The sequence below is a fragment of the Oncorhynchus clarkii genome, chromosome 10 (genome assembly GCF_045791955.1).
Source record: "Oncorhynchus clarkii lewisi isolate Uvic-CL-2024 chromosome 10, UVic_Ocla_1.0, whole genome shotgun sequence".
Taxonomy (NCBI): domain Eukaryota; kingdom Metazoa; phylum Chordata; class Actinopteri; order Salmoniformes; family Salmonidae; genus Oncorhynchus; species Oncorhynchus clarkii.
This window is the reverse complement of record NC_092156.1, coordinates 9,016,610-9,088,698: the sequence shown is the minus strand read 5'-3', so window position 1 is coordinate 9,088,698 and position 72,089 is coordinate 9,016,610. Positions and strand designations below refer to the sequence as shown.

At 43.1% G+C, this 72,089-nt stretch overlaps 4 protein-coding genes across 5 annotated transcripts; 3 read left to right on the top strand and 1 right to left on the bottom strand.

Annotated features, from left to right (window-relative positions):
* The first annotated feature begins 4,408 nt into the window (after window positions 1–4,408).
* Window positions 4,409–17,478, top strand: LOC139419417 (alpha-1A adrenergic receptor-like). The gene is made up of 2 exons (XM_071169364.1): window positions 4,409–5,366; window positions 15,929–17,478. Exons 1-2 carry the CDS (start codon window positions 4,409–4,411, stop codon window positions 16,468–16,470), a joined length of 1,500 nt encoding a protein of 499 aa, XP_071025465.1. The 3' UTR covers window positions 16,471–17,478.
* Window positions 17,479–28,937: 11,459 nt separating this feature from the next.
* Window positions 28,938–44,060, top strand: LOC139417982 (tetratricopeptide repeat protein 1-like). Of its 2 annotated transcripts, none has more exons than XM_071167031.1 (8): window positions 28,938–29,000; window positions 30,283–30,823; window positions 30,957–31,017; window positions 33,796–33,908; window positions 36,576–36,612; window positions 37,860–38,008; window positions 42,879–42,933; window positions 43,720–44,060. In XM_071167031.1, exons 2-8 carry the CDS (start codon window positions 30,305–30,307, stop codon window positions 43,872–43,874), a joined length of 1,089 nt encoding a protein of 362 aa, XP_071023132.1. In that variant the 5' UTR covers window positions 28,938–29,000; window positions 30,283–30,304; the 3' UTR covers window positions 43,875–44,060. The 2 variants fall into 2 exon arrangements, with proteins under 2 accessions (XP_071023132.1, XP_071023133.1); XM_071167032.1 differs by having other exon boundaries at window positions 28,977–29,019.
* Window positions 44,061–45,251: 1,191 nt separating this feature from the next.
* Window positions 45,252–64,322, bottom strand: LOC139417981 (PWWP domain-containing protein 2A-like). The gene is made up of 3 exons (XM_071167029.1): window positions 63,176–64,322; window positions 51,790–53,750; window positions 45,252–45,843 (listed from the first exon to the last, which is right to left on the bottom strand). The coding sequence occupies exons 1-2, from the start codon at window positions 64,312–64,314 to the stop codon at window positions 51,818–51,820; spliced, it is 3,072 nt and encodes a 1,023-aa protein (XP_071023130.1). The 5' UTR covers window positions 64,315–64,322; the 3' UTR covers window positions 45,252–45,843; window positions 51,790–51,817.
* A 3,472-nt stretch (window positions 64,323–67,794) lies between these two features.
* On the top strand, window positions 67,795–69,714 carry LOC139419416 (fatty acid binding protein 6, ileal (gastrotropin)). The gene is given in 6 exon segments (XM_071169363.1): window positions 67,795–67,812; window positions 67,815–67,884; window positions 67,887–67,994; window positions 68,250–68,425; window positions 69,470–69,559; window positions 69,664–69,714. Coding segments are annotated over 6 exon segments (513 nt in total).
* The last annotated feature ends 2,375 nt before the right edge of the window (window positions 69,715–72,089 follow it).

The following is a 72,089-nucleotide window of genomic DNA, read 5'->3' as shown; positions in this document are numbered from 1 at the left end:
ATCTAAATTCAAATCTAGGTAGTGTTTTCAGTTGTTAGATACTTGTTTTGTTAACTACTGGAACTACACACTACTATTTTTTTAATAAAATATACACTGTAAAAAAAAATCCTGTTGTTATCAAAGTGAATTACTGGCTGCCACTTACCTGTTACTGTACAAGTTACTGTAAAAACAACAGAAAAGAGAATAGTATGTATTTTACGGTATCCAATACTTTTACTGTAATTGATTTACACCACCAATAATGCTACTGTAGTCTTTTTATGGTAACATACTCTTACTATAAAGCCTTATTTGCATATTTCCCAGAGTGCCTTGCCTTTTGAACGAATTGTAGAGTTACCACCCATGACTGTGTTAGTGGCAGAGACATGATTGTTGCATTCATCAATGTTCAGGCCTGTGGTCTTCACCAAGTGAGATCCTCAGCGACTGTGTTTTCATAAATGTTACATTCTTTAACACAATACAATATCTATTTCATAAGGCCTTTGAGGGCCTAGCTTTACCCTAATAAAGCGGCCTGAAACTCATGGTTTACAGGCCACCTCATGCCTGCAAGTAGGCTTTCAAAATCTGGTTGAAGTATTCCGGATTTCCTGCTTATTCCCTCCAGTTTCCAGGAATCTTCCAACTGGGGTTTATGGAAAACCTGGACATTTGGGGAAAGTTGTCAGACTTTTGCAACCCTACCTGCAAGTCACATTATGCTGGAAAACCTGGACATTTGGGGAAAGTTGTCAGAATTTTGCAACCCTACCTGCAAGTCACATTATGCTGGAAAACCTGGACATTTGGGGAAAGTTGTCAGACTTCTGCAACCCTACCTGCAAGTCACTTTATGCTGGAAAACCTGGACATTTGGGGAAAGTTGTCAGACTTCTGCAACCCTACCTGCAAGTCACTTTATGCTGGAAAACCTGGACATTTGGGGAAAGTTGTCAGACTTCTGCAACCCTACCTGCAAGTCACTTTATGCTGGCTTGCAAAGTGATGTGTAATTCCTATTGGAATCCAGTCAGAGTTAGAAAATCCAACCGTTGAAATGTGTTCACCCGTAACCTGCATTCAGAATGACTGTCAGGATGAGGAAGGTTGTGAGGTTGACTACCGAAGCCATTTAAACTGGGACAAGCATTTCACTGACAGGTGCATAAAATCTAAATGAATGAATTAGTTTATAAACAAAAAAGTTTAAAAAAAAAATTGTAGCATAAGATTAATCAATCAATAAAAAATACACAGATATTAAAAACCAATTCCAAAAATTCTACCTGCAGTAGAGCAGCTGGGAAATACGATAATGATAATGATTGCTGTTGTTTTACAGTAACTTACAGGTGCTAGGCTGCTAATAAGTTACCGTAAACAAAACTGTTTTATGGTACCAATGCCATTACGGTAATCATTGAAGGTGCCATTACTGGTGTTGTAATCTATTGTATTGGTTGAGGAGGGGAGGGGGAGATTTGTTTGAATTCAGACTAAGTGATGTTGCAATTTGCCTAATTTCCACAAGGGGCCTGCATTTTTACATGTAACTCCTATTTTGTGTGATGCTTGGTTTACTTATGATGTGCCTTTCTGATTGTATTTTTTTTTCTATAATATGAAACAGCATGGCCACAAACAAATCATATAAAATAACAAAACTAAGAAATAAATATTACAATTATAATAATACAGTAAGTGAACTGCGACTGTGTTCTATGTAGCGTCAGATCTACCCGATTCTCACCTGAAACTGTGTTTGTGTTTAATAAACTAGATTGCACATTATATTAACATCTGACTACAGAGTGATCTGTTCTTGAAATTAATATCTGACTCCAGTGTGATCTGTTCTTGCTGTTAACATCTGACTACAGAGTGATCTGTTCTTGAAATTAATATCTGACTCCAGTGTGATCTGTTCTTGCTGTTAACATCTGACTCTAGAGTGATCTGTTCTTGCTGTTAACATCTGACTCCAGAGTGATCTGTTCTTGCTGTTAACCACTGACTACAGAGTGATCTGTTCTTGCTGTTAACATCTGACTCCAGCGTGATCTGTTCTTGCTGTTAACATCTGACTCCAGAGTGATCTGTTCTTGCTGTTAACCACTGACTACAGAGTGATCTGTTCTTGCTGTTAACATCTGACTCCAGCGTGATCTGTTCTTGCTGTTTACATCTGACTCCAGAGTGATCTGTTCTTGCTGTTAACATCTGACTCCAGAGTGATCTGTTCTTGCTGTTAACATCTGACTTCCGAGTGATCTGTTCTTGCTGTTAACATCTGACTCCAGAGTGATCTGTCTTGCTGTTAACATCTGACTCCAGAGTGATCTGTTCTTGCTGTTAACATCTGACTCCAGAGTGATCTGTTCTTGCTGTTAACATCTGACTCCAGAGCGATCTATTCTTGCTGTTAACATTTGACTCCAGAGTGATCTGTTCTTGCTGTTAACATCTGACTCCAGAATGATCTGTTCTTGCTGTTAGCATCTGACTCCAGTGTGATCTGTTCTTGCTGTTAACATCTGACTCCAGAGTGATCTGTTCTTGCTGTTAACATCTGACTTCAGAGTGCACTGTTCTTACTGTTAACATCTGACTCCAGAGTGATCTGTTCTTGCTGTTAACATCTGACTCCAGCGTGCACTGTTCTTGCTGTTAACATCTGACTACAGAGTGATCTGTTCTTGCTGTTAACATCTGACTCCAGAGTGATCTGTTCTTGCTGTTAACATCTGACTTCAGAGTGATCTGTTCTTGCAATTTGTAGTCTATGACATGTCAGATGTAGATATAATGTATCACACAGTAGTTTTGGATTTAGTGAAATAATTAGTAGCTTAAGTTAAGTAAACAATATTTTTCTCATTAAGGTTAGCTTTAGTGTAGCTTTAATTATTCCAGTGTGAAGTAGTTGGTAGCTTAGTAAATGTATATTTTCAGAGTAGATTCCCCAACACTAAACAGAAAGTAGTTTGAATGATTATTAAAGTCTAACTTTCAGGTGTAGGCTGTGCGTGATGGTCCCTAAAAAATATACAAAGTGTAGTCTAAATTATGTAATCACAATCAATTGTGCATTAAGTTTGTGTAGATTGTAGCCTAATTATGAGACAATAACTACACTGAGTGTAGAAAACATTAGGAACTGCTGCTCTTTCCATGACATAGACTGACCAGGTGAATCCAGGTGAAAGCTATCATCCCTTATTGATGTCACTTGTTAAATCCACTTCAATCAGAAGAGGAGGAGACAGATTAAAGAAGGATTTTTAAGCCTTGGGACAATTGAGACATGATTGTGTGTGTGTGTGCCATTCAAAGGGTGAATGGGCAAAACAACAGATTGAAGTGCCTTTGCACAGGGTATGATAGTAGGTGACAGACGCAATGGTTTGTGTCAAGAACCGCTGGGTTTTTAACGCTCAACAGTTTGTATGTGTGTTAAGAATGGTCCACCACCCAAAGGACATCCAGCCAACTTCACACAACTGTGGGAAGCATTGGAGACAATATGGGCCAGCATCCCTGTGGAACGCTTTCAACACCTTGTAAAGTAAGGTAGGGTAAAATAGGGTGCAACTCAATATTAGGAAGGTCTTCCTAATGTTTTGTACACGCACTGTATATCACATGTGTAATCACCAGTAGGCCTTCAGGTTAGTGATTTGATTTGTAGTCCTTACTATAGCAATGCAACAATTTATTGTTGTTGTTGCGCTGGCCTTGACACATACTGCGTAGAGTTTTAATGCAGCATTCAAAACAACTGGGAACTTGGAAATCTCCGACCTCCCACTTGTCTTGAAAGCACCATAGATATATCATATAATAATTGGCGTGTTGATGGCACATGCTATTGCATATGCCTGTGATTTAAATTATTGGTTGATATAGCCATGTGCTTCTCAGTTTCAGGATTCCCGTATTGGTAAGTCCTGGAAACAATTTTGTGAGGGTATTGTCAGATGACTTCCAGTGCCAATATGTTTAGGTCAGTGAATAAAGGGGAGGAAAGGTTGCATATTGTGAACATGGATGCGGGAGGGGTCAGTTGGTGGTGTTGCTGCGTTTAGACAGCTTGTATCACCACGGTGGCAACGCTGCAGAGTAGAGAGGAGGGAACGGAGTGAGAGGCGACAGTCACGACGACTGCAGCAGCTGGTTAAAGTGATATAATCTTGTGTTATGAAATTTAAATTTTCCGGGAAACATCAGGGGATTATGGAACCACACCATAGAAGGTCATTGCGCTTTTTCGATCAGTTTTGCGCTCATTCTTAGTAATTGTTTTAATTTCCAAAGCCACTTGAAATGAAGAATACTGGTGATTTAACAAAATTAACAATGTGTCTGTGTTGATCCATGGATTTACACTTATCTGGTATGGAGGAACTGGGTCATCAACATGAGTTTTGATACTGCTAATGATGCCAACTTCTGGAGTAACGGGTCCTCTGAGCTGTACGCAGAGACACCAGGACCGTTGTCTGCAAATAAGTCCAATTTGACCACAGCGAATTACACAGACACGAATCCTCTGGACCTTACCCGAGCCGTGTCCGTTGGTATGGTTCTGGGCGCTTTCATTTTGTTCGCAATCGTGGGCAACATACTCGTAATACTTTCCGTTGTGTGCAACAGACACCTGCGTATCCCAACGAACTATTTCATTATCAACCTAGCAATTGCAGACCTGTTACTGGGTACCACAGTTCTGCCCGTGTCCGCAACACTGGAGATTCTCGACTACTGGGTATTCGGGAGGATCTTCTGTGACATCTGGGCAGCAGTGGACGTGTTATGTTGCACGGCCTCCATCATGAGCCTGTGCGTAATATCCATAGACCGTTATATAGGCGTGCGCTACCCACTGCAGTACCCCTGTATAGTAACGGAGAAAAGAGCCATTTTGGCCATGCTCGGTGTGTGGGTTCTCGCCACTGTCATCTCCATCGGACCTCTACTAGGGTGGAAACAACCACCCTCAAATGATGACACCGTTTGCCCCATCACCGAAGAGCCCTTTTACGCACTCTTCTCCTCCCTGGGTTCATTTTACATACCTCTGGCTGTCATCCTGTGCATGTACTGCCAGGTTTATGTAGTTGCCAAACGGACAACTAAGAACTTGGAGGCGGGGGTCATGAAAGAACGCATGGACTCGAATGAGCTCACGCTCAGGATCCACTGCAAAAACGCACAGCTGCAAGAATACTGCGTCACGGGCAAAGGCCAGGCGCGGAGCACACTAACGGTGAAACTGCTCAAGTTCTCCCGAGAGAAGAAAGCTGCTAAAACTCTGGGTGTGGTGGTAGGCATGTTTATTCTCTGCTGGCTGCCATTCTTCCTCGTGCTGCCCATCGGTAGGTTTGGAGTTTTTTTGTTTGTTGCAAACTTGTGTCACAATTTCTCACTAGTTCTATTGGGTTAAATTGAACCACATACCTGTTAGATAGATATGACACTGCACGCATACATGTTGTTTCTCAAATAAACCTTGAATGTGTGCGTATGTTTGCGTGCGTGTGTGTGTGACATGACAGGACAGCATCTAACCGAACAGCCTATTCTCTGCTAGTGTCCTCCAATGCAAGCATACAGCGCATTTGGAAAGTATTCAGACCCCGTGACTTTTTCCACTTTTTATTACATTACTGCCTTGTTCTAAAATGGATTAAATGTTTTTTCCCCTCATCAATCTACAAACAATACCCTATAGTGACAAAGCAAAAACAGGTTTTTAGAAACGTTGGCAAAAAAATGTTTTAACCTGAAATATGACATTTACGTAAGTATTCAGACCCTTTCCTCAGTATTTTGTTGAAGCACCTTTGGCAGCGATGACAGCATAGAGTCAGTCCTCTTGTGTACGACACTACAAGCTTGGCACACCTGTATTTGGGGAGTTTCTCCCATTCTTCTCTGCAGATCCTCTCCAGCTCTGTCAGGTTGGATGGGGAGCGTCGCTGCACAGCTATTTTCAGGTCTCTCCAGAGATGTTCGATCAGGTTCAAGTCTGGGCTCTGGCTGAGCCCCTCAAGGACATTCAGAGACTTGTCCTGAAGCCACTCCTGTGTTATCATGGCTGTGTGCTTAGGGTCGTTGTCCACAGAGGAACTCTGGAGCTTTGTTAGAGTGACCATCGGGTTCTTGGTCACCTCTCTGACCAAGGCCCTTCTCCGCAGATTGCTCAGTTTGGCCGAGCAGCCAGCTCTAGGAAGAGTCTTGGTGGTTCCAAACTTCTTCCATTTAAAAATGATGGAGGCCACTGTGTTCTTTGGGACCTTCAATGCTGCAGAAATGGTTTGGTACCCTTTTCCAGATCTGTGCCTCGACACAATCCTGTCTCTGAGCTCAATTCCTTCGACCTCATAGTTTTGTTTCGCTTTGACATACCCTGTCAACTGTGGGACCTTATATAGTCAGGTTTGTGCCTTTCCAAATCATGTCCAATCAATTCAATTTACGACAGGTGGACTCCAATCAAGTTGTAGATACATCTCAGGGATGATCAATGGAAACAGAATGCAACTGAGCTCAATTTCGAGTCTCATAGCAAAGGGTCTGAATACCTAAATAAGGTATTTTTTAAATTTTATGTTGTAAATTAGCAAAAAAAATCACAAAAACCTGTTTTCACTCTGTCGTTATGGAGTATTGTGTGTACATTGTTGAGGAAAAAAATGAATTTGAATCCATTTTAGAAAAAAGCTGTAACCTAACAAAATGTGGAAAAAGTCAAGGGGTCTGAGTACTTTCCCGAATGCACTGTATAAACACTTAAGCACTCAAGCAGATATACACACAGACAAAAACACTTTCTCCCTCCCTCTCTCCCTCTCTCTGACACACACACACACACACACACATAATCATTTTTTTTCACATACAGTATGCCAACAGTATAGAGCATATTTTCTAGTCAGTGGCACCAGAAACGGGCAATTTTTCATTTACATTTTGTAAAGAAATGACACATACACACACACAACCAGACACACTGTCACATTCTAAAACACACAATCTACACATACATTATCCTTTAGTTGTACTGTTTGTATATATTGTATTTTACATGTGTGTGACTGTTCTTGTCTATCGGTGCATGAGAGTTTCTGCTACTCGTCATGTTTTATGTTTTTGTGATGACCGCCAGATGAATAGCTGCTGCTTCAGCAAAACCTAATTTGATTACAAATAAAGCACTAAAGCAAAAGCATCAATAGCCCTATATCACTAGGCAGGAGACTATAGCTACAAAACTCATCAATAGCCCTATAACCACTAGGCAGGAGACTATATAAATAGCTACAAAAACACATCAATAGCCCTATATCACTAGGCAGGAGTCTATATAAATAGCTACAAAACACATCAATAGCCCTATATCACTAGGCAGGAGACTATAGCTACAAAACACATCAATAGCCCTATATCACTAGGCAGGAGACTATAGCTACAAAACACATCAATAGCCCTATAACCACTAGGCAGGAGTCTATATAAATAGCTACAAAACACATCAATAGCCCTATATCACTAGGCAGGAGACTATAGCTACAAAACTCATCAATAGCCCTATAGCACTAGGCAGGAGACTATATAAATAGCTACAAAAACACATCAATAGCCCTATATCACTAGGCAGGAGACTATAGCTACAAAACACATCAATAGCCCTATATCACTAGGCAGGAGACTATAGCTACAAAACACATCAATAGCCCTATAACCACTAGGCAGGAGTCTATATAAATAGCTACAAAACACATCAATAGCCCTATATCACTAGGCAGGAGACTACAGCTACAAAACACATCAATAGCCCTATATCACTAGGCAGGAGACTATAGCTACAAAACTCATCAATAGCCCTATAACCACTAGGCAGGAGACTATATAAATAGCTACAAAAACACATCAATAGCCCTATATCACTAGGCAGGAGACTATAGCTACAAAACACATCAATAGCCCTATATCACTAGGCAGGAGACTATAGCTACAAAACACATCAATAGCCCTATAACCACTAGGCAGGAGTCTATATAAATAGCTACAAAACACATCAATAGCCCTATATCACTAGGCAGGAGACTATAGCTACAAAACACATCAATAGCCCTATAACCACTAGGCAGGAGACTATATAAATAGCTACAAAAACACATCAATAGCCCTATAACCACTAGGCAGGAGACTATATAAATAGCTACAAAAACACATCAATAGCCCTATATCACTAGGCAGGAGACTATAGCTACAAAACACATCAATAGCCCTATATCACTAGGCAGGAGACTATAGCTACAAAACACATCAATAGCCCTATATCACTAGGCAGGAGACTATAGCTACAAAACACATCAATAGCCCTATATCACTAGGCAGGAGTCTATATAAATAGCTACAAAACACATCAATAGCCCTATATCACTAGGCAGGAGTCTATATAAATAGCTACAAAAACACATCAATAGCCCTATATCACTAGGCAGGAGTCTATATAAATAGCTACAAAAAAACATCAATAGCCCTATATCACTAGGCAGGAGTCTATATAAATAGCTACAAAAACACATCAATAGCCCTATATCACTAGGCAGGAGTCTATATAAATAGCTACAAAACACATCAATAGCCCTATAGCACTAGGCAGGAGACTATAGCTACAAAACACATCAATAGCCCTATAACCACTAGGCAGGAGTCTATATAAATAGCTACAAAACACATCAATAGCCCTATATCACTAGGCAGGAGACTATAGCTACAAAACACATCAATAGCCCTATAACCACTAGGCAGGAGTCTATATAAATAGCTACAAAACACATCAATAGCCCTATATCACTAGGCAGGAGACTACAGCTACAAAACACATCAATAGCCCTATATCACTAGGCAGGAGACTATAGCTACAAAACGCATAAAATATGACCAATTGTTGATTATACTCATTATTTTGTGTTTTTAATAAACCAGTTTGTTCATCACATAAATAAATCCTGAATTCTCCTTTTTCAAGCTTGATATTGATCAGTCCCCACCATGCTTGAGATGACAGAAATGGTCAGTGTTGTGGCGATAAGCAGGTTATTTGGAACTGCTGACATTACCCAGTGTTAATGTCCAATCGAGGCTCCCTTTAGGACCATAAGGCTGTGTGGGTGACAGAGATGGAGACGTATATGCATTGAGGCACAGCAGTCACCTAGCCTGGCCACACCATGGAAGTGGAAGCAATGTGTAGAGGTGGTGACAGCCAGTGAAGATTCACACAGAGTAAATTGATGTTGCAAAATTAAGACAATGCCTTTGGGTAGTAACCTAATTAGTCTGCCGTTTGTCCGTGTCTTTGTGTGTACCATACGCTATAGGAACCCTGTTGGACCCTCCCCCCGAGAGGCTCAGGGACATTTTAAGATAATAAAAATGTCATTGGTTTGAAGGATTACAGCTTTCCTGACGCTGGTTGTAATTTCCCCCTCCTATCGGGGTTTTGAAATAGGATGTTTGATATATGTGTTATGTATTCTGGGAGCAACAATAAGCCCTGAATAGCTCCGTCTTTGCTTTCTCTGCCCTCAAAATGCTTTCAGACTACCAGTATATCAGTGAATATATAATCTACAGAACATTATATTCAATTCTTATTTACTTGAGGTATGGAGATTGAGAATAGTTATTATCTCTGCAATAAAACCCAAGATATAAACTGTAATAATTGGCATATGTGGTGTTTTCATTGGAAATTATTGGGTCCTTACAAAGCACTCACTCATATGTTTTTAGTCGTTAACCTACTGTGTAGCCATTCTCTCAGACAAATTGGATCAAAATAGCTTTGTCAAATATTCTTGGTGTCCACATTCGACAGACTATTGCAACTGGCAGGATTTTAAATAATCTCTTTGAAAGCTTTTGCAGATTGTGTTTGACGATAGCGCCACTTTTCACTGCCAGTATAAACTAGGCAATTCTCAAGCTGTCTGCACTGACCCAACGAAGGCATGTTTTGTTTGTATCACCCAACATAATGTAATTACCACAAACAATGGTGCTCTGTGATCTAGTATGCCTGTATCTTACACCTTGTCCTCGTGCGGAGGTGGTGAACAATAGAAGGATCATTTTGTGGGGAAAACAGGAAACAACATCTGTTCAAACAAACACAGATGATGGTAATCAGGATAGAAGTTGAGAGTTTTTTGCTTTTTTCATCACCAAACTCACCAGATGAACCGAAATATTACATACTAAAGACATTGCTCTTCGATTGTCGCTTTCCATGTTATGTAACCGATATTGACTGTTTTGTCAAGGTTACAAGTTGAATATATAACCTCTTAGAAAAAAGGGTTCAATAAGGGTTCTTTTTTTAATTTGAGCGTGATATAATGGTGATGGGTCCCTTATGCTTCTAGATCAGTGGTTCCCAAACGTTGTATAGTCCCGTACACCTTCAAACATTCAGCCTCCAGCTGTACTCTCAAATGTTGTTTTTTTGCCATCATTGTAAGCCTGCCACACACACACTATACGATACATTTATTAAACATAAGAATGAGTGTGAGTTTTTGTTACAACCCGGCTCGTGGGAAGTGACAAAGAGCTCTTATATGACCAGGGCACAAATAATAATATAATAATTTTGCTCTTTATTTAGCCATCTTACATATAAAAGCTTATCGGTTCATCAAAAAACTGTGAATAACTCACCACAGGTTAATGAGAAGGGTGTGCTTGAAAGGATAAATATAACAATGCCATGTTGGGTTGTATTGGAGAGAATCTCAGTCTTAAATAACTTCTACACACAGTCTGTGCCTGTATTTAGTTTTCATGCTAGTGAGGGCCGAGAATCCACTCTCAAATAGGTACATGGTTGCAAAGGGCATCAGTGTCCTAACAGCGCGATTTGCCAAGGCAGGCTACTCTGAACACAGCCCAATCCAGAAATATGGCAGTGGCTTCTGATTAAATTAAATTCACAGAACCGCTTGTTGCAATTTCGATGAGGCTCTCTTGTTCAGATATCGGTAAGTGGACTGGAGGCAGGGCATGAAAGGGATAACGAATCCAGTTGTTTGTGTCATCCGTTTCGGGAAAGTAACTGCGTAATTGTGCACCCAACTCACTCAGGTGCTTCACCATATCACATTTGACATTGTCCGTAAGCTTGAGTTCATTTGCACGCAAAAAATCAAAGTTAAGGCTATGAGGCTATGATGGAAAGACCTGTGTGTTGTCCTTGTTAATGCAGACAATATTCCACATTGAATATAGTTGCAGAGAGTTCCTGTAATCCTAGATTCAGATCATTCAGGTGAGAAAAAAACATCACCCAGATAGTTTCTCACACAACTGGCCTATCATTGCATAATGCAGAAAATACACAAGAGTTCAGGGGCCTTGCTTTAACAAAGTTAACTATTTTCACTGTAGTGTCCAAAACATCTTTCAAGCTGTCAGGCATTCCCTTGGCAGCAAGAACCTCTGAGTGGATGCTGCAGTGTACCCATGTTGCATCGGGAGCAACTGCGTGCGTTACCACTCCACCATGTCTCCCTATCATGGCTTTGCGCCTTCAGTATAGATACCAACACATCTTGACCACCGAAGTCCACTTGATGTCACAAATCTGTCCAGTACTTTAAAAATATCCTCTCCTGTTGGCCTGGTTTCCGGTGATTTGCAGAAGAGGATGTCTTCCTTAATTGACCCCCCATAAACCTAACGGACATTTACCAGGAGCTGTGCCAGGCCCTGTTGACTCAGGTCTGTTGACTCATCCAGCTGTAACGCATATAATTCACTGACTTGTATTTCGCAGCAATAATTGTTTCAAAACATCTCCTGCCATGTCACTGATGCGTTGTGAAACAGTGTTGTTTGTTGAAGACATTGTCTGTATAGTTTCTCTGTCCTTTTCCCCCAGCATTGTCCCAGTCATATCCACGGCAGCAGGAAGAATTAAGTCCTCCACAATAGTATGGGGTTTGCCTGTCCTAGCCACTCAGTAGCTCACCATATAAGACTATTCTAGCCACTTCTTATTAATGGTATCTGTTGCTTTTATACATGTCTTACTACTCGAAAGTCGTCTTAATTCTCGCTCAAAAAACTCCCCGTCTTATTTTTCAAATTGTCATGTTTCGTTCGTAAATGTCTGCGCAAGGTTTCCCGCGAGAGAATAACGGTTAATGTGATTGGACTTAAATTATTCGACTAGGCTACCTGTATTTGACATGTTTTGGCAGTGAAACGAGGCTACTCAGGCGAGAGAAAAAAAACTCACCCAAATGTATAGGCACATTTAAAAACATTATTTTTATTATTTATATTTTTTAAATGTGAATCACATTTTTATTTGGCGTACCCCCGACGGCATTGCACGTACCCTAGTTTGTGAATACCTGTTCTAGAGTAATGCAGTTGGACTAGCATACCTCTTAGGCCCTCTTTAAATATGGCTTTGGACATGATCTTTGACTCCATGCTTTCGTCCATTCGTAGGTGTGTGAGGAGGGGTCCGAGGGTATTTAGTTCCCAGGTAGATCTCAGAGTCATTCATAGTCTACTCTATCATAGTCAAATGTGTCTTAGAAAAGAAACCAAAACCAGAACAAAAGATAAACCCCTCCCTGTACACACTATCTGCTCCTGGTTGAATCTGTAGTCAATGCTTCTGTCTTAAAATTAAAAAAATGCCAGTTATTTTCTCGTGCCATCAATGCACGGACATACAGTTCCTCTAATGGCCTCCACATGGGCAGGAGAGGGCATGGACTGAGAGATTCCGTTTGGGATTATTTCTATGGCGACTGATTGTGAAATGAGTCCAGGAACAATTATAGATTGAGGTGTTTGCTGCATTTTATCCTGAGTTCTCCTCCCCGTTCCTCAAACATGCTGTTAGCAGCACTCAGGGTGAAGCCAGGAGATGTGTTGAAAGCCTGCAACCTCACAGGGCACTGCATTTTTTTTAACCTTTGTTTAACCAGGCAAGTCAGTTAAGAACAAATTCTTATTTTCAATGACGGCCTAGGAACAGTGGGTTAACTGCCTTGTTCAGGGGCAGAATGACAGATTTTTACCTTGTCAGCTCGGGGATTCGATCTTGCAACCTTCCGGTTACTAGTCCAACGCTCCAACCACTAGGCTACCTGCCACCCCTAAAGACCTCATACAGGCACTGTACTAACTAACTCTCTCTTTAGAGTCTAATGTATTTCACCAGTCCTTGCTTTGTTGTTTACTCCGTCTGTAGAGCAACATCAACTACCTTCCTTTGTTTGGCTCGATAGTCAGTCAGCGTTAAGCAGCCGTCGAGAAGGACTCGGTCAATTAGTAGATAAGAAAGCCGGAAGCATCTGGTTTCTGGATGTGTGAAAGACGTTGCCAGTAGATTAAGTGGTGAATTAGTGATTAAATCACTGAGAGATAGACTGTGGACAGAGAAATTGGACAGAGAGCTGTGATTTGTTGCCCTGGATTCCACAGTTGCACGGCACGGAGGAGCATCCTAAATATTCTCAAGTGAGAACTATCAGAACATAGTGCAGGGTTTGGGTTAATTCTATTTCAATTCTAGTCAATTCGAAAGTCGAATTCCAAATTTCCCTCATTGAAAAGCATTGAAGAGAATTGGAATTGGAATTTCAGTGTACTTGCAGAATTTAAATGGAATTGACACCAATCCCGGAATAGTGGGTTGTTGGCTTCATGTGACTAGGGAGGTTCGGGGCTGAGGAGGTTACAGTGTATGGAACTGTGCTGGAGAACTGTACACACGTTTTACTGAAAAACAAACCCAGCCAGAAGCACATCATTAATTACTGCAGTGGACTAAATTAGGGTCACACAGTGTGTTTCTTGGTTTGAAACAAATATACTTTGAAACAAAGGTTTTCACCTCACACTCATTTGGGCTCCTGATTGGTGCAGCAGTCGAAGGCATCTCAGTGCTAGAGGCTTCACTACAGGCCCTGGTTCAATTCCAGGCTGTATCGCAACTGGCCATGATTGGGAGTCCCATAGGGAGGCGCACAATTGGCCCAGCGTTCTCCGGGTCAGGGTTTGGCCGGGATAGGCCGTTGTTGATAATAAGAATTTGTTCTTAACTGACTTGCCTAGTTAAATTAAGGTTAAATAAAGGTTAAATTAAGGTTAAATAAAGGTTAAATTAACAAATATTCATAGTTAAGGGCTTAAAAAAATAAGACACCTGTACCATGTCAGAAATAGAGTTGAAATGTATTCAATTTTGAGTTTGCATCCTAATATTACACTTTATATTCATCACAGAAGACTGGCATATAACAAAACCGTTTGACGTAGAAACACCAGATTTCTGGTGTTTAAAAAATATATATATATTATTGTTTTTATTGATAACATTACACCCATGGGGACACTAGGTCATTTAACTGCAGGAAAGAACTACAGTGTAACCACAGTCTCTCCTCAGGCCAGGCTGAGAAATTACAAATGTGTCCTTGAATTAGATGTTTCTAAGAGCCATGTTTCTATTGTGAGAAAACACAGTAATAACTCTTGTTAAACATCTCTCCATCCCAGAGTCTAAAGAGAGAACCAGGATGGAATGCCACATCTTTCTCTTCAGGTTTTCATCCAATAACGTGACAGCCAGGGTTTCTGTGGCAGGACATACCAAAGTGGATGAGTACCCACAATGCTGAGTCCAAAAAGGCCAAAAAAGGGGATGTGATGTTCAACAGGGGAGGAGTGCAAGGGCAGTAAAACAGTGGACTCCCAGCAGTGAAAGCCTCTGGGATTAGTTCGCCTGTAAAATTAGGAAGGCTTTGGAATGATGACGGATCTCTGTGACCTTTGTTTATGAGCTGGAGACAGTAAAGATAAAGATAAAACTCCAGAAAGTGCTTCTCTGAAACTGATGCTGTCTCATGCCAGCGCAGTAGTGGCATTGCTTACTGTAATGATTTCTTTATTGAATGTGAGATTGCTTGTAAATCCTGCCTTATCTTTAACTTTTTCCACATTTGCAGTTTTTACAGCTTTTATTCTTTTAACATTCAAGGTTCAGTAGCTTATTTAGAATCAGTGAAGGCTGATGTGAGGTCGGTAGAGTTGACCTCAGTGGTTAAGGAGACCATAGTACAGTAATGATGAGTGCCGTCAGTGAGTCACCCTTATCTTTCTCCATCTAAGACAATCCGAAACAGGAAACAGCCAAGACAATAGAATCAGCACCAAGATGGTAGTCATTGGAATCACTGTGTAGCCATCATTGTAAGCGTTGGAGAGCCACCAATCTCCATCTCTCTGTTATCGGGGGGGCTGTGTATATCAGGTGCTTGAGGTAGGTGTGTCATATCACACACAATAGAATGTACCTTTCATGCTTGAATGAATGTATGATTATATATTTGAAATAATTTTGTCTTGAGTTCTATCGGAAAATAGGACGCTTCAAAAATACCAGCAGACAGACAATCTGTCTGTACTAAAGAGTTGAATAAAGACCCCCACCCTGCACTCCCTAAAACGTTTTCTCGTCTCATCTCCTTCGTCGCTGATCATTGATCTGAAAGGTCTGGGAAGGTGAAAGCAAGCTTATATTTCACCTTTCTCCGTCTCTCTCGATCAGTGGTGCGGAGTGAGAGGAGAATGCCGGTGGATAGCTGCTGGTACGTTGGCTTTCTGTGAGGTTCTATTGAATACTGCCATCTATTGATCATCAAAATGAATGGATTGAAGAGATGGTTCCTCATTTACATTATTGTCTCTGGATACATCTACCACAACAGTACATAGCACAGCGTAATCATTTCTCAAATGTAAAGTCATGTGTCATTAAAAAAAAGTAATGCATAATAACATTTGTTTTTCCGATAATATCTCTCAATTGATAACCTATTTTCACCATGTACTCTCTCAGGGTCGTTCAACGCCAACCTGCGTCCCTCGGAGACGTTCTTCAAGGTGATCTTCTGGCTGGGCTACTTCAACAGCTGCCTGAACCCCATCATCTACCCCTGCTACAGCCGAGAGTTCAAGCAGGCCTTCATACGCATCCTCAAGTGCCGCTGCCATCAGAAGAAGAAGCAGAAGGGTTGGAGGGCCTACTACAACCAACGTTCCTCTCGCCTGGGCTCCACCAATACCTCCTACCTGAACGGAAGTCAGCAGACCCTGTCCTCCGTCAACCCCAGCCCTCACTGTGTCAGCAAAGGGACTGGCTCTCGCCTAGAGCCTGGGTTTGACCTCAACTCCCCATCCCCCTGCACGTCTATGCCTGGGAGCCCTTTCACTGGCCAGATGAGAGGCCTCCCTGGGGCTGTCTACCAGAGCACCAGCAGAAATAACAGAGTCCACCTGGTCTCTCCCCTGGCCAGGGAGTCAGTTCATGCCAATGGACAGAGTAGGAATGGAGAGGTGGAGCATGGCTCAATCAGGGCAACACCTGACACAATTATGTAATGACTGTGTGGGGCACCAGTCATAAGCCTGGACAATATCATTTAATAGTCTGTTCTAATGCTGGCATGAGACTTTTTTTTAGAGACACTATACATTGGATCATTGTAAATGTCTAAATGCAATATGGACAGCAGCCTAACTACTGTAGCAGTATGGATTGAAGATGTCCACATCACAATGTTTCCCTGAGTATTTATTACTAAGAATCTGGTTGCTTCTAGTTCCATGTCCTCCAAATGTCATCGTCAATAGGACTTTTGGACAATTTTAGACAGAACATTGAAGTCTTCTGCTACTGCACAAAACACAATGTGTGCAGCTCTGGCACATACTAACTAGGCCCTTGAAAGACTCCATGAAAAAGGGACCAACTGTACTGACGTTTTGACCTGGGTTGCACTGCTCTGCATTTTCAACAGATATACATACAGTTGAAGTCGGAGGTTTACACACACCGTAGCCAAATACATTTCAGCTCAGTTTTTCACAATTCCTGACATTTAATCCTAGTAAAAATTCCCTGTCTTAAGTCAGTTAGGATAATCACTTTATTTTAAGAATATGAAATGTCAGAATAATAGTGGAGAGAATGATTTATTTCAGCTTTTCTTTCTTTCATGACATTCCCATTGGGTCAGAAGCTTACATACACTCAATTAGTATTTGGTAGCATTGCCTTTAAATTGTTTAACTTGGGTAAAACGTTTCGGGTAGCCTTCCGCAAGCTTCCCACAGTAAGTTGGGTGAATTTTGGCCCATTCATCTTGACTGAGCTGGTGTAACTGAATCAGGTCTGTAGGCCTCCTTGCTCGCACACGCTTTTTCGGTTCTGGACACAACATTTCTATAGGATTGAGGTCAGGGCTTTGTGATGGCCACTCCAATACCTTGACTTTGCTGTTCTTAAGTCATTTTGACACAACATTGGAAGGATGCTTGGGGTCTTTGTCCATTTGGAAGACCCATTTACGACCAAGTTTGAACTTCCTGACTGATGTCTTGAGATGTTGCTTCAATATATCCACATAATTTTCCTGCCTCATGACGCCATCTATTTTGTGAAGTGCACCAGTCCCTCCTGCAGCAAAGCGCCCCCACAACATGATGCTGCCACCCCCGTGCTTCATGGTTGTGATGGTGTTCTTTGGCTTGCAAGCCTCCCCCTTCTTCCTCCAAACATAATGATGGTCATTACGGCCAAACAGTTCTATTTTTGTTTCATCAGACCAGAGGACATTTCTCCAAAAAGTATGATCTTTGTCCCCATGTGCAGTTGCAAACAATAGTCTGGCTATTTTATGGCGGTTTTGGAGCAGTGGCTTCTTCCTTGCTGAGCGGCCTTTCAGGTTATGTCGATATAGGACTCGTTTTACTGTGGATATAGACACTTTTGTACCTGCTTCCTCCAGCATCTTCACAAGGTCCTTTGCTGTTGTTCTGGGATTGATTTGCACTTTCGCACCAAAGTACGTGCATCTCTAGGAGACAGCGTGCGTCTCCTTCCTGAGCGGTATGATGGCTGCGTGGTCCCATGGTGTTTATACTTGCGTACTATTGTTTGTACAGATGAACGTGGTACCTTCAGGCGTTTCAAAATGCTCCCAAGGATGAACCAGACTTGTGGAGGTCTAAAAAAAATATTCTGAGGTTTTGGCTGACTTCATTTGATTTTCCCATGATGTCAAGCAAAGAGGCACTGAGTTTGAAGGTAGGCCTTAAAATACATCCACAGGTACACCTCCAATTGACTCAAATTATGTCAATTAGCCTATCAGAAACTTCTAAAGCATCATTTTCTGGAATTTTCCAAGCTGTTTAAAGGCACAGTCAACTTAGTGTATGTAAACTTCTGACCCACTGGAATTGTGATATAGTGAATTATGAAATAATCTGTCTGTAAAAGTGAAATAATCTGTCTGTAAACAATTGTTGGAAAAATTACTTGTATCATGCACACAGTAGATGTCCTAACTGAAAGAAATTTGTGGAGTCGCTGAAAAATGAGTTTTAATGACTCCAACTTAAGTGTATGTAAACCTCCGACTTCAACTGTATATATATATTTTTTTTAAAAGGCATGTCTCTACAAATGTTTTTTAGGGTGAAGAAAGTTTCCTTGTTGTCATAATGAATTTGCTCTATTTGTATGTTTGGTGAAAGTCATGGCATTGTGTTGAGATCATTCAGGTTCATTATTGACATGAATCCCAGTGTGCATTTGGGTTTGTTCTCTCAATTGAATAATCTATTTTAAACACTCCATAACAACCACTGTGTAATGTAATATTGAAAATGCATTTTTAGGTATTAGTATCGCATGTGGTGTATCTTGATATACAGTGTCTTATAGCAGCGTTTGTAGCTCACATCTGCTAAACTTGGGATTGATGTTTATTTATTACAATTTAGGTGGTGATGGAGATGTTATTTTATGTGAAGGGGAATGTACTTTTAATCTCAAACAATTTAGAAGGACAATGCAGTAACAACATAACTATGTTGACAAATAAAATCGATCTTAAAGATGCTCAGTGGCTTTTCAGATGGATCTACAGTACATGGATCTACAGTACATAGATCTACAGTACATGGATCTACAGTACATGGATATACAGTACATAGATCTACAGTACATGGATCTACAGTACATAGATCTACAGTACATGGATCTACAGTACATGGATCTACAGTACATGGAGCTACAGTACATAGATCTACAGTACATGGATCTACAGTACATGGATATACAGTACATAGATCTACAGTACATGGATCTACAGTACATAGATCTACAGTACATGGATCTACAGTACATGGATCTACAGTACATGGATCTACAGTACATAGATCTACAGTACATGGATCTACAGTACATGGATATACAGTACATAGATCTACAGTACATGGATCTACAGTACATAGATCTACAGTACATGGATCTACAGTACATGGATATACAGTACATAGATCTACAGTACATGGATCTACAGTACATGGATCTACAGTACATGGATATACAGTACATAGATCTACAGTACATGGATCTACAGTACATAGATCTACAGTACATGGATCTACAGTACATGGATCTAAAGTACAGAGATCTACAGTACATGGATCTACAGTACATGGATCTACAGTACATGGATCTAAAGTACATGGATCTACAGTACATGGATCTACAGTACATGGATCTACAGTACATGGATCTACAGTACATGGATCTAAAGTACATGGATCTACAGTACATGGATCTACAGTACATGGATCTAAAGTACATGGATCTACAGTACATGGATCTACAGTACATGGATCTACAGTACATGGATCTAAAGTACATAGATCTACAGTACATGGATCTACAGTACATGGATCTACAGTATATTTAAGGATATTGTCAACTCAAATGCCCTAATTACTCTCTTGAAAATATGTAGTCATATTAAAATGTATCAATCTTAATTCAGACCAAATTTTATTTTTTAAAGATTTCTTATGCCACTATGGTGACTATAACCAAGTGAAGGGGAACAGAAACGTATATATACTATTTCATCACACACACACACACACACACACACACACACACAGCCACGCACGCGCACACACACACACACACACACACACACAGCCACGCACGCGCACACACACACACACACACACACACAAACAAACATACACACACACACACACACAGCCACGCACGCGCACACACACACACACACACACACGCACACACACACACACACAGCCACGCACACGCACACACACACGCACACACACACACAAACAAACACACACACACACACACAGCCACGCACGCGCACACACACACACACACACACACAAACACAAACACACACACACACACACACACAGCCACGCACGCGCGCACACACACACACACACACACACACACACACACAAACGCACGCGCACGCACACACACACACACACACACACACACACAAACACACACACACACACACACACACACACACACACACACACACACACACACACACACACACACACACACTCCCACTCCCTGGTGCACCCCATAACTCGGCCCACTCACTATACATTCTTTCAAGACACAGATAAGACAGCACAGAGGTCAAATGTGTCAAAATAAATGGCGTAGTTGTACATAATGTTCTTTTGTAAATGGTTTTGAGTGCAGAGGTTAAATAAACTTGATTTATAAATGTTCCTCGGTGTTCATCATTTTTTCTCAGCTTCATTGTTATGATGATTATACACATAAACACCCTCCTTTTAAGGGCATGGGACAAATCTTTACACATTCCAGCATCCAGTGAATTTTATTGTGGGCAAGCAACAGCATTGATGAGCAAGGCCAGGAGCATAAAACAATCTCCTTATTAAGTGTGGCAATGCAACATGTTTCTTGTTTTTTCTGACTGTTGAGGAATTTGGTAGCTTCTTGAAACAAATAAAAGATCTTCGGTCTGTCCAACGGTAGCGTGAAAGCATATGCAGCACAGGTCGAGGCACGGTGTTCAACATCAGGGTCAGGAACACACACCCCTATGCAAATATGACCCTTATCCATTCAGTGATGCAGCATACTGCGTACATCTTGGACAATAGATGCTCATCGCAGAATGTCAGAGAAGTTTTGATACATTTTGAAGATATTTCATGCATATAATCTGAAAATCATATACAGTCCACATTATGTGATGTTAATAAAACAATGTTCTCTCTCTCTCTCTCTCTCTCTCTCTCTCTCTCTCTCTCTCACACACACTCTCTCTCTCTCTCTCTCTCTCTCTCACTCTCTCACTCTCTCTCTCTCTCTCTGAATGGCTAGTCTATATATTATCCAGATTCATCCGGTTATTTAAAGGTCCAATGCAGCTTCTTTAAAAAAAAATATCAATATCAAATCATTCCTGGGTAACAATTAAGTACCTTACTGTGATCGTTTTCAATTAAAATGTTTTAAAAAATTAACAAAAATAGCTTCTTAGCTAAGGGCAATTTCTCAAGGAAGTATTTTGCTATGACTGTCTGGGAGTGGTCTGAGGGGGGAGGGGAAAACTGGAAACTAGCTGTTATTGGCAGAGAGGTTTGGAACTCTCTTTCTTGTTGGTCTATTAACCATTTTCCCACCTGGTGATGTCACCAGGCAGCAGTGGCAATTTTAGCATGTCAATCTTGGTGGGGCAGTCTCTATCAATTTTTTTTTTAGATCGATGCCAGCAAACTACACATCACAACCACAAACAATACATTAATTGTACTATGACAGTGACAAACGGTGCCCACAAACTGTTAGTCCCTACACAAAGCTTTCACAACAGCAGAGCTTTCTTTTCAGCACCATGGAGTGACTCCTTACCACCGCTACACCTGGCTATCAGCGGAGCCTTGTCTGGCAGCGACACAGTTTATTCAGCCTCATTTACAGCCTTTTTAAAAACAATAGCTGATATGGCTGACTTGCTTAAATAAATATGGTTTCTGCTGACTCCTTATGAATTTGTGTAACTCTATAAGAACTGCATTCTCTTTCAATAATAACAAATGCCGACATGAGTTTTGACTTTTGAACCATACACAAACATGATTACATTTATGTTCAGTAAATTCATAATGTTTGTTTTTATATCATTGTCACTTAGCTCTAAGTATAAGCAAGTGCAAGCAAACGAGCTGCGACGAGGTCAGCTTATTCGTTCCACACTTTCAAAATGGACACCGACAGAAATTCAGATAGGTGTTAATTCAGATAAATTCAGCAAGATGTTGAGGCCTTAACTTTGCGCAGAGAGGGAGAGAGAGAGAGAGAGGTGGAGAGAGAGAGAGAGAAAGAGAGAGAGAGACGAGAGAGACGTGGTTAGCCTATCAATTGAAGTATTTTATTAGGCCAATGTGGTCTAAAAAGGAAGGAAAATACAATCACGAGGATCCACTTTTATAGACTATATACAGACACAGACAGGGCACTGTACAAAAAAAACAACCCTTGCAATATCAGCTGGAATTACATGGATCTATTACTGAACTTTCTGTTGAAAATAAATATTTGAATGGTAAGAGACTGTCACTGGCAAACATGGTTACAGACCCAACAACATTATATAGTATCTCTCCCCGTGGAGAAAAGCACATGATCTAACTATAATACACAAAGTAAGCAAAACAATGAAATGCATCATTTCAACATTGCCTTAAGATGAATTAGATACTAATGAGATAGACCAATATAAGCAATATAACAATGGAGATGTTAAAACTACGGCATGAGGAAAAGACGAGCGGATAAGAGGCAAGCCGTGATTTTGATTAAGATGGATGTAGTCGATTCTCCCTGTACACCAAGTCAGAACCAAAGGATAAATAACGGGGGCATATAAGCAGACAATTAAAGCTCTTACAATATCCGATGATTCAATTTCTCTAAAAACAGTCTATAGGCTACATGTGCACCACCAAGTCAGAACAGTAGGCTAAGTTCTGAGGGGGAGGACCAAATTATTAGTTTGAGACACATGGACTACTAACAGTTTACTACACAAAATACACTTAGTATTACTTTCTTAGCTACAGTTGATGTCGGAAGGAATGGTTAATTTAAGCTTTCATTTTTTTCATCATATTCCCAGTTGGTCAGAAGTTTACATACACTCAATAAGTATTTGGTAGCATTGTCTTTAAATGGTTTAAGGTAACATTTCAGGTAGCATTCCACAAGCTTCCAACAATAAGTTGGGTGAATTGTAGCCCATTCCTCCTGACAGAGCTGGTGTAACTGAGTCAGGTCTGTAGGCCTCCTTGCTCGCACAAGCTTTATCAGTTCTGCCCACAAATGTTCTATAGGATTGAGGTCAGAGCTTTGTGATGGCCATTCCAATACCTTGACTGTGTTGTCCTTAAGCCATTTTGCCACAACTTTGGAAGTATGCTTGGGGTCATTGTCCATTTGGAAGACCCATTTGTGACCAAGCTTGAACTTGAACTCAAGACTGATGTCTTGAGATGTTGCTTCAATATATCCACATAATTTTCCTGCCTCATGATGCCATCTATTTTGTGAAGTGCACCAGTCCCTCATGCAGCAAAGCACCCCCACAACATGATGCTGCCACCCCTGTGCTTCATGGTTGGGATGGTGTTCTTCGGCTTGCAAGCCTCTCCCTTTTTCCTCCAAACATAACGATGGTCATTATGGCCAAATAGTTCTATTTTTGTTTCATCAGACCAGAGAACATTTCTCCAAAAAGTATTATCTTTGTCCCCATGTGCAGTTGCAAACCGTAGTCTGGCTTTTTTTATGGCGGTTTTGGAGCAGTGGCTTCTTCCTTGCTGAGCGGCCTTTCAGGTTATGTCGATATAGGACTAGTTTTACTGTGGATATAGACACTTTTGTACCTGCTTCCTCCAGCATCTTCACAAGGTCTTTTCCTGTTGTTCTGGGATTGATTGGCACTTTTCGCACCAAAGTACGTTCATCTCTAGGAGACAGAACGCAACGTCTTCCTGAGCGGTATGACGGCTGCGTGGTCCCATGGTGTTTATACTTGCGTACTATTTTTTTTACAGATGAACGTGGTACCTTCAGGTGTTTGAAAATTGCTCCCAAGGATGAACCAGACTTGTGGAGGTCTACAATTATTTTTCTGAGGTCTTGGCTGATTTTCTTTTGATTTTCCCATGATGTCAAGAAAAGAGGCACTGTGTTTGAAGGTAGGCCTTGAAATACATCCACAGGTACACCTCCAATTGACTCAAATTATGTCAATTTGTCTATCAGCAGCTTCTAAAGTCATGACATCATTTTCTGGAATTTTCCTAGCTGTTTAAAGGCACAGTCAACTTAACTTCTGACCCACTGGAATTGTGATATACTGAATTATAAGTGAAATAATCTGTCTGTAAACAATTGGTGGAAAAATCACTTGTGTCATGCACAAAGTAGATGCCCTAACCAACTTGCCAAAACTACAGTTTGTTAACAAGACATTTGTGGACTGGTTGAAAAACAAGTTTTAATGACTCCAACTTTAGTGTATGTAAACTTCCGACTTCAACTGTATTTCCCTGGCATATTGCATAATTTATGCAGCAGCATACAAGACATATTTTTGGACACACCATTGTTGTGCTGTGGCGCGGCGGTCCTTCATGTGGGTAAACTTTGTTATCAAACTTTGTCCTCAAAGTCTGGCGTTCTTTGGATGAAGTCATGCTCGATTGACAGCATGGCCAATGTAATCAACATTGTCATGGCCCACGGTGTTGCGCGTGAATGTGTTTCCCTTTATGCTTGGAAAACAGGCTCTTTCAGACAGATGTTTTAATTCCTTAAATCCAGACTTGGACCACACACCCTCTCCACCAAATAACAGGCACGGGAAAAAAATAGTGATTGTTTTACCAACACTTGCAGTTAGCCACTGATTGCCACTTACAGTCAATCTACAGTCAATCACGGACTACAGGAAGAAACCCAGCCCAGTCACGGACCAGGATGTCTTGCTCCCAGGCAGACTAAATAACTTTTTTGCCCGCTTTGAGGACAATACAGTGCCACTGACACGGCCTGCAACGAAAACATGCGGTCTCTCCTTCACTGCAGCCGAGGTGAGTAAGACATTTAAACGTGTTAACCCTCGCAAGGCTGCAGGCCCAGATGGCATCCCCAGCCGCGCCCTCAGAGCATGCGCAGACCAGCTGGCCGGTGTGTTTACGGACATATTCAATCAATCCCTATACCAGTCTGCTGTTCCCACATGCTTCAAGAGGGCCACCATTGTTCCTGTTCCCAAGAAAGCTAAGGTAACTGAGCTAAATGACTACCGCCCCGTAGCACTCACATCCGTCATCATGAAGTGCTTTGAGAGACTAGTCAAGGACCATATCACCTCCACCCTACCTGACACCCTAGACCCACTCCAATTTGCTTACCGCCCAAATAGGTCCACAGACGATGCAATCTCAACCACACTGCACACTGCCCTAACCCATCTGGACAAGAGGAATACCTATGTGAGAATGCTGTTCATCGACTACAGCTCGGCATTCAACACCATAGTACCCTCCAAGCTCGTCATCAAGCTCGAGACCCTGGGTCTCGACCCCGCCCTGTGCAACTGGGTACTGGACTTCCTGACGGGCCGCCCCCAGGTGGTGAGGGTAGGCAACAACATCTCCTCCCCGCTGATCCTCAACACTGGGGCCCCACAAGGTTGCGTTCTGAGCCCTCTCCTGTACTCCCTGTTCACCCACGACTGCGTGGCCACGCACGCCTCCAACTCAATCATCAAGTTTGCGGACGACACAACAGTGGTAGGCTTGATTACCAACAACGATGAGACGGCCTACAGGGAGGAGGTGAGGGCCCTCGGAGTGTGGTGTCAGGAAAACAACCTCACACTCAACGTCAACAAAACTAAGGAGATGATTGTGGACTTCAGGAAACAGCAGAGGGAACACCCCCCTATCCACATCGATGGAACAGTAGTGGAGAGGGTAGCAAGTTTTAAGTTCCTCGGCATACACATCACAGACAAACTGAATTGGTCCACTCACACAGACAGCATCGTGAAGAAGGCGCAGCAGCGCCTCTTCAACCTCAGGAGGCTGAAGAAATTCGGCTTGTCACCAAAAGCACTCACAAACTTCTACAGATGCACAATCGAGAGCATCCTGGCGGGCTGTATCACCGCCTGGTATGGCAACTGCACCGCCCTCAACCGTAAGGCTCTCCAGAGGGTAGTGAGGTCTGCACAACGCATCACCGGGGGCAAACTACCTGCCCTCCAGGACACCTACACCACCCGATGTCATAGGAAGGCCATAAAGATCATCAAGGACATCAACCACCCGAGCCACTGCCTGTTCACCCCGCTATCATCCAGAAGGCGAGGTCAGTACAGGTGCATCAAAGCTGGGACCGAGAGACTGAAAAACAGCTTCTATCTCAAGGCCATCAGACTGTTAAACAGCCACCACTAACACTGAGTGGCTGCTGCCAACACACTGACACTGACTCAACTCCAGCCACTTTAATAATGGGAATTGATGGGAAATGATGTAAATATATCACTAGCCACTTTAAACAATGCTACCTTATATAAATGTTACTTACCCTACATTATTCATCTCATACGCATACGTATATACTGTACTCTATATCATCGACGGTATCCTTATGTAATACATGTATCACTAGCCACTTTATACTATACTATGCCACTTTGTTTACATACTCATCTCATTTGTACATACTGTACCCGATACCATCTACTGTATCTTGCCTATGCTGCTCTGTACCATCACTCATTCATATATCCTTATGTACATATTCTTTATCCCCTTACACTGTGTACAAGACAGTAGTTTTGGAATTGTTAGTTAGATTACTTGTTATTACTGCATTGTCGGAACTAGAAGCACAAGCATTTCGCTACACTCGCATTAACATCTGCTAACCATGTGTATGTGACAAATAAAATTTGATTTGATTTGATTTGATTTGATTTGATTTGATTTGATTCCTTCCAAACCACTCATTGTTTAATTTGCGATTTATGACTTGTTGTGTAATGTTTATGTCCAATGGTCGATGACCATCAATATGTTTAATCTGTAATTTGTCTTCATATAACAACGATTGAAAAGGATTTGGCAGTAGATTGTCGACGTAATTCATGATTATGACTGCTTGTCTACAGTGGCTTGAGAAAGTATTCACCCCCTTTGCATGTTTCCTATTTTGTTGCCTTACAACCTGGAATTAAAATGGATTTTTGAGGGGTTTATATCATTTGATTTAAACAACATGCCTACCACAAAATATTTTTATTGTGAAACAAACAAGAAAAAAAAAAAAAAACAACAGAACTTGAGCGTGCAAAACTATTCACCCCCCCCCCCCCCCCCAAAGTAAATACTTTGTAGAGCCACCTTTTGCAGTAATTACAGCTGCAAGTCTCTTGGGGTATGTCTCTATAAGCTTGGCACATCTAGCCACTGTGATGTTTGCCCATTCTTCAAGGCAAAACTGCTCCAGCTCCTTCAAGTTGGATGGGTTCCGCTGGTGTACAGCAATCTTTAAGTCATACCACAGATTCTCAATTGGATTGAGGTCTGTGCTTTGACTAGGCCATTCCAAGACATGTAAATGTTTCCCCTTCAACCACTCAAGTGTTGCTTTAGCAGTAAGCTTAGTGTCATTTTCCTGCTGGAAGGTGAACCTCTGTCCCAGTCTCAAATCTCTGGAAGACAAAAAGGTTTCCCTCAAGAATCTCCCTGTATTTAACACCATCCATCATTCCTTCAATTCTGACCAGTTTCCCAGTCCCTGACAATGAAAAACATCCCCACATAATAGATTCAAGGCATAATGTACAGACAAGGGTATGGTATGATGTGAATACAGTGGAGGTAAACTTAGGCATTGAGTGATGATGAGAGAGGTATTGTCTCTAGAGACACCATTTAAACCAGGTAAGGTCAACGCATGTGTGGGAGGTGGAACAAAAGGGTTAGCTAAGGCATATTGAGCAGGGCTGGAGGCTCTACAGTTAAATAAGACAATAATCACTAACCAAAACAGCAATGGACAAGGCATATTGACATTAGGAAGAGGCATGCGTAGCAGTGGCTAGCTGACTACTAGCTAGTAGCTAGTTAGCTGGCTAGCTTCTGTTGGGGGTTCCGGTTCTAAAGTAAAGAAAATAACAGATCCATACCACATTGGGTGAGGCGGGTTGCAGGAGAGTATGTTGGAGTTAAGGTTTAAAAAACATTTAAAAAATATATACGAACTATATGTAAAGAAAAAAGTTATATACACGAGACACGACAAGACGAAGACAAAGACGCCTGACTTCTACGGCATCTTGGATTAGGGAGAGACATATAATTTTGAGCATATGATTGACAGAACACTGAGCAAATCACGGCGCAACTAGAGAAGATTACCAACGCCTGCGCTATGTGCATTCGCTGAACTGCCCCTCCACCACAGAAAACGGCTGCATATTGGAGCTGCCTTACTCAATAAAGAGACCATGTTTGCATGCAGCTTTATTAAGTAAGGGAATGTTTTTTTTATACTGTTTGTAAACTGATATGTGACACGCAAAAAACAGGCAAACTTTAATTGATTTTTCTATTTTTTGGGGGCTAAACAGGTAAGGCTCTGCCCCACCTGCCCTGAATGACAGGTCAACACTACTAGGCAGGCCAAAACTCCTTCCCACCAAAACAGGCTGAAAATTCAAGCTCTCTTTTCAAAATGCTCTTACATTAAAAGGGCATTATCATAATTTTCACAATATTATTCCAAACCTCATAGTGTGCAAATATATTCACAACACGGGATTATCATGTTTTTGACTGCACTGGGACTTTAATGATTATGTTGAGGGTGAAACGTTCTTTGAGCCAACTGTTTCCTTAATGACTACATTTCCCAGAGTGCCTCAGCATTGTATTGATTTGATAAGCAGCCGGAAGAGATGATTACAGAGGAAATGTCATCCTGACTAGAGGTAGGACTGTAGCCACAAGGTATTAAATATGCAGTATTATACCCATTAACAACCCATTTTTGTGTATATTTACTTTGGTGTATACATAGTTAAGTTTCAAGTATTCAAAGATATAGAAAACGTAGAAAAGATGTCACATTATGTATCATTTGGGTCTGTAACTGGTAGCTAGCATTAGCTGATTAGCCAGAAAGATAGCTTTGTCGCAGAAGTAAAAAAATTGTTGGGATAAAGTTATCAGCTAGCTAGATAAACAAACCTAATGGTAGCTATTATTATGTTTATGTGTCATGTCGCTAGCCTAGTAACAGTGTTAAAGAGCAAGCTGACGTTACTAGGCTAGCTAGCCGAGGGTGCAACTGAACAGTCAGAAGATTATGGATATACTGACAAGATGCATGTCTCTCTTCCTTAACAATGGGAGCCGTCCAGCTCTCTCCTATCGTTGGGCTCCCGAGTGGGGCAGCGGTCTAAGTAACTGCATCTCAGTGCTAGAGGCGTCATTACAGACCTTGGTTTGAACCTGGGCTGTATTACAACCGGACGTGATAGGGAGTCCCATAGGGCGGCAAACAATTGGCCCAGCGTCGTCCTGTTTGGGGTTTGGCCGGGGTAGGCTGTCGTTGTAAATAAGAATTTGTTCTTAACTGACTTGCCTAGTTAAATAAAATAAAAATTAAACTATATATGCTCAAGGGTATATATATTTATTTCACATTCTCTCTTTGACTTGGTGAATACATCTCATTATTGTAATCCCTTTTTGAATATTCAATGAGGGGTGTTGATGTCAACCGTCTGTATTCAATGGAGATAAATGCTATGTTACTAGCCTCATTTCATGTTGAGACAACTCTGATATAGTGTTTTTTCTCAAAGTTGCCTGGATGTCACGTGTTTTACTTATATCAATAAACTCATGACATTACAAAACGTATATTTGAGCAAATAAACCTCACATAGTAAATAAGCCATTCATTTTTTGTTGACCAAATTTGACACTCATTGACCTCACAAAAAGTATTTGCTAGGTGGGCAGAACAATGAAAAAATGCCTGATTTTTTTTTTTTGCTGAGTTGGATCTGACTGAAAGCTAGAGACCACTGATCTAGCTAGTAATGTCACTGACAGAATTGATAGAGAATGTGAATTCTATGATTTCTATGGTCAGATTTCTATATCGCAGTGTAGTGTGACTGACAATCTATCCCAAGATTAAACTGAGATACAGGTTAAATTGACAATGTAAAAACTGACTGCAATTCCTCCTTCTATGTGAAGTTTTGTACAGGGAGAAAATTCAATGGAATCCTCAGCAGACAAGGAGTCTGAGGCACTCCTTGACAGAATGACCAACTCTCAGACCAATGTTAGAGTATCTGAACAGCATGAATGTCCAGACGGCCAAAGCACTGCAGCCCACAGGGGTACTGAGCAGGGGGACGATGCTTTCTTTGACTGTGAGGAGTCTCTGAATGGAGCAGACGGCTCCATGGGTGACAGACAGAGAAGGACTGACTGTTCAGAAGCCCCAGCATTATTCCAGGAAACAGAGGGGTGTTCACCAAACACAGAGAAAAAACACATCAATGCAGAGTTAGGAGAAGAAGCCGAGTTGTCAGGGGAGAGAACTACATTATTGGGAGGTGAAGAAGAGGAGGGAAAAGAAACGTGGGATGAGTGCACTGAAGAAGACAAGAGTATGGCAGTTGAAGGGGGAGATTCTGATACTGAACTGAATGAAGAAGAGAACGCCCCTCCTGAATTTGATGAGGAGTATCTGAGACAAGTGGAGAAAGACATGACCGAGGAGGAAACAGAGGTGAACTTCTTCATCCTAGTCAACAACAACAAAAAATGTGCGCAATTTGAAACTCTACAACCATCATTTGGTGGTCAGTAAGTTGGCAATACAAGAGCTCAATCTGATTGTTTTTTTTGTTGCTGTGCCATAGAGCCGCAGAGAGGAGAGCATGAGCCTGAAGGACAAGGGGAACAGTCAGTTCAAGAGTGGAGGTAAGCTGCTGTAGGCTAAGCTGCTGTAGGCTAAGCTGCTGTAGGCTAAGCTGCTGTAGGCTAAGCTGCTGTAGGCTAAGCTGCTGGAGGCTAAACTGCTGGAGGTAAGCTGCTGGAGGCTAAACTGCTGGAGGTAAGCTGCTGTAGGCTAAACTGCTGGAGGTAAGCTGCTGGAGGCTAAACTGTATACTGCTGGAGGATGGATGTTTGAGAAAACGTGGCCAACAGGATCTTAGAGAATGATTCACTTAAATGATTGCTGATATGTAATCTTTTTACGTGAGTAAAGTACATGTCGGTAAAGTTAATTATGCGAGAAATGTCAGTGGAAACTCATTTGTGCTTAGATATTGACATAATGACGCGATGACATGTTGTGTGGTCCTCCCACTACGGCTCGTCGGGGAAAGCATGCAGTTTATGGAGCTACAGATTAAATAAATGATGATTAACTTCACAGGGTGATGGATGAGCTTCATGCTTCTTTCCAATAAATATTGAGGGTCTTATTCTGGTGACATGATGATCGATACTTGGTTGCTGGTTGGCAAATAAAATAAAAAATTGTCCATAATAATCTCATCAAGTATAACCAGTGGTTCCCAACCAGAAGTACTAGGACCCCTGGGGGTACTTGAGAAGACTCATGAGACCAACAGAATACTGGTAAAATGCACAAGAGGGGGTACTTCAGGGGTACTCTGGACAGAGCATCATTCAGTTGGTGGTACAGTAACTGAAAAAAGTTGTAACCCGCTGATGGTGGCTATACCCACACTATATCTTTGAGCTATTGGCTAAAAGGCATTTGCCAATACAAGAGTGGGCACACTCTTACTATATAACACACATTTGTTTTGTGAGAACCATCATTAGGGTTGAAAATGCGATGGAAACACATTTAACTTGTTTGTTTTTTTTATTCAGTACATGTAAATTTAACCACCAAAGGTATTTTTATGTGCTCTATGTCATCACGCACAGTCTTTTATCCACAACAAGTCAAGATTTCTGATTTTTGAATATTCACATGATAAACCGTCACCAATTGGATGGAAACCTAGCTAGTGAGAATCGGCCCCAAAATGTGCTTTAGTGCTAACATACTGTTCACATTAAAGCTGTGTCTGTGTACACAGTGCATTCGGAAAGTACTCAGACCCCTTCCCTTTTACACACATTTTGTTACGTTACTGCCTTGTTATAAACTGGATTCAATAACATCCTCATCGATCTAAACACAATACCCCATAATGACAAGCGAAAACAGGTTTTTAGACATTTTTGCAAATGTATAAAATATTTATGTATTCAGACCCTTTGCTATGAGACTCGAAATTGAGCTCAGGTGCATCCTTTTTCCATTGATCATCGTTGAGATGTTTCTACAACTTGAGTGGAGTCCACCTGCGGTAAATTCAATTGATTTGATTTGGACATGATTTGGAAAGGCTGTCTATATAAGGTCCCACAGTTGACAGTGCATGTCAGAGCAAAAATCAAGCCATGAGGTCGAAGGAATTGTCCATAGACCCCCGAGACAGGATTGTGTCGAGGCACAGATCTGGCGAAGGGTACCAAAACATTGCTGTAGCATTGAAGGTCCCCAAGAACACCGTGTCCTCCATCATTCTTAAATGGAAGATGTTTTGAACCACCAAGACTCTTCCTAGAGCTGGCCGCCTGGCCAAACTGAGTAATCGGGGGAGAAGTACCTTGGTCAGGGAGGTGACCAAGAACCCGATGGTCACTCTGACAGAGTTCCAGAGTTCCTCTATGGAGATGGGAGAATCTTACAGAAGGAGAACCAACTCTGCAGCACTTCACCAATCAGGCCTTTATGGTAGAGTGGCCAGACGGAATCCACTCCTCAGTAAAAGGCACATGACTGCCCACTTGGAGTATGCCAAAAGGCACCTAAAGGACTCTCGGACCATGAGAAACAAGATTCGCAGGTCTGATGAAACCAAGATTGAACTCTTTGGCCTGAATGCCAAGTGTCGCATCTGGAGTAAACCTGGCACCATCCCTACGGTGAAGCATGGTGGTGGAGGCATTATGCTGTGGTGATGTTGTTCAGTGGAAGGGACTGGGAGATTAGTCCGGATCGAGGGAAAGATGAATGGCGCAAAGTACAGAGAGATCCTTGATGTAAACCTTCTCCAGAGTGTTCAGGACCTGCGACTAGGGCAAAGGTTCACCTTCCAACAGGACGACGACCCTAAGCACACAGCCAAGTCAGCGTAGGAGTGGCTTCGGGACAAGTCTTTGAATGTCCTTGAGGGGCCCAGCCAGAGCCCAGTCTTGAACCCGATCTAACATCTCTGGAGAGACCTGAAAATAGCTGTGCAGCGACGCTCCCCATCCAACGTGACTGCTTGAGAGGATCTGCTGAGAAGAATGGTAGAAACTCCCCAAATACAGGTATGCCAAGCTTGTAGCGTCATACCCAAGAAGACTCAAGGCTGTAATCGCTGCCAAAGGTGATTCAACAAAGTACAGAGTAAAGAATCTGAATACTTATGTAAATGTGATATTTCGTTGTTTCTTTTTATACATTTGCCGTTTTTGCTTTGTCATTATGGGGTGTTGTGTGTAGACTGAGAGGGGGGGATGTAATCAATTTTAGAATAAGGATGTAACGTAACAAAATGTAGAAAAAAGGCAAAGGGGTCTGAATACATACCGAATGCACTGTGTACTGTATGTATGTGTACACCAGCAGCAATGCTTACATGGATGGATAATTGACTATGACACTTCTTCATATCTTCCCAGAGCACACTGAGGCAGAGGAGTCGTACACTGCAGCTTTAGGATTATGCCCTGTGTGTTCCAGCAAGGAGAGAGCTATCCTCTTCTCTAACCGTGCTGCTGCCCGCCTGCACCTGGTAAGAGTGATAGCTAGTAACATTTAAACTTAGCCAAGTGGTGAACTCTGAGGGCCCTTTTTTAAGGTAATCCGGTTGGGTATTTATAACCCTTCTGAGGTCTCCTGAATGTCAGTCTCAAGACAGCTGAAGTCTACATTTTTATTGCACAATTATATCACGTAAGCCCAGTGCTTACCGGACATTACTTTGACACTGACAAACAGAGTCTGTGATCAATAAAAATGACCTTGTCTTGAATCCATCAATAGCCTAGGTGTGTGGAGACATTGTAGGCTACACTATGAGGAAATTATAGTCCTAAAAATGCTTTCCAGTTTCACTGACCAGCTCAGTCGCTGGTGATGGCCGACGAGCTCGTGCCAAAAGCCTCTCTCTTGTTTTACTTTGTAAAAAAAACAATATTTGAAAGTCAGTGGAAGCTGCTGAGGGGAGGACGGCTCATAATAATGACCGGGATGGAGTCAATGGAATGGTATCAAACACATGGTTTTCATGTTTGATACCATTCATTCCGTTCCAGACATTATTATGAGCCGTCCTCCCCTCAGCAGCCTCCACTGTTGAAAGTTGATAAAATATTTGAGTAGCCTACAAACTGATATAGTCTTCTCTTTTCAGCAGGAGCCATTTGCTTTCCAACCTGTGTTTTCACACGATTGTATTTTAAATATTGCTAAAGGCCTGTTTTGTCTGCATGCTGTTCGCTGACAGATTTGCCACGCATTCCCGACTCTAGGCATGCCTTGTTATTGGGCTACATACCATCCACAGTTAGGCTATTTTTAAAGAAGCTATTGATCCTATGTGGCCAAATTATAGGCATTCTCATGGTGTACTAGGCTATTCAGAACCCTTTATATAGCTCCTCCAGAACCCTGTTATATAGCTCCTTCAGAACCCTTTATATAGCTCCTTCAGAACCCTTTATATAGCTCCTTCAGAACCCGTTATATAGCTCCTTCAGAACCCTTTATATAGCTCCTTCAGAACCCTTTATATAGCTCCTTCAGAACCCGTTATATAGCTCCTTCAGAACCCTTTATATAGCTCCTTCAGAACCCGTTATATAGCTCCTTCAGAACCCGTTATATAGCTCCTTCAGAACCCGTTATATAGCTCCTTCAGAACCCTTTATATAGCTCCTTCAGAACCCTTTTATATAGCTCCTACAGAACCCTTTTATATAGCTCCTTCAGAACCCTTTTATATAGCTCCTTCAGAACCCTTTATATAGCTCCTACAGAACCCGTTATATAGCTCCTTCAGAACCCTTTATATAGCTCATACAGAACCCTTTATATAGCTCCTTCAGAACCCTTTATATAGCTCCTACAGAACCCTTTATATAGCTCCTTCAGAACCCGTTATATAGCTCCTTCAGAACCCGTTATATAGCTCCTTCAGAACCCTTTATATAGCTCCTTCAGAACCCTTTATATAGCTCCTTCAGAACCCTTTATATAGCTCCTTCAGAACCCGTTATATAGCTCCTTCAGAACCCGTTATATAGCTCCTTCAGAACCCGTTATATAGCTCCTTCAGAACCCTTTATATAGCTCCTACAGAACCCTTTATATAGCTCCTTCAGAACCCGTTATATAGCTCCTTCAGAACCCTTTATATAGCTCCTTCAGAACCCTTTTATATAGCTCCTTCAGAACCCTTTTATATAGCTCCTTCAGAACCCTTTATATAGCTCCTTCAGAACCCGTTATATAGCTCCTTCAGAACCCTTTTATATAGCTCCTTCAGAACCCTTTATATAGCTCCTTCAGAACCCTTTATATAGCTCCTTCAGAACCCTTTTATATAGCTCCTTCAGAACCCTTTATATAGCTCCTTCAGAACCCGTTATATAGCTCCTTCAGAACCCTTTATATAGCTCCTTCAGAACCCTTTATATAGCTCCTTCAGAACCCTTTTATATGATCTGTAAAGAAATACTTGATGAGTTGCAGGGTCATGTCTATCAGAGCGGAGAGAGGGAGAAAGATCATATAAAGGGGATCTCATTCCAGTTCTGTGAGCGATACTGGTGTTCTTCTCACACAGCCACGGCTACTTGTTGGTCTCAAGTATAGGTTACAACGTTGTGCAAACCTTAAGCCCTGACCGGCCCGGCCCAACGCGAATCAACTCTTAGAATATCAACCCTGGGCTGGAAATCTACTTTTTTTTCACATCACGACTTTGAGGGGGGGGGGGGGGCTAGGAAGGAGAATTAACAAAGAGGCAACACGAATTAACTTTGATCTCTTTTATCTGCATTTTTTACATAGCAAAAAGTGAAAATTATGTTTCATGCCACGATAGGTACTGGATCCGGTCAAATAGGTTTCGGAATTAAACAGTTCTATCCTGTTCTAGCAGGCTAAAATGAAGCACTGAGTAAACCACCATTATCTCCCAAGAGGGTGGGGCTAAGAGAGACAGATCTCTTGTGACCCCTAGTGGTGCTCTACTGTAGCTACATGCTACATAAGTTTAGATTAGGTTTGACTGGCAAACACAATCCTACCTGGTTATTCAGATGGCTCGGGTCAAGACATCAACAGGTCATTTGGAATTGATGTCATCTCTTGTCATAACCTTTCCACCCAAACAAATACATAACAAAATGGTGACTGCTGAGTTTGAAACACCTTTCCCCCCTCCCCCTAATAGGATAAGAATGAGAGAGCCATCGCCGACTGCACCAAGGGTGAGTCTGTTACGTCTCTGTTCTAATTCCACAATGCCAGACGATTGAACTGTCTGGGACATGGCATGCCAGACGATTGAACTGTCTGGGACATGGCCTGCCTGCCTGACGATTTGAACTGTCTGGGACATGGCCTGCCTGCCTGACGATTGAACTGTCTGGGACATGGCGTGCCTGCCTGACGATTGAACTGTCTGGGACATGGCGTGCCTGCCTGACGATTGAACTGTCTGGGACATGGCGTGCCTGCCAGACGATTGAACTGTCTGGGACATGGCCTGCCAGACGATTGAACTGTCTGGGACATGGCCTGCCAGACGATTAAACTGTCTGGGACATGGCCTGCCAGACGATTAAACTGTCTGGGACATGGCCTGCCAGACGATTAAACTGTCTGGGACATGGCCTGCCAGACGATTGAACTGTCTGGGACATGGCATGCCTGCCAGACGATTGAACTGTCTGGGACATGGCATGCCTGCCAGACGATTGAACTGTCTGGGACATGGCATGCCTGCCTGACGATTGAACTGTCTGGGACATGGCGTGCCAGACGATTGAACTGTCTGGGACATGGCCTGCCAGACGATTGAACTGTCTGGGACATGGCGTGCCTGCCAGACGATTGAACTGTCTGGGACATGGCGTGCCTGCCAGACGATTGAACTGTCTGGGACATGGCGTGCCTGCCAGACGATTGAACTGTCTGGGACATGGCATGCCTGCCTGACGATTGAACTGTCTGGGACATGGTCTGCCAGACGATTGAACTGTCTGGGACATGGCCTGCCTGCCTGACGATTGAACTGTCTGGGACATGGCGTGCCTGCCAGACGATTGAACTGTCTGGGACATGGCGTGCCTGCCTGACGATTGAACTGTCTGGGACATGGCATGCCAGACGATTGAACTGTCTGGGACATGGCCTGCCTGCCTGACGATTGAACTGTCTGGGACATGGCGTGCCTGCCAGACGATTGAACTGTCTGGGACATGGCCTGCCAGACGATTGAACTGTCTGGGACATGGCGTGTGCTTCTTTCCAAGTATATTGTGTGTGAAGAAGACACAATTCCCACTCCAGAACACTGCTTAAAAAAATATATAATAATAATTCTGTTCAACCAATCCAGGCGTATGATCAAAATCACTGACGCCAGCTGCAGATTTGGATAAATGCCCTTTGTATTATTCATACCCATCGCTACGTAACTAGCACTCCTTGTCCTTGTTTTCGTCACCTCCAGCCATAGAGTTGAACCCAAACTACATGCGAGCGATCCTGCGGAGGGCAGAGCTCTATGAGAAAACAGACAAGCTGGATGAGGCTTTGGAAGACTACAAGGCTGCTCTGGAGAAAGACCCCGACCTGCCTTCAGCCAGAGAGGCCTGCATGGTTAGTAGCAACCACTGACATTTAAACTAGAATATATCATTGTTAGCAGAATAGAGAAGGCTTACATTTTAAGTCACTCTTCGTCTCCCAAGTGGCGCAGAGGTTTAAGGCACCGCATCACTACAGACCCAGGTTCGATCCCGGGCTGTATCACAACCAGCCGTGATCGGGAGTCCCATAGGGCGGCGCACAATTGGCCCAGCGTCATCTGGGTTAGGGGAGGGTTTGGCCGGGGGGGGGGGGGGGCCTTTACTTGGCTCATCATGCTTTAGAGAATCCTTGTGGCGGGCCAGGCGCCTGCAGGCTGACCTCGGTCGTCAGTTGAACAGTGTTTCCTCTGACACATTGGTGCGGCTGGCTCCCGGGTGTTAAAGAAGAGCGGTTTGGCAGGTCATGTTTCGGAGGACGCATGACTCGACCTTTGCCTTTTTCGACCTGTTGGGGGGTTGCAGCGATGAGACAAGATCGAGAAAGGGGGTAAAATACACTCCCCCAAAAAGCATATATAAAAAAACAACAGTCTTCAGTAAATGTACATTTCATGTCGTAGTTATTAACACATGAACAGTATTGTGTAAAGGTTTTCATTTTACATTGAATGTTGTTAGGTTTGCCTTTGGCGAAACACGAACAGTCATTATAATCAATAATAATGAAGTGTTTGATACGAGGCCCAGTTATTAAACCATTTCATTGATTTTGCTTGTTTAATAGCTAGGGTGTCAAATTCATCAAATAAATAAAAAATGCCTTACTGTTAAACATGAAATATTGAATGCTAGGCAAACTGAAATGTCTTGGACAAAGATGTTTTTTTATCTTTCCATTCAATGAGGTTTGTGGTTGACAGTTTCTATGTTCCTGATTTGTTCTGAATGAGGCTCTGCAATAATAACAGGAGCCGAGTAGCAGCTCTTACTAATGTAGCCATGAGGGGGAGGCTTACACAACACAAGCTCACAGCGCCTGCATCCCAAAAGGCATCCTATTAGTCCCTTTTAGAGTGCACTAACTAGTGCACTAAGTGCAATACATAGGGAATAGGGTGCCGTTTGAGGCGCGACTTGGACTGGCTTGGAATAGAAGCTTTCCTCCATCTGAAATGCACCATCTGACACTAAATGGTCTCAAAATACTCTCGTCTTATCTCCCCAGCCCCGACACACACCGGTACACACACATACACTTACCAGAGAATCAACTCCTCCCAACAACTCCACAGTTAATTATACTGAACAAAAATATAAACGCAACAAGTGTCAGTCCCATGTTTCGTGAGCAGGAATTTTCCATACTCACAAAAAGCTTATTTTTATCTGATTTTGGGCACAAATTAGTTTACATCCCTGTTAGTGAGCATTTCTCCTTTGCCAAGATAATCCAGCCACCTGACAGGTGTGGCATATCAAGAAGCTGATTAAACAGCGTGATCATTACACAGGTGCACCTTGTACCGGGGACATTAAAAGGTCACTCTAAAATGTGCAGTTTTGTCACACAACACAATGCCACAGAAGACTCAAGTTTTGAGGGAGTGTGCAATTGGCATGCTGACTGCAGGGATGTCCACCAGAACTTGAATGTTCTGGTGGATAATTGAAATTTCATTTCTTTACCATAAGCCACCTCCAACATTATTTTAGATAATTTGGCAGTATGTCCAACTGGCCTCATCCGCTGACCACGTGAGCCTAGGTTCTTCCAGCTTCTTCACCTGCAGAATCGTCTGACACCAGCCACCGGACAGCTGCTGAAACTGTGGGTTTGCACAACTGAAGAATTTCTGCAGGAACTGTCAGAAACCATCTTTGGGAAGCACATCTGCGTGCTTGTCGTCCTCACCAGGGTCTTGACCTGACTGCAGTTTGGCGTTGTAACCGACTTCACTGGGCAAATGCTCACCTTCAATGGCCACTGGCACGCTGGAGAAGTGTGCTCTTCACGGATGAATCCTAGTTTCAACTGTAACGGGCAGGCGTCGTGTGGGTGAGTGGTTTGCTGATGTCAACATTGTGAACAGAGTGCCCCCTGGTGGTGGGGTTATGGAATGGGCAGGCATAAGCTACGGACAACGGACACAATTGCATTTTATCGATGGCGATTTGAATGCACAGAGATACCGTGACGAGATCCCGAGGCCCATTGCCGTGCCATTCATCCACCGCCATCACCTCCGTGTTTCAGCATGATAATCTGTATACTACTTGGAAGCTGACAATGTCTCAGTTCTTCAGTGGTCTGCAGACTCACCAGACATGTTTGGGATGCTTTGGATCGATGCGTACAACGACGTGTTCCAGTTCCCGCCAATATCCAGAACCTTCGCACACCCATTAAAGAGGAGTAGGAGAACATTCCACAGGCCACAATCAACAGCCTGATCAACTCTATGTGAAGGAGATGTGTCGTGCTGCATGAGGCAAATGGTGGTCACACCAGATACTGACTGGTTTTCCTGCACCCCCAGGAAAACATTTCAAAGACATAAGTACAGTGCTTTTTTTTGTTTTCTGTGGCCAACAGTTGAACATCTGTATTCCCAGTCATGTGAAATCCATAGATTAGGGCCTAATGACTTTATTTCAATTGACCGATTTTCCTTCAACGTCCCTTTTTCAGGACCCTGTCTTTCAAAGATCATTAGTAAAAATCCAAATAACTTCATAGATCTTCATTGTGAAGGGTTTAAACACTGTTTCCCATGCTTGTTCAATGAACCATGAACAATTAATGAACTTGCACCTGTGGAACAGTCGTTAAGACACTAACAGCTTACAGACGGAAGGCAATTAAGGTCACAGTTATAAAAACTTAGGACACTAAAGAGGCCTTTCTACTGACTCTGGAAAAACACCAAAAGAAAGATGCCCAGGGTTCCTGCTCATAGGCATGCTACAAGGAGGCATGAGAACCGCAGATGTGGCCAGGGCAATAACTTTCCATGTCCATACTGTGAGACGCCTAAGACAGCGCTACAGGGAGACAGGATGGACAGCTGATCGTCCTCGCAGTGGCAGACCACGTGTAACAATACCTACACAGGATTGGTACTTCTGAAACTCACACCTGCGCGACAGGTACAGGATGGCAACAACAAATGTCAGAGTTACACCAGGAATGCACAATCCCTCCATCAGTGCTCAGACTGATGGAGAGAGGCTGTACTGAGGGCTTGTAGGCCTGTTGTAAAGGCAGGTCCTCACCAGACATCACCGGCAACAACGTCGCCTATGGGCACAATCCCACCGTCGCTGGACCAGACAGGACTGGCAAAAAGTGCTCTTCACTGATGAGTCGCGGTTTTGTCTCACCAGGGGTGATGGTCGGATTTGCATTTATCGTCGAAGGAATGAGCGTTACACCGAGGCCTGTACTCTGGAGCGGGATCGAGGTGGAGGTTCCGTCATGATCTGGGGGCAGTGTGTCACCGTATCATCGGACTGAGCTTGTTGTCATTGCAGGCAATCTCAACTCTGTGCGTTACAGCAAGAACTGGCAAATCTGGTGCAGTCCACGAGGAGGAGATGCACTGCAGTACTTAATGCAGCTGGTGGCCACACCCGATAACCCCCCCCATTGTTCAGGGACACATTATTCCATTTCCCCTAGTAACATGTCTGTGGAACTTGTTCAGTTTGTCTCAGTTGTTGATTCTTATGTTCATACAAATATTTACACGTGTTAAGTTTACTGAAAATAAACCTCAGTTGACAGTGAGGACGTTTTTTTGCTGCGTTTATGAACTTTAACTCAATAAAATATTTCTAGTTGCGTTTTTACATTTTTGTTCAGTGTAGTTTGATCTGGAATGGATAATGTGTGATGAGAACTTCTGTCCTTGGAGGCGTGCTGTCTAGACCTGCAGCACCCTAGATAGAAGATGCTGTGTAGACCTGCAGCATCCTAGATAGAAGATGCTGTCTAGACCTACACCACCCTAGATGGAAGATGCTGTCTAGACCTGCAGCACCCTAGATGGAAGATGCTGTCTAGACCTGCAGCACCCTAGATGGAGGATGCTGTCTAGACCTGCAGCATCCTAGATAGAAGATGCTGTCTAGACCTACACCACCCTAGATGGAAGATGCTGTCTAGACCTGCAGCACCCTAGATGGAAGATGCTGTCTAGACCTGCAGCACCCTAGATGGAAGATGCTGTCTAGACCTGCAGCACCCTAGATGGAGGATGCTGTCTAGACCTGCAGCACCCTAGATGGAGGATGCTGTCTAGACCTGCAGCACCCTAGATGGAGGATGCTGTCTAGACCTGCACCACCCTAGATGGAAGATGCTGTCTAGACCTGTAGCTCCCTAGATGGAAGATGCTGTGTAGACCTGCACCACCCTAGATAGAAGATGCTGTGTAGACCTGCACCACCCTAGATGGAAGATGCTGTGTAGACCTGCACCACCCTAGATGGAAGATTCTGTGTAGACCTGCACCACCCTAGATGGAAGATGCTGTGTAGACCTGCACCACCCTGGATAGAAGATGCTGTGTAGACATGCAGAACCCTAGATAGAAGATGCTGTCTAGACCTGCAGCACCCTAGATAGAAGATGACAGTGATTACAAAACAGAGGAGGGGGCTTCTTCTGACTTGAGATGGATAATGAGGTGTTACTGTGAAGGGTTTACCTCCCGCTAGCTCCAGTGCAGGGGTCGGGTGTAATGCAGTGTTCCCACCACAGGGATGTTGCCAAGACAACCTGAAGGTAAAGTAGTGGAAAGTGTTTTATTCTGTGAAGTTCCATTCCAAACAGTATAAGATCAGCAGAAGGTAAACCGTATCTGCCAGTAGTCTTCACAGCAATCAGGCACATGTCTAGTCATTTACCTCGACTGTCTCTCTCCCTCTCCTCCGTACAGCGGCTTCCACAACAGATCCACGAGCGAAATGAGAAGCTGAAGGACGATATGATGGGTATGAGATCACCAACTGTTTTTCTATTGTTTTGCATAGATTGCACCCCCAGGAAAACATTTCAAAGACATAAGTGCAGTGCATTCGCAAAGTATTCAGACCCCATTCCCTTTTTACATGACAAAGCGAAAACAGGTTTTTAGAAATGTTTGCAAATGTATTAAAATAAAATTTAAAAAATTAACAGATTGCTTATTTACATAAGTATTCAGATCCTTCACTTTGAGACTCTAAATTGAGCTCAGCTGCATCGTTTTTTCCCCCCATTGATCATCCTTGATGTTTCTACAACTTGTTTTTAAAGACTAAAGTACATTCACTGACTAGCAAAAAAAATCAACAACGGTGCCTTGTGATATGTTTTAAATCATATTGTTGTCAGGTGAGGGTGACCCCTAAAATAACATGTGGTAGGGCCGGTTCTGTTCCATCATGGTCTCACTATAAGGTTGTGTGGACCCAGTTGCTACTCACTAGGCTGGGAGTGGGGAACACATTTCAACTGCTTGGAATTTAAATTGACCACGAAGCAGTGTGTAGGGAGGGAGGCTCTTTAATCAACATTTCCTATTTGACCCTTGGAGCTGTGCTGAGGAAAACAGCTTACTTCTGAAGTACCGAGTTTGTAGAGTAGAACAAAGCTAACCATACAGTGTATTGGAATATCCTCTCATTTGCAATTGTCAATAGAAAAATACTGACTTCAATTAAGTGTTTTCATGTGTTATTGGTTGTTTTTGTCATTATTTTGCTTTTTAATGTCTCTCCCTATCTATCTGTCATTAGGCAAACTGAAGGACTTGGGCAATATGTTCCTGCGGCCATTTGGTCTGTCCACATCAAACTTCCAAGTAAACCAGGATTCGGGCACTGGATCCTACTCTGTCAACTTTGTTCAGAATCCTAACAACAACAGATCACAGCATGAGGAGCCTGTCTGAGAGCCGTCGTCACACCTGGCTTGGCCACCCATCCTCAGAGCTAAGAGAACGGACAGTCAGGATCCTCCACTGGTGTGTCAGAGTGGGATCCATTTTGAAATTTAAAATACTTATTTAATTTAATAAGATTGTGTGTGTGAGATGGTGGACAATCTGAAAGGGTCATTAAATGATCGGTGACTGTTACTTTGCTGCGTTGTCTTTTTTACAATTTTATTTTTATGGAGCGATTTCATTTGCCACTTCTTTGACGTTAGGATTTGAGGATTGAAAGTGTCATCGGCCTGTAAACAATTGATGTACGACAAATTTCACAACTTCAAGAATATATGCGGTATCACAAATGGGTTGTACAACCTCGGTGTGTACAGGGCCATAGTGTAGTTGTTAAATTGTATTGAAAGATGAATTACTTTGTAGGCCTTTATTTGACTTAACTATTCAGAGGATGGCGAAGTACAATATAGAATAAAATACTCACACACCAAAGTACAAAGGCAAACAGCAAATTTACTGATTTTTAAGATACGGATACATTAATAACAGGATGTCCCACAACCACCAGTCAGTCAGTATGTTTAGTCAAGTAAACTATTTGATTGTATTGAAACGCATATATATGTACACGAGAAAGAGAGATGAGCCACCGCTGATTCAGTCACTGTGGCTCTCTTCAGCTGCTCCTGACTGACAATGTTTCCCTTTTGGAATCCCCAATATGGCCTGTGTCACATCATGGCCTCCGGGGTCAAGTCAACTGGCCCTATGTGTCTTGATGTGAGGGGCGGGGGGGACTCGGGGAGGAAGATGAATACTGTATGTAGGTTGGTTTGACCCTAGAGAAAGAGAGTGAGGAGGGACAGCTGGCAAGGAAAATGACATGTAATTCTTAAATTCACACATTTTAATGTCATAACCTCTTTGAGCTGGATAAAGGGGAGAGAACCAAGGGAAGGGTGAAAGACAGTGTGAAGTCACACGACACTGAGTGTGATAGAGGCCCATCTTTGTTTTCCTGTATTTGACTGTCAACTGTAGACGACACACCTCAAGTACTGCAGCTCCCCAGGAACATTCTAGACATTTGGAGGTGTTCAGCAGGGCTCAATTCGATCCGTGAAGAGCTGCGCTACGAGCATGATAGAAATGTAAAAGCAGTGTTCCAGCGCGTTATAAAATGCTGGACTTCAGCTATACGGATTGAATCGAGCCCTAAGGCTGCTTGTAGCTCAGCTGGTAGCTCACTGTGGAATAACAGGAGCCAATTTATGGTTGTGGCAGAGACAGACACCAAGATCATATTTCCCGCACAACAAAACCCATTTTTCTGCGACTGCACTGCAATAGCATAGCACATGCAATCTTTATTGCACTACATTTTTTATTTTATCTTACATAGTATTGTTTTTATTCCTTTCTTTTTTTTACATTGACATTTTAGTCATTTAGCAGACGCTCTTATCCAGAGCGACTTACAGGAGCAATTCGTCGGGTTAAGTGCCTTGCTCAAGGGCACATCGATAAGATTTTTCACCTAGTCGCCTCAAGAGATTCGAACAAGCGACCTGTTACTGGCCCAAAGCTCTCTGTCTTTGCATTTCAAGATCACTGATCAACCTACTATAAAACCCTGCAAAGTCCTGTCACAACGTCTGTAATAGATACCAATAACAGTCAGAGAACCCACGTGTGCTTGTCTACTGCAGAGGTCTCCACTCAAACGAAGATCACATTCTTGAGGAAATGGACGCCCTGCTCAAAACAAATCAGATGGATAGGCCTGGAGGAGTAGGTCTGCTTGCCATTATAAATATATAAATGTTCCTTCTTTCCGATACTTAAATAAAAAATAATTATGTCCATGACATGTCTCCGTCAATTCTGGACACGTCCTTCCGTTCGACAGTCTTGCAACCAATGGCGGTGTTAGGAGTCAAGACCCCGTCAGCAGCCCTTCAGCGTTGCAGCGCTGGAAGAGAAGAGAGAGATGGACACATCAGGGACCTTTTAATCCAAATCAGAGGACGTTCTTGCTGTATCTGGCCGTAAGAAAGCACATTCAATAGCCATAAAAAAATAGCCTTTAAAAAAAAATCCAAGCACAGACATTATTGAAAAAGGCGATCCTATGGTACCTGGCAGGACGGCCATTCATCCAAATACTAAAATGTGCATTGAATATGGACTGTAGGTCATTAGTCAGCCAACAACACAAGGTTTTTGAGGGGACTCCAGTGAACTCGGGAATTAACCTTGTACTCCTTTGAGTAAACGGTACATTGTTCACGCTACAATGGCTTTACGTGCAGACTCGAGAACACATGTATATCACAATGAGGGATCTCTACCTGAGTTGTCCTGTACGGATGTCTCAGCCTAGCAAGTATCTGACAGTGGCAAACCAAGATAGACATCACAAATGAGTCATCGTGTTCGGTCATAAACGGTTCAGCAGTTTGCTGGTCTGCCGTGCATTTAACTCAACGGAATATTCAAATGTCCTTGAGATTCAAGCCAGATAACCTAGACTGCTGCCGAGTGGATTGTTTTATTTAAGTAAGGTTGTGTATGCCTCTCCTTTAACATACATATATATAGGTTGTCTTTTAATTTTGTATTTCACACCAAAAACGTTACTTCACAGTACCATTTCATTTACAAAATCACTGCTTTCAATCCACTGACTGACAGCACTTTAGCAATGGTTCTTTTTCCATTATAGCCTATGAAGTCAATGATCTGCCATGCAGGACCTCTGTACCAGAACGGTGTCAGTCATGCTGTTCTCTCGGCTGCCGCACGGTAAGCGGTACCGATGCGTCAAGTCTGGAACCAACAGGACCCTGAACATCTTCTACCTCCAAGTCATAAGACTGGTTGTGTACATATTTACCTCCATTAACTCGTACCCCTGCACATCGACTCAGTACTGGTACGCCGTGTATATAGCCAGGTTACCATTACATTGTGTATATTATTATTACGTCTCTCTCTGCATTGTTGGGAAGGGCCCGTAAGTATGTCTTTCACTGTTGTTCCACACCTGTTGTTTACGAAGCATGTGACATATAAAAGTTGATTTGTTCTGTGTGACCTAGCTATTAAATTATTGCCTAGTCAGACAATTATTACTGTAAGGCCTATCAGCCCGTTGGAACAGTAGTAATGGTCTGACCAGGTGATAGATAGGTCCTATATCTGTTTGCAGGTAAGAAACTCTGTTCAATAAAAGGAATGATTTTGCGCAACATTTTTCTACCATATTCCCCCTTTTCCTCCCATTATCATTCATATAACAGCCCCCGGTGACAGACAAGGGCCTTGACTGGCTAACAGCCCCAGGTGACACCTAGGGCCTTGACTGGCTAACAGCCCCAGGTGACAGACAGGGGCCTTGTCTGGCTAACAGCCCCAGGTGACAGACAGGGGCCTTGACTGGCTAACAGCCCCAGGTGACAGACAGGGGCCTTGTCTGGCTAACAGCCCCAGGTGACAGACAGGGGCCTTGTCTGGCTAACAGCCCCAGGTGACAGACAGGGGCCTTGTCTGGCTAACAGCCCCAGGTGACAGACAGGGGCCTTGTCTGGCAAATGTGTTTTCATACAGGTCTGCTATTTAATAAAAGCCCCACAAAATGTTGTAGTAAAATCGCAGCTAATGTAAAGACCACAAGCTCCATTTTAAAAGGCGTGGTCATTGTCAACTTAAAAGGCCCCTTGTCAACATAAAAGGCCCATTGTCAACATAAAAGGCCCCTTGTCAACTTAAAAGGCCCCTTGTCAACTTAAAAGGCCCCTTGTCAACTTAAAAGGCCCCTTGTCAACTTAAAAGGCCCATTGTCAACATAAAAGGCCCATTGTCAACTTAAAAGGCCCCTTGTCAACATAAAAGGCCCCTTGTCAACATAAAAGGCCCCTTGTCAACTTAAAAGGCCCCTTGTCAACTTAAAAGGCCCATTGTCAACATAAAAGGCCCATTGTCAACATAAAAGGCCCATTGTCAACTTAAAAGGCCCCTTGTCAACTTAAAAGGCCCCTTGTCAACTTAAAAGGCCCCTTGTCAACTTAAAAGGCCCCTTGTCAACTTAAAAGGCCCCTTGTCAACTTAAAAGGCCCCTTGTCAACATAAAAGGCCCATTGTCAACATAAAAGGCCCATTGTCAACATAAAAGGCCCATTGTCAACATAAAAGGCTCATTGTCAACATAAAAGGCCCATTGTCAACATAAAAGGCCCCTTGTCAACTTAAAAGGCCCCTTGTCAACATAAAAGGCCCAGTGTCAACTTAAAAGGCCCATTGTCAACTTAAAAGGCCCATTGTCAACTTAAAAGGCCCATTGTCAACTTAAAAGGCCCCTTGTCAACATAAAAGGCCCATTGTCAACTTAAAAGGCTCCTTGTCAACATAAAAGGCCCCTTGTCAACATAAAAGGCCCCTTGTCAACATAAAAGGCCCCTTGTCAACTTAAAAGGCCCCTTGTCAACTTAAAAGGCCCCGCGCACTTGGTGCAAAAGAGACAATAGAAGTATCTCGAATTCCAAATGACCATCAATGTCTTTATAACAGCTTGTTTCAAGGTGAAACTGAAGACTTATAAACGTCATTGGATTTGTAGATGTTAATGGAAGTAGGAGCACTAAAATGACGACAACTTAGGGCAGATTCTTTAAAGTTTACATTTTATTTATATACTTTTTAAAAAACAGCAGAAAACATTTACACAAGTGTTCATCAAATGTTACTTTTCAACGTGTTTTTTTTTGTGTCTCCTATACAGCATTCTCTGATCTGCAAACAGATGATAGAGGTCAGAAAGAAACAGAGCCAACTGTCATAACCATACTTGTCTCTGCTTGTAACCATGGTCAGGTCAGTGTGTGCTACCAAGCAAGAGGCCTCTGATCTCTACCTGTTCGGGCCAAAAGGGCAAAAGTGAGGCAATGTTAGTCTTTACTGTATGTACGTTTCATATTTAGTCAGAGTGGCTAGTAACATATTTAGGAAATGTAGTTCATCATTTTTGTGATGAAGTGGTCAAATCTGAAGTGAACCCATAATTACAGAACAGATCATCTTCACCCCCCCCTCCCCTCCCCTCCCCCTTTTCAGGCAGGATAGGTCATCTTTCTTCACAACCCCCCCCCCCCCCCCCCTTCAGCCAGAATAGGTCATCTCCCCCCCCCCCCCCCCTACAGCCAGCAGGAGAGGTTCTTTCCATTCCCCCCCACCCCCCCTTTCAGCCAGGATGGGTCATATCCCCCCCCCCCCCAGCCAGGATAGGTCATCTTTCTTCACAACCCCCCCCCCCCCCCTTCAGCCAGAATAGGTCATCTCCCCCCCCCCCCCCCCCCCCCTACAGCCAGCAGGAGAGGTTATTTCCATTCCCCCCCACCCCCCCTTTCAGCCAGGATGATTCAATTTCCCACAACCCCCCCCCCCCCCCCCCTCAGCCAGCAGGAGAGGTCACCTTTCCTCATCCCGCCCTCCCCTCAGTCACACTAAAGAAAACCCTTTAACATGAATCATCATGAAAGCTCTAAATAATTTGATACAGATTGTACTGTACATAATATATAAAATCAAGATTCACAGTCATACGAGATTAGCCAAGCAGTGAAGGAAGTGATAGAAGATAAAGTTCAGACGCACCAAATAAAAATCCACACACATTTCCCACTTCAAATTAGGGTCAAGTGGGTCTAACAACGGAAACTGAGAAATCACTGTAAAACGTAATAAATCAACAAGATATGGCAAACCCATAGTAAAAGTTTAACACAATTGGCAAAAAAATATAGTCACTCCCATGTAACGTGCTACCATATCACATCGGTCTATGTGAGGAGTAACTAAAATGGCTTCCCACGGCCAAAGCTAGTCGACTCAATATCATTGGAATGGGAAGCTTTCGCTGCATCAACTAAATGTTTGTTGAAAATGTCCCGATGCAGACAATTCATTAAATCAGTGATTTTAAAACAACTGGGCATCATTTTATGTATGAAAAACCAAGGCGCTAGCTAGGAAGATTAGAGAAGTAGGAATAGAACAGTCTTGGATAACTCAGTAGAGCATTAGGTAGACAGGACACAGTCAGATAGAAGAACAGAGACTGGGGGAGTGTGGAGGCCAAGAAGAGAGTCAAGGGAACTAGAGTATGTAGTAGCACTGTAGAAATATGGGTGGGGGTGGGGGGGGGGGGCACTGTATCAATAGCCATCTCTATTTTGAGAGGGGATGAGGAGCAGCACACCATCCTCCTCTCCTCACCACCCCGGCTCACCTGTCTGGCTTAAAGGTTCCTCACCACCCCGGCTCACCTGTCTGGCTTAAAGGCTCCTCACCACCCCGGCTCACCTGTCTGGCTTAAAGGTTCCTCACCACCCCGGCTCACCTGTCTGGCTTAAAGGTTCCTCACCACCCCGGCTCACCTGTCTGGCTTAAAGGCTCCTCACCACCCCCGGCTCACCTGTCTGGCTTAAAGGCTCCTCACCACCCCGGCTCACCTGTCTGGCTTAAAGGCTCCTCACTACCAAGGCTCACCTGTCTGGCTTAAAGGTTCCTCACCACCCCGGCTCACCTGTCTGGCTTAAAGGCTCCTAGCTACCAAGGCTCACCTGTCTGGCTTAAAGGCTCCTCACCACCCCGGCTCACCTGTCTGGCTTAAAGGCTCCTCACCACCCCGGCTCACCTGTCTGGCTTAAAGGCTCCTAGCTACCAAGGCTCACCTGTCTGGCTTAAAGGCTCCTCACCACCCCGGCTCACCTGTCTGGCTTAAAGGTTCCTCACCACCCCGGCTCGCATGTCTGGCTTAAAGGTTCCTCACCACCCCGGCTCACCTGTCTGGCTTAAAGGTTCCTCACCACCCCGGCTCACCTGTCTGGCTTAAAGGTTCCTCACCACCCCGGCTCACCTGTCTGGCTTAAAGGCTCCTCACCACCCCGGCTCACCTGTCTGGCTTAAAGGTTCCTCACCACCCCGGCTCGCCTGTCTGGCTTAAAGGCTCCTCACCACCCTGGCTCACCTGTCTGGCTTAAAGGTTCCTCACCACCCCGGCTCACCTGTATGGCTTAAAGGCTCCTCACCACCCCGGCTCACCTGTCTGGCTTAAAGGCTCCTTACTACCAAGGCTCAACTGTCTGGAAAGTCCTGGCAGGCAGCACCCACAGCCAGGCAGCTCCCACAGCCAGGCAGCTCCCACAGCCAGGCAGCTCCCACAGCCAGGCAGCTCCCACAGCCAGGCAGCTCCCACAGCCAGGCAGCTATGACTATGTCCGAGGTACAGCAGATACATGAGCCCCTATTCCTGCTCTCTCTTCAAATCCACTTCCTGGTCACATCACAGCTACAGCATGTCTTCCACCCGTACAGATGCATAATATCTACTCCTGCTCAGATCCTGTATCTTTCCATTCACAGTATCTGACACTGAACCGTTTGTTGCATAGACTGAAAGAAATACCCTTTTGTCTCTAAGATTTTGACAATTGGCAGCGGAACTCGATCGATCAACCTATGAACCCGCGGTGTTAAAACATGACGTAAGTTTCTTTGCACAAAGAGTGACATTTAAAGGCTTCAATTTAAGAAGTAAAAGGCGAATATTCCAAATCACTGACCAGTGAATAAAAATGTTCCTAAAATATACAATTACCAGATTTCCACCAGGTTGGAAAAGGTGATCCTTGATAAAGTAAAAATACACTGCCATCCTTATTTACCCAGCAAGGTTCATAACCCCATACCATCCAGTCCCTTTTCAAGCGTACAAAAACAACAAAAAAAAGATTACTGGTTGTGTTCTGGCCTGAAATATTTAGTTTCTTTCTCCCTGGAAGGTGAGGGGGCCCTGTAGGTGACGAGCAGGGGAGAGATGCAGGGGGGGGGGACGAAAGCGGGTGCCATTTTTGCCTACCTTTCCTTTTCCCCCAAAGCACACCACCTCACGTCTCGAATTGTGTAAGCAAGGCGCGAACCTCGGGAGTGAGCTGCTTGGCAGCCTTGGCGGCCTCTGTGATGGCTTTACGGTACAAGCCCTTTCTCTTCTTGTCGAAGCGTGACTGGAAGCTTTCTAGAAAAGGGGCGACCTGTGCAAGAGCCAGGAAGGAGGTGGTGGGTGAACCGAACCAGGCGACACGGGCCTCCTGCCTGACTAAGAGCCCATTATCTTTACGACTGATCTGGATGCCTAAGACGCGGGCTGGCCACCAGGGAAAGCCATATATTTTGGCCCAAACAATGTCCCCTACGCAAATGGTCCTGCCCTCCAGAGAGACACACTTAGACACATTTTTAGAAAACACTTTCTGAGATTTACAGGGCTTTTTCTCTTCCGTAGGGGCAGGCGACGGGTCAGCGACTGCTGAGGACGTGCCGGGGACAGGGGGCGAGGGGCGACCGGGAGGGGGAAAGTTAAAGCTCTCCGTAGAGCTACACTCTGAGTCTGAGGACTTTAAGTCGTCTGCACTATCAACGCTGCACATAGAGGTATTAGAGGAGTCCGGCTGGCCGGGGTTAAGGTTCATGAAAACGACAAGGTTGCCAGCCTTGCTGCCACGCGTCTCCCGCCTCTCCTCCTGCCCCCCCTGCTCCTCCGGCTCCGCCTTGGGGTCACCGTGCTCCGTGGCTGTGGGGGGCTCCACTTGGGGCTGAGGACAAACCTCAGGTTCTGGCCCGTTATCTGGGCCCTGGCTTTCAGCAGCAGCGGCCTGGCCTGTGGAGCAGGAGGAGGAGGAGGAGGAGGAGCATGTGGCGGTGCAGCGGGGCGCGTCTGGCTTTGGAGGGGACAAACAGCCACTTCCCGGCACTTTCTCCAGGCAAGGCGGTTTACATGTAGAAGAGTCGTTCTCTTCATTACGGTACCTTTGGGGCTTGATGCGCATCCTGGGTGGCAGAGGGGTGGCGCTGCTTGGTCCCACCCCGCTGATCTGCTGCAGCCGCCTGGGTGGCAGAGGGGTGGCGCTGCTTGGTCCCACCCCGCTGATCTGCTGCAACCGCCGAGTGAAGTGGACCTTCTGGTGGGCGTGAGCCTCCTGCAGGGCGGCTGCCCTCGTCATCGTCTTGGCGTTGCCACTGCTGTCAGTGACTACCGTAGTCTCCCTCTGCCTCTTCTGGGCCTTGGCCAGTTTTAGCACCTCGCGGGCCTTGGAGTGATCAACATTTTTGCTCTGCAGCACTTTCTTGGCATTGAGCTGGACTCTGGAGCCGCTGTTCACCGGCGGTGATGATGTTGTGGTGGAGGTCGCCCTCAGAACCCTGTTCCCTCCAGCTCCGCCCTTCACCTGGCCCAGAGAGGAGGAAGAAGAGGAGACCTGCCGTTTGGTCACCTCAGCAGCACGGCTCTTCTCCTCTGAGCGGGGGTCGTTGCGCGGCCGCTTGCTGACAGCGCTGTCGTTGCGTCTCCGCTTGGCATCCTCGCTCCTAGAGTCCGACACGGGGCCTCTGCGTGGCTCCCTCTTGTCCACTGTCGTGACAGCGCCCTTGCACTTGTCACAGAGCACCTGACGGGGCCGCAACTTGATGGCGTTCATGATGGAGGTGGGCTCCTCGCGGTACAGCCTGCGCTTGGGCCGCCTGATCTTGCGGGGAGGCGGCTGAGGTATCGACTGGTTGTAGGTGTCCCTGATGAACAAAGGGGGAGGGTAAGGGGCGCCTTCCTGAAACAGTGGGGGAGGTTTTGAAGTCCATGGGTTAGGCTGGGGGTCAGGGTTCGGTTCGGGCACTGTGGCGACTTGGCCATCAGGGTTTTCCTGGACTGGCTTTTCCACATTCTCGGTCTCTGGCTGGTGTTGTTCCATCTTTAGCTGCATAGATTCAGGTTTATCCTTGTATTCTCTCTCCGGGAACAGAGTGATTGGAATTCCATAGGGTCCAAACCTGAGAATAGAAAGTTGAGAGGATTTAGAAACTGTGGATAACTCATCCACAACAACAACAACAAAATAACTCATATCATTCATTGGCTTTGTTTGTTTTGAGTGTTTCTTGTATTTCTGACATTTCATGCTAATTCAAGACATTTCTAATAATTTCAGGCCTACATAGGTACATTTAGTACATACATCTAAAGCCATTAAATCCTGAACATGCAAGGAGTAAAGTTTCAGACATAAAAAGAGTGCTGTGAAGAACAGCGGCACACTAAATGTGTGTTGCATGAGATCAAAGGAGTTCCCACAGACAAACACAAAACCACCGTAGGTAACTACAAGGCCCTGAAAACACAGCAGGAAACTAAGCTTTGTTTACAATATTAATGCTAAACTTCCCTCCAACTTTATTCATTAAAAATAGAAAGTGAGTCAGTAACAATGAAGTCTTAAAATCACTTAAATATAACTCCATGTAATCTACGTAATCCCCGAAAGTAGTTATTTATCATGAGAAGACCATAAACAATAGCTAGTAATGTTGCACACTCCAAGAAAGGTTAAAATCTCACCTTTCTGGTCAAAATAGTTATACATGGCTGAGGTGTAGTCACTTTTGAGGACACAGTGCAAATATGATAAAAATCTGAAATATTTTATACGCCGCATTTCCTAGTCAACAAAACTGGATGAATAAGGCTTGAAATGACTTATATGCTTTCTAAATATAGTATAATAAAATTATAAAACCACTAACTTGAAGAATTTACCTTCCTTATAACAGTAAAATACATATTTGTATGTTTAGCGGTAGAGAAAATGTGTTTATTCTTGAAAGGTCCCTCTTGATCAAAACATCTGTTCCCCATCGCTGTGAACATCTCACAGAGCACTAGCTTGGCTTCCTGAACTCGTTTGGAACCTGCCTTTCATCTCATATAAATGGATCTCTGAATGTGCTATAGTGATAAAAGCACAAAGGATTGTAGGCACGATGGGTCATATCCTACCTCTTAGTGGGTCTGTACTGAACTACCCTTCCTCCCCTTTGGAGAATCAATCAAATGTATTTATAAAGCCCTTTTTACATCAGACGATGTCACAAAGTGCCTATACAGAAACCCTGCCTAAAACCCCAAACAGCAAGCAATGCAGATGTAGAAGCATGTAGAAAGGCAGGAACCTAGGTAGAAGAGGCTCTGGGGGGTGGCCAGAGAGGAACCAGGCTCTGGGGGGTGGCCAGTCCTCTTCTGGCTGTGCCGGGTGGAGATCTATACTCTTCCTTAAAGAGATTGAATGGGATCTTAAGCATTTACAAATTCATAACATATTGTACAAATTGGAATTTGTAACATACAAATTTCAGGATTTTTATTAGATTTTTGCAGTATGTAACATATATACGAAATGGATGACGTTGTACAAAATTGAGCACAATTTTTCAGGGGCCGTTTTGGTTTGTGAGCTACTTTCAAAACTACTGGCTGAAATTACAAAAAGCTCAAAACACTCAAAACAAATTGTCCAATACCAACCCATTTCCTTATGCCATGTCTAGAGGTCGACCGATTATGATTTTTAAAACGCCGATACCGATTATTGGAGGACCAAAAAAGCCGATACCGACTAATCGGCCGATTTAATTTGATTTTATTTGTAATAATGACAATTACAACAATACTGAATGAACACTTATTTTAACTTAATATAATACATCAATAAAATCAATTTAGCCTCAAGTAGATAATGAAACATGTTCAATTTGGTTTAAATAATGCAAAAACAAAGTGTTGGAGAAGAAAGTAAAAGTGCAATATGTGCCATGTAAGAAAACTAACGTTTCAGTTCCTTGCTCAGAACATGAGAACATATGAAAGCTGGTGGTTCCTTTTAACATGAGTCTTCAATATTCCCAGGTAAGAAGTTTTAGGTTGTAGTTATTATAGGAATTATAGGACTATTTCTCTCTATACCATTTGTATTTCATATACCTTTGACTATTGGATGTTCTTTTTGGCACTACAGTATTGCCAGTGTAACAGTATAGCTTCCGTCCCTCTCCTCGCTCCTCCCTGGGCTCGAACCAGCAACACAACGACAACAGCCACCATCGAAGCAGCGTTACCCATGCAGAGCAAGGGGAACAACTACTAGAAGGCTCAGAGCGAGTGACGTTTGAAATGCTATTAGCGCACGCTAACTAGCCAGCCATTTCACTTCGGTCACACAAGCCTCATCTCTGGAGTTGATAGGTTTGAAGTCATAAACAGCGCAATGCTTGACGCACAACGAAGAGCTGCTGGCAAAACGCACGAAAGTGCTGTTTGAATTAATATTTACGCGCCTGCTTCTGCCTACCACCGCTCAGTCAGATACTTAGATACTTGTATGCTCAGTCAGACATGCTAGATAATATCTAGTAATATCATCAACCATGTGTAGTTAACTAGTGATTATGATTGATTGTTATAAGATAAGTTTAATGCTAGCTAGCAACTTACCTTGGCTTACTGCATTCGCGTAACAGGCAGTCAGTCTCCTTGTGGAGTGCAACGAGAGAGAGGCAGGTCGTTATTGCGTTGGACTAGTTAACTGTAAGGTTGCAAGATTAAATCCCCCGAGCTGACATGGTGAAAATCGGTCTTTCTGCCCCTGAACGAGGCAGTTAACCCACCGTTCCTCGGCCGTCATTGAAAATAAGAATGTGTTCTTAACTGACTTGCCTAGTTAAATAAATAAAATTTTTTTTTTAAACAAAAATAAAAGAAAATTGAAGAAAATTGGCAAATCAGTGCCCAAAAATACAGATTTCCAATTGTTATGAAAACTTGAAATCGGCCCTAATTAATCGGCCATTCCAATTAATCGGCCGACCTCTAATCATGTCTACATGAGCATCTTGTAAATTAATGCAACGCGACGGCAAAACACGACTATACAAATGGGAGAGTAAACGTATGCCGAGAAGTGTTGCTTTTCAATGCACTTGCCATTCATGGGTGAGGGCAACTTCAGTAACGGATGCAGTCACAGCAACCACTAATTATAATGATATGATTTAGGCCAAGGAGAATGTCATTTCTCTAATTTGAAGAGAGATTGTGCATTGTTTACATAGGCGAGGAGACGGTATGAAACAACACCAGCCAAGATTCAAGTTGAGGATGGAGGATCAGGGCTGAAAATATTTTTTTCCCCAGCAGAGCAGAGATAATGGCCCATGGTGTTTTAGCTAACACCAGATGACTAGGAATAAAACATCACAGCACTGGGTCAAGGTGTGGAACAGTCTGCACAGGATAGATAGAGAATATTCTCTAATAGAATAGGGGAAAAGGATTCCTCAGAAGTCACCTTGACGAGGCCTGGACTGCACTGAGCCATCATGGAAACTGAAAATGTAACTGGACAATGTGGTAGGCTACGGCCTTTTTCAGAGCATAACATTAAACGTGGAGGGTTGGGATGCTTGTACATAATTACTGCACTGAAGGCTACATACAAACATTCAATCTCTCTAAACCAGAAGGATGTGTCAAGTTGAAACTAATTGCTTCCCTGGCAGTTACATAAAGCAAGTACATCCATCCTTGCATTAATCTGGCCATGAGCCCATCCGTTCCTACTTAAAAACATCCTTGAAACCGCCGAAAGATGCAGATTCCTCGGTGACAGCCGACACGAAGTGTAAAATTGCACAAGGATTAGGAAGACTGATCACAACTAATGAAACAGCCATGAACAGGGGAACATGCCAGTTCCTTGCCACTGCCTTTGCTTTCCATCACAGCAGCCTCCTTATCAACCAACACCTTTCATTGTCACGCAACCACCATCTTCTCTTTCCTTATCAAGGGATGCTAGACAAAAAGATGGCTTGGTCAAGAAACAGATTCTACCCCTAGATCTGAAAAAGGATTATTTGGATAGTATAGGGCTGGGAATGGCCAGGGACCTCACGATATTATCACCATACGTAGGGGCCGATACGATTTGTGTTGTGATTCTCACCATTCTATATGTGTTGTGATTCTCACCATTCTATATGTATTGTGATTCTCACCATTCTATATGTATTGTGATTCTCACCATTCTATATGTATTGTGATTCTCACCATTCTATATGTATTGTGATTCTCACCATTCTATATGTATTGTGATTCTCACCATTCTATATGTATTGTGATTCTCACCATTCTATATGTATTGTGATTCTCACCATTCTATATGTATTGTGATTCTCACCATTCTATATGTATTGTGATTCTCACCATTCTATATGTATTGTGATTTTCACCATTCTGTGTATTGTGATTCTCACCATTCTATGTGTTGTGATTCTCATCATTCTATGTGTTGTGATTCTCACCATTCTATATGTATTGTGATTCTCACCATTCTATATGTGTTGTGATTCTCACCATTCTATATGTATTGTGATTCTCACCATTCTATATGTATTGTGATTCTCACCATTCTATATGCATTGTGATACTCACCATTCTATATGTGTTGTGATTCTCACCATTCTATATGTATTGTGATTCTCCCCATTCTATACGTGTTGTGATTCTCACCATTCTATATGTGTTGTGATTCTCACCATTCTATATGTATTGTGATTCTCACCATTCTATACGTGTTGTGATTCTCACCATTCTCTGTGTATTGCGATCTGATGTTTCAAACATATTGCTCACTATATATTTGCTGCTGAGAAAATTAGTTTTGATCAGTAATTGAAATAAAAGTACTGAAAATATGTTGGCTTTAAAAAGATGGAGAACAAGCTATAGGATGAAATATACTTGGGTTTTGGCGCAGGTACAGCCGACTAGCACTAGTTAGGGAAAGGGAGGTACCTAGTCAGTTGTACAACTGAATGCATCTTCCACAATTAACTCAACTCCTCTGAATCAGAGAGGTGCGAGGGGCTGCCCTTAATCGACATTCACGTCTTCGGCGCCTGGGGAACAGTGTGTTTACCTGCCTTGCTCAGGGGCAGAACGACAGATTTTTACCTTATCAGCTCAGGGATTCGATCCAGCAACCTTTCAGTTACTGGCCCAATGCTGTAACCACTAGGCTACCTGCTGGTTACTGGTCCAACACTCTAACCACTAGGCTACCTGCTGGTTACTGGTCCAACACTCTAACCACTAGGCTACCTGCTGGTTACTGGTCCAACACTCTAACCACTAGGCTACCTGCTGGTTACTGACCCAATGCTCTAACCACTAGGCTACCTGCTGGTTACTGGCCCAACACTAACCACTAGGCTACCTGCTAGTTACTAGTCCAACACTCTAACCACTAGGCTACCTGCTAGTTACTAGTCCAACACTCTAACCACTAGGCTACCTGCTGGTTACTGACCCAACGCTCTAAACACTAGGCTACCTGCTGGTTACTGGCCCAACAATAATATCGCGATATGTAACTATCGATCCCCCCCCCATCACTATTGGATAGGTACATGCAATATATCATAGTGTCATGATAGGTGGGTGGAATTTCCACCATCATTCGAAATACAGATTTTTGTCTGATGTTTCAGATAAGTGTTTAAGTAGAATATGGAATGTTCCAGGGCCCGGTTTCACAAAATGCATCTTATGGCTGTTCATCGTTAGAACCATTGATGATTCTAACGATGAACTTTGCCTTAAGATGCTTTTGGGGAACCGGGCCTAGGTCTGTAGTTCAAACCGACAGTCGTTTGAGCACACATCCAATGGAGAAAACAACGCCACATGATCTGTAGAGAAAGACCGATAATCGGCCAAGCCGATATATCGAGCCGATATTGGCCTTTTCTAGTCTATCGGGCCTTCTCTTGGTAGGCGGCAGGTAGCCTAGTGCTTAAGAGTGTTGGGCCAGTAACCGAAAGGTTGCTGGGTCGAATCCCTGAGCTGACATGGTAAAAATCTGTCGTTCTGCCCCTGAGCAAGGCAGTTAACCCACTGTTCCCGGTAGGCACCATTTTCGGCAATGGGCCATTAGCTATTTACTGGTGTGTTGATTTGACCAACAGGCAACTGTATCCGTAAACTGACATTTGACAGTCGGATTAGATCATTGTCATAATAGCGAAAGAAGCAAGTGTTTTAAAATACCTAAATATAAGTTGGCAATGGGTTTAGCTAGCTAAAAATCTTCCTGCATGTTTATGGACCAAGAAATCTGTAGAGGGAAAAGGGGGATACCTGGTCAGTTGTACAACTGAATGAAAGGGGGGATACCTGGTCAGTTGTACAACTGAATGAAAGGGGGATACCTGGTCAGTTGTACAACCTGGTCAGTTGTACAACTGAATGAAAGGGGGGATACCTGGTCAGTTGTCCAACTGAATGAAAGGGGGATACCTAGTCAGTTGTACAACTGAATGAAAGGGGGATACCTGGTCAGTTGTACAACTGAATGAAAGGGGGATACCTGGTCAGTTGTACAACTGAATGACTTCAACTGAAATGTGTCTTCCGTCCATTCTCACTTCTCAGATATGAGTCCTTCGAACAGACCTTGCATCGTCACGTGATATTTTTTCCCTAGCCTCGCTCTCGTTAGATATTATGCACATTATGACTTTGTAGCAAATGTCATCGCCATTGAGATAGTTCTCATAGTAGCAGTAAACAGCACCAAGTGATATGAGCGATGGAGGGATGTGAAAGGAAGTGGAGTCACAGCCTAACTCTATCCAATCGTAGCAGTAGAATCAAGTTACAACCCGCCCAATTCTTGGCAGATAGCGGAACTAGCCAATTGAGTTGTTTCATCCTAGTAGCAGAGCTGTTTAGAGATGAATCATGACATCTGAAACAAACAAAAAAAATCCTGATCACGGAAAATTACCAAAGTAATACTAGTTTCATAAGCATCCATGATACCAAATCATTAAGTTACATTGGACCCATTTGGATTGAAGAGATGTTATTTAATATAGTCAATCTAAAAGCAGTGCCTATATGATGTCCTTCCATACAGGCTTGACATGGAGTGATGCTTCTATGTAAACGTTGTTGACCAGTAGAAGTCCCACATGGAAGGAATACAGAATGTCATCTGTAGCACCTTAGACACTGGTCATCCCAAACAAGCTCAAATACTCCCGTTGAATATGCATTCACCTGTATTGTGAGTAAGCCGTTGCCATCTTAATTTACCCAGTTTATCAAAAGATTTGCCATTCAAATAAAATTATCACCGATGGGTTGTAATGCAATTCGATTGTTTTATCAAAATCACATTTTTTGTTAGATGTTTTAAATGAATGTATACATGGCTGTCTCTGGGAAATTTTGTAATCAACATTTTTACATTTAATGATATTGAATATCAGTCTAAAATATTGTCAATTGGTCTCCTTGACCCTCGAAAATCGGTATCGGCCCTAATCTATATAGGTCGTTCTCTAATGACCTATGTTATGGAACACACTCTGGCCAATCACAGGCACAAGGCCTGCACTCAGGGGACTTTTGGAAAACAAAAGCCATAAACCGATTCCTTAAACTAGAGAGGAAAATGCGAAACAAGAGGTTTAACTCTCACCAAAATCTATCCAAAATAAGCCCAATGAGTTTCTATGTTGCCTGCCTTCCCCTCTTTAGGACAACGACTCCTATTGTTAAGGCGGAGACATAATCATCTTGTCATTATATACAGATCTCTGCTTAGACTCAATAATAAGGATTTTTTTTTAACGTATTTTGTTTGTAGAGGGTGCTGATTATCTACAGTGTTGTAAGATTGGAAAAGGAAACCCTGAGGTTTTGGTGGCCTCCATCTTGTCATTGCAATGAACTGACCATTGTCTTTGAGATGACTACTGCTCAGGATCTTATCATAGCAATTTAAACTAATGTGGCTTCCCAAGTTATAGCATATATTATTCCATGTATTGATAGACTATATTAATAGCCTTGGTCTACACGATATAACACCAGAAATGAACATATCCTGATATTATACTCTGAAATGATATGAAGATATCCTGAAATTATATGAAGATATCAATTCTGGGTATACTATCAGGATATCTTCATATCATTTCAGGATATAATATCAGGATATCTTCATAGCATATCAGGATATGAAGATATCCTGATATTATACCCTGAAATGATATGAAGATATCCTGATATGATATGAAGATATCCTGAAATGATATGAAGATATCCTGAAATGATATGAAGATATCCTGAAATGATATGAAGATATCCTGAAATGATATGAAGATATCCTGATATTATATTAAAGAACAACTCCACAAAGAGCCGCTTGTGAAGGGAAACACCACAAAGTGTTGATTTCCTCTGATAGTTTAGTAAAGTGTGTGAGTGCAGATGGCACCTTTTCTTAACCAAATAAGGATCATTTACATAGGCCCCAGGCAAAAATAAGAAAGTTTAACGATGACCCTAAATATAGATCTGCAGCTGATAAGTGAGAGAGAGAAGTGTGTGGGGGGAGGAAAGGTGTTGATGAGGCGGGTGATAAATTACAAAGAGGAAAATAAGACAGACACCGAGGGAGGGGGGGGGGGGTAAAGTAGCATAGTTCTACTCTACCGACTGCACCATTCTCCAATGCTGCTTTTCGACTGTAACCCCAGTGTTACACTAGTGTATACACCCTTATGATATACTAGGGGCATTGTTTACATAGCTGGGGCTGACAGTGAGGACTGGTGAAAAGCAGAATCAACAACCTCTGAATAATAAAAAAGTGTTGCTTTGTGCGAAGGTGTTAAAGGTTCACGGTTAGCCATTGTTATGTAAAATGACAGCTGAAAAGTACCAGTGGCCTGGCTTTGGCCCCAAGTGAGAGCAGGGCTGCCGGAGCCATGGCCCATTGAGGCACGGGTGCCGGCTCACGTAATTGTAAACAGAAAAGTCTCTGGGCCTTTTGGGTAAAACACGTGGGTAAATCCTGTATGGAAATGCATCATAAGACTGTCCTTACACTATAGACTGTTCATGTGATCCTCCTCTCCAGTTGACCTCTGATATAACTGGACTTTGTAAATAAAACCAAGATGAGTTTTGTAAACTGAAAAGACTAAAAACCGAAAGCACAGCCCAGATAATTGAGGATAAGAGCAGTTACTCTCTGTATTTTTGTGACTTGGTTGTCAACCTATAGAGGTCGCATGGTAGCTTGACCCCACGCCCTGTGGCAAGAGTAGAAAACTGTGTCTGTTAAGGTTAGGAAGATGGGACGTGGGTTTGCAAAGCACAAGTTAGGAATGTAGACACACCACATATTTCAGGAGTGTACATTGTATGCACCATGGATGTCAGTAGTAAACAAAACAGAGTGATATGATTCCAGGTGTAGACCTAAACTTAAGAACAGAAAAGTGACAGGAAGTGACATAGCTAGAAAAACATGACTGAAGAGACATTTCTGAGAAGGATCATAATATACCTTTTAGATAGGTCCATCAGAACCCCGGAGAAGATTTTCTTGCCTAACTGAAAGGACACCACCAGCGCGTCGTCGATTATGTGATCCAGAGATACTCGAACCTCAGACCCAGGTATCAGGTTGTGCACAGACTCAGGCTGTAGCTCCTCAGTTTCAGCACCAGACACAGGGGGAGAGGGTTTCGATACTGGATCGCTTTCATTGAAATTCGTTTCGAACCTCTGTGGTGAGCACGAGTCTCCAAGTTCTGCCGAGGAGGGTACCTGGTCCACTGGCATTAGAGGAACCTCGGGTCTCGGAATGTTCTGGGTTGTTATGCTCGAAAAGTCACACATGTAACCAGCCTCCATGGGTGTCCCAAGGACTGTTTCCCTCTCTAGAATTGGTAGAAAGTCGACGTGGTCTATGGACTGGGGACGTTCAAGCGAAGCAGCTTCTGAGGAGTCGTCATTCTTGTACTCGGAGACAGAAGGAAATTCATCTGCGGGTTCGTGATCCAGTTCAGCCTCGTGAGACGGTTTAATTAAAGCTCTATAGTCACACTCGATATTAGTAGGTTGGGTTAATTCTGGGTTCTTATCGTAATCTATAATGGGTTCTGCTGGTTCTGCTAACGACAGCCCAGCCTCCGTAGCCACAGGTTGCGCAGGGAACGAATGCAAAAAGACCACCGATGGCTGTGAATCGGAGATGGGGCTATTCTGAAGGCAGGCGTAGGGCTCGTGCTTACTGACCTCGTTTGCAGGTTCAACATTCGGCGAAAAAAACTGTTTCAAACGTTCCGCTCGCGACATGGTGTATTTGGAACCAAAGTCCTCGAGAGCATGGTTCTCCGTTTTTTCTACACCGACCCCAAGACAGCCTGCCTCGATCTGTTCATCCTCTGCACTAGCAGCGAGGGCTTTTCCCGCTGCTTCTAGGTCTGGCCTGCTCACCAGCTCCATTTGGACCTGGTTGCATTCCTGAACTGCATCCCCATCCTTGAGTTGGTGAACATGGTCCATTACTGGTGCGTACTCCTGCGTCGCATCGAAGTCGATTTTGGCCTCCGGCACCGGTTCCGGTTCGAAATCACCACTGTTCCCCGCTGTTGTTGTTGATGCCGCAGCAGCTCCTGGCTCCGCAGCCACGGCCGCCATTTTCTTTCCGCTTTGCTTCTACGGTCAGGTCCTCTCCCTGTGATAGCGATAGAGCCCGCCTACTTGAAACCAAAGACCACTTGGGATTGGCCAGCAAACTACAAAGTTGTAGTTGACTGGTCAATGTCCACGTCATTCAACAGAAACCCCTGGAAACACTTTTGTAATTGGCTCCCTTTGTCTGGTTTTGTAAACATTTGCCACAAGGGGCGATATTGTATTGTATTTTAGGCACCAGCGATGTTCAAGCAGCAATGTTACAACATTTACAGTAGGCCCATTGACATTAGGACCTTTGACTTTGGTTCAATACTGACCCAGTATCTGTGCGTTAGAGATGTCTAACGCCCAGGAAGCTTCGATTCAAACTCCCAATAGACAGCTTTGCAAGCGTATTAATGTCAAATATGGAGTTTCGTTGAGCAACTAACTTAATTTACTCCGTCCGGTATGTACTTCTAAAACGGTGTATTGGGCTCTTTGAGTGGCACAGCGGTCTAAGTCACTGCATCTCAGTGCTAGAGGCGTCACTACAGACTCTGGTTCGATTCCAGGCTGTACCACAGGGAACGAATCACAACCAGCCGTGATTGGGAGTCCCATAGGGAGGCGCACAATTGGCCCAGCGTCGTTAGGGTTTTTGCCGGAGTAGGCCGTCATTGTAAGCAATAATTGGTTCTTAACTGACTTGCCTAGTTAAATGAAGCTTACATAAATAAAACATTTAGCTGTTGTAGCCTTCCTGTATTGGCAGTAATGAGTGGTGGTGCCGAATAGGCATATTTTCTGTTGCTTGTAAATTCCTATTTTGTTTTGGAAGTTCATACTGTAATGACCCTGGGTCGTTACAATACATTACTGGCTTTAACATTACTGGCTTAAATGAAGCTAGATGCTCAGCGAAACTCTATATTTGATGAGTAAAAAACGTATTTTGACATTATGACGCTCGGAGAGATGTCTAATGGGAGTTTGAATCGTAACTTCAAGGGTGTTAGATGGCATCTCTACTGGGGCAGTTCTATCCCTCCCTTCAAAAAAATAAATTCAGAGCAACACTCCATGCATTGCGTTTAACATAAGTCACTGAAAATTCACCAGGAAGGGACTCTAGTAAAAAAACTGAGAGCAAACACAATATACAGTAAAATGCCTGCAATGACTTTGAGCAGTCTCCAATTACTGTTCAAACCACAACAAATGGCACAATCAATGGCTCAAGTCCTCGGTGGAGCCTCAGCTTCAGGATTACTGGGTGGTGCAAAGGTTTTCAAGGTCCTAGGCCATAATTGCACATTTGTATTTTGTTCTCTTATTTTCTCACATTGTTTGTATGTCTCTATAGAATCCCCATTTACCAGAAGGTCTAACTGTATGCTACAGTTTCTCAGTTTCTGAAAACAGGATGCCAAAAAAACGAAGGGTCATATCAGCTCTACCATTTATGTCATCTACATAAAAAGTGTTTGAATGGATCAATTGTAGAAATACAATGCAAACTACTGTATATCCCTCTTCTGTGTTATTCAATGGATACAGAATTGTAGTATTTTTTTTATAGCAGCTCTGGCTGTTGATCAAACTGATAGTGTTTGGTCAACAGTGTTCCCTCGGAGAAGCACTGTGAAAGCATCTCAGCAGGAAATACCATTGGGGTGGATGGGAGATAAATGATTTGACTAGGCAGCTGAACTACATTTTGAGTTGAGGAAATGTGGACATATTCAAATAGTTTATTAGTACTTTGCAAAGAAATCAGACAGATACAATCACGCCACAGATACTACATGCTATAAGGTTTGAGAGCACAAATGTGCCATACTCCTGGCTGAAAGACCTTGCAGATTGCATACTATGGAATATGAGAATGAATATAGGCCATATTTTATGGACAAAGACATTAGTTAGTTGTGTCAGTTGTGTGAATGACAGATTATCAATAAGAGAGAGCACCTACTTACAAAGATTAATTCTGATTTGTAAGACATTTGTCATTTTATTTAACTAGGCAAGTCAGTTAAGAGCACATTCTTATTTCACAATGACAGTCTACCCCGGCCAAACCCTCCCCTAACGACACTGGGCCAATTGTGCACCCACCCTATGGGACTCCTAATACACAGCCGGTTGTGATACAGCCCAGGATTGAACCAGGGTGTGTAGTGACACCTCTAGCACTGAGATGCAGTGCCTTAGACCGCTGCGCCACTCGGAAGTCATTGGTAAGTTGTACTTTGAATTAGTATGGTGCACTATAAAAGTTGATGTTTCACTGTGTTTTACCTTCTTCAAACTGTTTCAACCTTGAGAGGGGAATAAAATTATTTGGCTCAGCGCTGAAGGTCACTGTTGAGCATACAATCATGAAAGAGGTTTATGTTTCTCATGGCATAGTACAACAACGACTCAAGTGATGAAATCAAAGGTGACACAGTCAATGAGTAACTGATACCCGAATAGACATAGGGATGACTTCGTCTCACTGTTGTAAGCATTTCAAATGAGCATTTAAAAAATATATATATTAGAGCATAAATCAAGGAAGGATCAAAAAACATGGGCAGAAAGCAACAATCTTGTAGCTTGCATTTTGAAAAGGCATATACACCAATAGAGATTATATGATGAGCAATGGGTTTTACCCCTGTCACTTAAGGGTCAAATGGCCTGGAGTATGTGTTGCTTCCTCAAAAACGCCTTTAGAATTCTGAAACACACTGTGTGTGTGTTAAGACATACTTACTCTGAGTAGCATCGGAGTAGTGGAACACTGAATTACATTGGTGTGGGCATTTCTTTGGAAAGGTCTGAGGCTAGGTGTGCCTTCCCATGTCCACCAGGACATCATCCCTGGTGTTGTGGCTGTTGATCTAAAGAGCTTACTGTCCTTACACGAGCTGACCTTGTGTACTGCCAAGTCCCAGATCTAGACTCATCACAGCTTTGCAGGCCCTTTTTTTGTTGTTGTCAAGAGTGGAAAATGCACAGTACACCTCTGTGGCTGTCCATAGGGGGTTACAACAACACTCCTAGTGACAGAGGAGAACTAAACAGGCAAGACAAAATGGTGGTTGATTCAGAGAGCCCGTTTCTATGTAAGGCAGCCTTAGGGGTCTGGACTGAAGCAGTCGGTAAACTCTCAATGTGATTCATCCTTTACTAACAAATTAAAAAAAGGACTTGTACGGTACAATCTTGTCCACTTTTTTGAGGCATTTTGGACCTCTACGCTGCCATTTGGTGTAGTATTGAAATATTGTTAAAAGTTAAATCTATTCAGTCGGGTTCACGTCTGGTTGTGTTGTTTAAGGGCTTAACATTCAGTGCAGTGGGTATTTCACCATAGGCTACTATACTATGTGGAAAGGTGAGTGACCCCATGGTCACCAGCTCTCTGATGACTCGCCATATTACCCAGCTGGCACCATAAATGTTTATGGTGTAGTTATGGTAGTGCTGTACCAAAAAGTGTCACGAGAGATGGGTGGAGATGGTGACTGTGTGTGTATTTAAAGAGGGACAGGTTGTCACTCAGTACCTTATGCTTCCCTGCCTGCCTTGGAATTGATTTTTTCGCTCACCTCTCGCTCAACCCATCAACTCTCCGTACACCATGGCCTTCGCTGGAAAGTGGGAAACTGAGACCCAGGAGGGATACGAAGAATTCTGCAAGCTCGTTGGTGAGGCATTTACTCAAGTTTACTAGCCTAGAGCCTATAAAAAACTGTTTGTTTTGACATCTTGAATTAACTTGGATTATGCAATGTATTGAAAGGGATGTATTCACATTCATTGGTGATTAGCAGTGTTGGTGTGGAAAAATGACAGTGCTCAATCTGTACTCACACTTATGATAGTATGTGATTCAAAACACACATGATTCAAAATAGCCTCATTACCCCAAGTCTAACTATATATTTTTTTTGTAATCCAAGGCATCCCTGATGACATCATTGAGAAGGGTCGCGACTACAAACTCATCACTGAGGTGGTGCAGAACGGCAATGAGTTCTCATGGTCCCAGCTCTATCCCACAAACAAGAGCGTCACCAACAAGTTTGTGATTGACCAGGAATGTGACATGGAGACCATCGGGGGGAAAAAGTTCAAGGTAAACATCTCTAGATCAGAAATTAGGGAGTTTTGTGCCCGTTGTGTAAGCTGCTGTAGTATTTCCCACTCAAGTCTCATATAGTCACTATAGTCAGTAGTCAGGGTCAATAGCCGTAGAGATGACGTTCGGACAAGACAGACAGTCAAAGTCTCATATAGTCACTATAGTCAGTAGTCAGGGTCAATAGCCGTAGAGATAGATGACGTTCGGACAAGACAGACAGTCAAAGTCTCATATAGTCACTATAGTCAGTAGTCAGGGTCAATAGCCGTAGAGATAGATGACATTCGGACAAGACAGACAGTCAAAGTCTCATATAGTCACTATAGTCAGTAGTCAGGGTCAATAGCCGTAGAGATAGATGACATTCGGACAAGACAGACAGTCAAAGTCTCATATAGTCACTATAGTCAGGGTCAATAGCCGTAGAGATAGATGACATTCGGACAAGACAGACAGTCAAAGTCTCATATAGTCACTATAGTCAGTAGTCAGGGTCAATAGCCGTAGAGATAGATGACATTCGGACAAGACAGACAGTTATCATGTGTAAATTGACATTCAAATTCACATGAAATCTGGAAGCAAGTCTGTCTAATGTTTTGGAGGGTTTGAATAGCAAAGCGAAGATCAGGTAGCCTAGCAGTTAAGCATGTTGGGACAGTAACTGAAAGGTTGCTGGTTTGACTCCCCGAGCTGACTAGGTGAAAAAATATGTTGATGTGCCCTTGAGCAAGGCACTTAACCCTAATTGCTTCTGTAAGTTGCTCTGGATAAGAGCGTCTGCTAAACGTCAAAATAAATCTATGTCTAGGGGAACTTGGATGCATGTATTATATCAAATCAAATCAAATGTATTTATATAGCCCTTCGTACATCAGCTGATATCTCCAAGTGCTGTACAGAAACCCAGCCTAAAACCCCAAACAGCAAGCAATGCAGGTGTAAGAAGCACGACATGATCTATGACATCTAGATCAAATAAACTGAGGTTGTTTGTTGAATAAATGACAGTATGAATAAAAAGCATTTTTGTGTCAGGCCACTGTTACAATGGAGGGGGGCAAGCTGAGCACGAAATTCCCCAAATACCACCACACATCTGAAATCAGCGGAGGAAAACTGATCGAGGTAAAAGCGTCACTTTGGCAGAAGATGGTGTATATTAGGAGAGAGATGATAAATAAGTTTGGGCAGTTCCAAGTGATGTTTAACGTCTTTTCTCCCCTGTTTAGACCTCTACAGTGGGCTCGGTCGTGTTGAAAAGAACCAGCAGGAAGATCTAAAGATATTGTGACCGTGTTATCAACAACAACTTCTAATTGAATAATGAGCCAATAAACGGAGACTGGCCAACGTGTTGCCTTTGTCTTAATGTCTTTCTTACGCTTGATGACATTTGCCATGTATAACGGGCACAGGAAAACCTCAGTCTTGCCAAATGTCACTACGTTTATCCTGGGACAACCACTCGGTTGGCAATCTATCTTTAAACACAATACAAAATATACAGTAGTAGTAACTTCAGACTATTTGAAAGGTTGAAATGAGTCTTTATCAAGATTCGCTAGAAATGTTCAAACCCTATAACATCAAGAATAAACAGTGTGTAGAACAGAATGTGGAAACGAGTTTGATTCTCATTCCACCATGACAGATGTACATTGTTGAGTTTTAGTATTAAACATTAACAAGCAATCAATAGGTTTGTGCCTCATTCTTATTTAACCGTTAAGCTCTCTGGGATAGACACAATAAAAGGCTAGGCAGAGAAGAGGATGTCTCGGGTGAGTGAGTGCCCCTGGGTAAGCCGAGGACTATGCTAGCCAACCCCTCCCCCCACCCTGCTTTGTAAACAAAGCTAGCGAGAATGATCCATTACCCAACCCCCCTTGCCCACCCCAGCGTCCCCACTTCAGTACCCCCTACCAAGCTGTCCAAAGAACGGGGGTTACTATAACCTCTCACTCACTTTCCTATCATCAGTGATCAACTGAAATTAGAAGACTCCTATTTTATATTTAACCTTTATTTAACTAGGCAAGTCAGTTAAGAACGAATTGTTATTTTACAACTACTCCGATCCAAAAACTAATCCGGACGATGCTGGGCCAATTGTGCACTGCCTTATGGGACTCCCAATCACTGCTGGTGGTGATACAGCTTGGAATCGAACTAGGGTCTGTAGTAAAGCCTCGAGCACTGAGATGCAGTGCCTTAGACCACTGCGCCACTCGGGATCCCCCCAAGCATGGAAACGGTGGTGAATGAATACAGGATGATGTTACATAACCTCTCAGAAAGGCTCTGAAAATTACCAGGGAAAAACAGCTGCCTTCATCGTATGTCGGTCTTTCGTCATACAACCGACGGGCAAAGTCTATGCATTGTTCCTGAAATTAATTCCTGTTGGGAGTTTAACCAAAACTCCACTAAAAGACCCTTGAACTGACTCTCTCTATACACAGGACATCCTGTGCATTGCTTCTACTTCCTCATTTTGTCTTTCTGTTGTGGTTTGTATCTCAAGAGAGACTAACATGTTTTCATGATTCTTCACACATACAGTTTCTTATTAACCCTTAATCACATTGGTCTTTTCATTGCGAGATACAAATCCCTGTTACGGCAACAGTATCGATAGTCTCCAGTGTCTTGACTTCATTTGTTTAGTGGCAAAGGGAGGGTAAACATGAGGGATAGGAATCTCCTCCATTGTCTTGAGGTCTGTAGAGGACGGGAGGGAGCGTCAGGAGAGACCGGGGTGAGGTTACTGATCTAGAGGGTGGAGCTAATTGGTAGAGCCCCCTCCTCTCACCCCCATCGAAGACCTTTTCATGTGCAATGAGTTGAGACATTCATATTAAACTATTCCCCTTGGGGTATGCTAATCGACTTCAGAGAGGCTTGCGACACCTCTAGCTACGGATATTCTCGACAAAGACCAAAAACAAAGGGTGGAGGAACGATACTGCCAGACTGGATTTGTTTGGGGTTTTATTTGCACCTCATTTGACAGAGTAAACACTGTTTTTTGATTCCCTTCCCCAATGTGCTTCTCCTGCACATAGCTGCAATCATTGTACCATCGAAGTAGATGTAGTCGGGCCACTTGGATTTCAAGTGTTGGTGGTTGCAACCTTCTCATTTAAGGTAAAGAAATCCCCTGCCTTCAAGCAGTTAAAAACACAAGTACTAATAAACATTAGCAAAAAATCAAATCAAATCAAAAGTTACCTTTAAAACATTAGATGGCGGTGTGATTGAAAGTAGTCTTATCTCAAATGACCAACCGTTACAGATCACACAAGATACAGTACATTGGTCTTTGATGGTGCATTGAACTCCTCATCTATTCTAACAAAACACAGTTTAAAAAACAAACACGAGATTTAAAAAAAATGTACATCAAATATAAATGTCCAAACATTTGGTCTAATGATAAAACAAGGGTTGCACTATATATTGAGGTAGGACAAAGTTAAGGTACGCGGAAGAATGGTTTTGTTATCTGAGACCCACTAAACTAGAGGCCTGTGGGGTCCTTCGTGTCATTTTTCAACAGTAGTGGAAGCAGACAGACATTGTGGGTCAGGCTGTGATCAGTGGAAAATATTTAATACTCTATAAAAAACAAAAACGTCTCACCCCATCAAGCCTG

Excerpts from the sequence above, each read along its gene's own strand:
- LOC139417982 (XM_071167031.1), top strand. The coding sequence starts at position 30,305 with ATGGAATCCTCAGCAGACAAGGAGTCTGAGGCACTCCTTGACAGAATG. Across the intron at positions 36,613-37,859 it reads CATCGCCGACTGCACCAAGG|CCATAGAGTTGAACCCAAAC; the intron begins GTGAGTCTGTTA and ends CGTCACCTCCAG. Across the intron at positions 38,009-42,878 it reads CAGCCAGAGAGGCCTGCATG|CGGCTTCCACAACAGATCCA; the intron begins GTTAGTAGCAAC and ends TCCTCCGTACAG.
- LOC139417981 (XM_071167029.1), bottom strand. The coding sequence starts at position 64,314 with ATGGCGGCCGTGGCTGCGGAGCCAGGAGCTGCTGCGGCATCAACAACA. Across the intron at positions 53,751-63,175 it reads CTGATGGACCTATCTAAAAG|GTTTGGACCCTATGGAATTC; the intron begins GTATATTATGAT and ends TTCTATTCTCAG.
- LOC139419417 (XM_071169364.1), top strand. The coding sequence starts at position 4,409 with ATGAGTTTTGATACTGCTAATGATGCCAACTTCTGGAGTAACGGGTCC. Across the intron at positions 5,367-15,928 it reads CTTCCTCGTGCTGCCCATCG|GGTCGTTCAACGCCAACCTG; the intron begins GTAGGTTTGGAG and ends GTACTCTCTCAG.